Consider the following 72,089-nt stretch of genomic DNA (forward strand, 5'->3'; position numbering starts at 1 on the left):
AAGTTGAGAGTGGGGGTATCCATGGCATTTTCCAATTATGTTCCTATTTTACAAAGTCAAAAAAATTGAGAACCTTTCATAATGTTGCCAAACAAAGACTCAAACTTACCTGAGACTCCCTGTCTCTGCCAGTCTGTCCCTGCATATCTGTCCCCAACTCTGCTGTCTGTGTGCCATCTGTTGCCTGCTCTGCCTAATGATATCATTGTGAAACATTTCAATTAGCATTTCACTTCTTTCTTATGAACATTTTATCAACTAGTCTTTGAGATATTAGGCTACTAGGGTTCTTACTTTGCGTTTTGGTGTACTGAAAAACACTCTGATGTCCGTATTTTTTATTTTTCTGCCATTTTTCTACCTGGCTGGCTGGCTGGCTACACACACACACAGTGTGTAGGTTATTTACAGTAGGAGATGGGCTTCTATCATCTTATCTGTTATCATTCTATTTGAGCTTTGATCTAAAAGGTAGCTAGCAAATGTGAAACGGATTGCAGTGACAAGAGTTGACAGCTGTATGAGTTCACCATTTACACAACATATGCTGCAACCTTTTGTAATTTTAATAGTTTGTTTCATATTGGCTGGCTTCCAACAATAGCTGAATTTGCAAAGCTAGCGAGCACCAATTCCGTTTCAGTGGTGTTTGCTATAATCTTTGCTACCCGGGTTAAATAAAGGTGAAATAAAATAAATAAATACAAGTTCACTTGCGACAACTTAGCTTTTGCAACGAGACCATTAAATATACACTGCTCAAAAAAATAAAGGGAACACTTAAACAACACAAGTCCAAGTCAATCACACTTCTGTGAAATCAAACTGTCCACTTAGGAAGCAACACTGATTGACAATAAATTTCACATGCTGTTGTGCAAATGGAATAGACAACAGGTGGAAATTATAGGCAATTAGCAAGACACCCCCAATAAAGGAGTGGTTCTGCAGGTGGGGACCACAGACCACTTCTCAGTTCCTATGCTTCCTGGCTGATGTTTTGGTCACTTTTGAATGCTGGCAGTGCTTTCACTCTAGTGGTAGCATGAGACGGAGTCTACAACCCACACAAGTGGCTCAGGTAGTGCAGCTCATCCAGGATGGCACATCAATGCGAGCTGTGGCAAGAAGGTTTGCTGTGTCTGTCAGCGTAGTGTCCAGAGCATGGAGGCGCTACCAGGAGACAGGCCAGTACATCAGGAGACATGGAGGAGGCCGTAGGAGGGCAACAACCCAGCAGCAGGACCGCTACCTCCGCCTTTGTGCAAGGAGGAGCAGGAGGAGCACTGCCAGAGCCCTGCAAAATGACCTCCAGCAGGCCACAAATGTGCATGTGTCTGCTCAAACGGTCAGAAACAGACTCCATGAGGGTGGTATGAGGGCCCGACGTCCACAGGTGGGGGTTGTGCTTACAGCCCAACACCGTGCAGGACGTTTGGCATTTGCCAGAGAACACCAAGATTGGCAAATTCGCCACTGGCGCCCTGTGCTCTTCACAGATGAAAGCAGGTTCACACTGAGCACGTGACAGACGTGACAGAGTCTGGAGACGCCGTGGAGAACGTTCTGCTGCCTGCAACATCCTCCAGCATGACCGGTTTGGCGGTGGGTCAGTCATGGTGTGGGGTGGCATTTCTTTGGGGGGCCGCACAGCCCTCCATGTGCTCGCCAGAGGTAGCCTGACTGCCATTAGGTACCGAGATGAGATCCTCAGACCCCTTGTGAGATCATATGCTGGTGCGGTTGGCCCTGGGTTCCTCCTAATGCAAGACAATGCTAGACCTCATGTGGCTGGAGTGTGTCAGCAGTTCCTGCAAGAGGAAGGCATTGATGCTATGGACTGGCCCGCCCGTTCCCTAGACCTGAATCCAATTGAGCACATCTGGGACATCATGTCTCGCTCCATCCACCAATGCCACGTTGCACCACAGACTGTCCAGGAGTTGGCGGATGCTTTCGTCCAGGTCTGGGAGGAGATCCCTCAGGAGACCATCCGCCATCTCATCAGGAGCATGCCCAGGCGTTGTAGGGAGGTCATACAGGCACGTGGAGGCCACACACACACTACTGAGCCTCATTTTGACTTGTTTTAAGGACATTACATCAAAGTTGGATCAGCCTGTAGTGTGGTTTTCCACTTTCATTTTGAGTGTGACTCCAAATCCAGACCTCCATGGGTTGATAAATTGGATTTCCATTGATTATTTTTGTGTGATTTTGTTGACACACATTCAACTATGTAAAGAAAAAAGTATTTAATGAAATTATTTCGTTCGTTCAGATCTAGGATGTGTTGTTTAAGTGTTCCCTTTATTTTTTTGAGCAGTATATTTAAGACAATGGTAGAAGAGAGTGTAGTTCTCTTCAGTTTGGACTTGAGTTTATCGCTAACCTTATCACAGGGACTTTGAAGCACTAACTGCATCATCTGCATTCTGATCTTGGAAAAAATTGACGATAGCAAAGATTCCATCTTTGACGACGCCACATAAATGGAATAGGTACTAGCTAGCTTAATAGTTAATATTTGCGCGCTAGCTCTGCAAATTCAGCTAGTGTGTGTGTGAACCCTGCCAACATAAAACATAACATTGCTATGGCGCGATTGACTGGATGAACCTCACGTCAGTTACGTGCATTGAGTGCCTTTCAGACAGTAGATATGAACCCTCTGTTACCTTGCCAACTAAGGAACTGGCAGTGGATCAAACCATTGTGAGACAAAGGGTGGGGGGGTCGCAATCTTTTGAAACTTAAAAACCCGCTATTAAGTGTCTATAATCAGCACAATTGCTTTCATTGCGTATTATTAATATTATTTAAATTACATAGTTATGTTTACAGTGATATATTGGGGGGGACAAATCATATTTTGGGTCGTCCCCCCCCCCGGGATTTCCGCCCCTGAGGGAGGGAAAGAAAGAAAGATATATTGTTGTATCATTAGGGCCCACACATTGGGTTATATTGTTGTATCATTAGGGCCCACACATTGGGTTATATTGTTGTATCATTAGGGCCCACACATTGGGTTATATTGTTGTATCATTAGGGCCCACACATTGGGTTATATTGTTGTATCATTAGGGCCCACACATTGGGTTATATTGTTGTATCATTAGGGCCCACACATTGGGTTATATTGTTGTATCATTAACACTAGGGCCTAGATTCATTCTGGACCGCGGAAGATCCGCATTATAAGCACGCTTGAATGGAATTTCCGATTGAGCCAACATATGCAGGTTTGTCGTGAATGCGGTCTTTGCGAACAAGGGAACATTGCCTTTAAAAAGGTGCATAGCTGCGAAGGGGCGATCGGACTGAATCCTGTCCCAACTGGAGACATAGATCAGTACTCACTATTGACCCAGACACCTGTAATAACAACTGAATCCTGGTCAGCTGGAGACAGATCAATACTCACTATTGACCCAGACACCTGTAATAACAACGGAATCCTGGTCAGCTGGAGACATGTAATCAGGGTAATTAGACTCAGAGGACATGAAGCAAGTCAAAGACAAACAGTAGTTTCATCAGATCTCATCCTACACTAGAATAATCCTCCCACACAGACACACAGCCAGGGAAGTCCCTGGGAAGAGACTACTAGAATAATCCTCCCACACAGACAGGGAAGTCCCTGGGAAAGAAGACTAGAATAAGGATCTCTTCCAGAAGGACACCTATTATTATGTACCTCTGGGATGCCAAGCTATTATCCCACCAACATAACACACAGCCTGATAGACACACAGCCTGACAGACACACAGCCTGACAGACACACAGTCAGGTATGAACGCTCCCACCGCATCCTGCTGTTTGATCCTCACACACACATTCCTTCACTGAGTCTGTCTGTGTGAGAATGTGTCTGTCTGTCTGTCTGTGTGAGAATGTGTCTGTCTGTCTGTCTGTCTGTCTGTCTGTCTGTCTGTCTGTCTGTCTGTCTGTCTGTCTGTCTGTCTGTCTGTCTGTCTGTCTGTCTGTCTGTCTGTCTGTCTGTCTGAGAATCTTACGTGGCCTGCAAAGGAATGTGATGGATTAAAAGAAGCTTGGGCAGTAATCTGCCCCCACACACACACACACACACACACACACACACACACACACACACACACACACACACACACACACACACACACACACACACACACACACACACACACACACACACACACACACACACACACACACACACACACACACACACACACACTTCAGGTCAATAAGGCGCTATAAGGCTGAATAAGGCATTAGGCTGAATAAGGCGCTATAAGGCTGAATAAGGCATTATAAGGCTTTATTAAAAAAGCAGAGAATAGCAACCACTGTGGCGAGACATAAGGCAAAATATTCAGCGTTCCCTGGAGATACTACCGTCTTTCTATAGTCCACATACTGGAGAATACATCCAACAACGACGACAACAACAACGATGACAACAAAGACAACAACAACGACAACAATGCAGTAAAATCCAATCAGAAACTATCCTGATCAAAAGAATAACATAAAAACATTACTAAAGCAGATGATGTTCACCTAGTGGTCAAAACAGAACAGGTTTCTATCTATAAAAGGCCCAGTTGAGGAAGAACGCTTCTCATAAAGAATCTCCAATCAGAAACCCATTATGGGTCAATTAATAACTCACAGAGAGAGAGAAGTCATCAGAACACTTATTAAGAACATGTACGTGTTCCGCTCATAGAGAAACAATCCATAGAACAGGTCTCCCCATTATGATGGCATAATGGGTGGACTGGCAGCCAATGTGAGAGTACCCAGGAGTCAAATGACCAGGGTTAAAGGTTCCAAGAGTGTTCTAGTCATTCTATTTCCACCTCTCTGATCCCTCCCAACATGCTCCATGGTACTACTACTAAACATAGAACTGGAACGGCTGCCTGTCTGCCCGTTATCACATGAATGCGGAGGCCTGTTCTACTCCTTCTAAATTCTTCTGATTACAAATGTACAGCGATATACATCTTCATGATAACAAAACGCATAGTCTGTCTTCAATACAGTATGATGTTGGGTTGAAAGTCTTTTGGCCCCCCAGTGTGATTTCTGGAACCATATTCATAAAGAATCTCAGAGTAAGAGTGCTGATTTAGGATCAGTTTGGCCTTTTAGATTATAATGAATAAGAGAGGGCACCTGATCCTAGGCCAGCAGCCCTATTCTGAGACCTGCTTTATGTATACAGTCCCTGGTGCTTCATAACTCCCAGCAAAGTGCTTAGTCACCATCCAACTCCAAGTCATTATAACGGTTGTCTGATTGACAGCTGTCGGATGGAATAACAAGATAATACTTAAAAGTAATCAACTGTTAACAATGAGCAGTAAAACACCACTTCACTGGTCTGGTAGAGATCCAGAGTCTGTTGACAGTACTTTTTTTAAAATCCACAATAAACGTTAATATTGGGAAGAATATTGAGAAAAAAAAAACTGTACACAATTAGTTTATCCTTCAGTCTCCAAGATACAGGAAGAGGAATGTTGAACACCAAAGAGGGTATAGAACCATTCTCCTTAGCAACCAAGGGGGGGGGGGGGGGGAGATTACAACTTCTACTCACAAAATAGATAGCCTGGTCCCAGACATGTTTGTGCTACCATGCCAACTACATTGCTGTCATGGACGAGCCAAACGTGACAAGGAGTTGATGATAGCACAAAGAAGACTGGCGCTCAGGCTACAAAGCGGAGTGCAGTGACACAACAGCACCGTGGCTTAAAACAGTCCCCCTCTGTTAGAGCTGCAACGTTGTCCATCACAGAGCCATCTGCAATCAGCAACTTCACAACAACATCGCGCCTTAAAACAGTCCCCCTCTGTTAGAGCTGCAACGTTGTCCATCACAGAGCCATCTGCAATCAGCAACTTCACAACAACACCGCGATCATCTCTTCTCCCCACCAGGCCTCTCTGGGAGGGACTAGGGGTTAGAGGTCAAGGGTTAGAGGGCGTGAGGATCCGGTGACGGAGAGATTCAGTGTCGTCCCACGAGGTGCCCCAGAGGCCCTAGGAACCCCAAAACGATCCGACTCCACCCCTATGACACCAAGTAGGACATGAGAGCTCGAGAAAGCCGTTCTATGGTCAGAAGGCACCGTATCATGACAATAGGGTCTCATTCTGAATCCATACAGAGGGAGGTTAATGGCTCGGTCTCTCCTGTCCTCTCCTCTGTCTATCCATTCATCAATATTTTTAGTCCCTCTTCTCCACTTCTCTCCTCTGTCCACCGCTCCCTCCGTGTCTTTAATCCATCTCTCGTCTTCTCCCCTCTTTCCGTGTCTCTGGACTGGTGGGGTCAGTACCTCAGTACCAGGTCAGGGCTGAACACCACGGAGTGTCTGGGTATACGACACAATGGACAGACCTGAACCTGAGAGAGGGGGAGAGGGGGAGAGGGGGAGGGGCAGAGAGAGAGGGAGGGAGGGAGTATGGGGGAGAGAAAGAAGTGAGAGAAGGGAAGTGAATGTGACACTGCATGGAAACTGCCTGCTGAGACTTTTAATACAACAACATGAAAACACATGCATAGAGAGAGTTTTACACGCAAACACTCACACAGTCACTTAGACAAAGTAGGGAAGCGACCCACTGTGGCTCTCAAAAGACACACACATGCAGACGCAAACACAAACCCTATATTACCTGGTAGGGTCTTCGTCCAATGAGAGAGCTCCTCTTACGTTGATTATGTTTCTCTTACTATCAAACGTTCCATAACTCAGAGTCACCTGAAACGGCAATAAACAAACAAACACACACACACACACACACACACACCTGTCAGACTGTATTCAATAAATGAGAACATTCAATTCAGTAGGCTATATCATGTTCCATTGGCCAGTATTTAGCGCTGCGTTCCATTGGCCAGTATTTAGCGCTGCGTTCCATTGGCCAGTATTTAGCGCTGCGTTCCATTGGCTAGTATTTAGCGCTGCGTTCCATTGGTTAGTATTTAGCGCTGCGTTCCATTGGCCAGTATTTAGCGCTGCGTTCCATTGGCCAGTATTTAGCGCTGCGTTCCATTGGCCAGTATTTAGCGCTGCGTTCCATTGGCTAGTATTTAGCGCTGCGTTCCATTGGCCAGTATTTAGCGCTGCGTTCCATTAGCCAGTATTTAGCGCTGCGTTCCATTGGCCAGTATTTAGCGCTGCGTTCCATTAGCTAGTATTTAGCGCTGCGTTCCATTGGTTAGTATTTAGCGCTGCGTTCCATTGGTTAGTATTTAGCGCTGCGTTCCATTGGTTAGTATTTAGCGCTGCGTTCCATTGGCTAGTATTTAGCGCTGTGTTCCATGGAAGCTTAACAGGGTCCATACTCCATAGTAGTATTACTGTGTGTGTGTGTACCTGGTGGTGTATCTGTGTCGGTGACACCAGCTGAAGGTTCTCCAGGTGAGAGTGGAACAGTGGGGAGCGGATAAGACCCACCCCAAGCAACGCCTCGATGATGTAACCAACGGTACAGTCGTCAGGGAGACGAATACGATCAGCTGTTGTCATGAAATTACCTCCACTGGGGACCGGGAGAGAGAGAGTGGAAAGAGGAGAGAGAGAGACAGAGAGACACAGCAATAGAGATAGAGAGGAGAGAGACAGAGAGAGAGAAAGAGAGAGAGAAAGGAAGACAGAGAGAGAGAAAGAAAGACAGAGAGAAAGAAAGAGAGAAAGAGAGAGAGAGAGAGAGAGAGAGAGAGAGAGAAAGAGAGAGAGAGAGAGAAAGAAAGAAAGAAAGAGAGAAAGAAAGAAAGAAAGAAAGAGAGAGAGAGAGAGAAAGGGAGGGAGTGAGAGAAAGGGAGGGAGTGAGAGTTAGAGAGAAAGACAGTGAGAGAGAGAGGAGAAAGAGAGAGTGAATATGTCATGTGTGGAAACTGCCTACTGACTTCCAAAATAAACACACATAAACACACGTATGTTCACAACCTCACAGAAAAGCAGGAGAATAACCCACCGTGAGTCTCAAAATATACACACAGTCTCACCTGGCCCAGGGGCTCATCTTGAGGGCGAGACCTCGACTAACACAGAACCCTGCCCCTCCTGTGGCAAACCAGAAACGCACTGGACGCTGAAAGCACACAACATGCATACAAAATACACACAATATTACTAACGTGTAATAAACACAATGCAGGGCATTATATAGGCAGATACATACAATTATAAATGGAAACTCACACATATATTCATATTCAATATTATTATTATTGTTTTATATATCTATATACAATATATAACTACCCAACTAGCACATAACGTTCTGAGAACCACCCAGCTAGCACATAACATTCTGAGAACCACCCTGCTAGCACATAACATTCTGAGAACCACCCAGCTAGCACATAACGTTCTGAGAACCACCCAAATAGCACATAATGTTCTGAGAACCACCCAACTAGCACATAACGTTCTGAGAACCACCCAACTAGCACATAATGTTCTGAGAACCACCCAGCTAGCACATAACGTTCTGAGAACCACCCAGCTAGCACATTACGTTCTAAGAACCATATGTTCCCTTTCAGTCAGTCAACTTCTGTACAACATACTATGGGGAGTCGTACTCTCACGACTTCGGTTGAAGGATCTACAATCACATCTGACAAGGCCAATGAAATCTGCGCCTCGCTGGAAGCCCCGCCTTCCACAGGTGATAAGCATGAGGCTCCGATTTATTCCTTCAATTATTCCGTTCTTCACCTCAGTGTGAACAGGAACAATTCACGATACTAAAACAAACAATTGTAAGACGAGACGGTCTTAGTTGCACCAACTACACTGTCGCTTTGTGGTAGACCGTGCTCACCCCCTGGACGTTGTATGGTTCTCATAGTTTCATAATCACAAACAATTTGTTTCTCTTAAGGTTTCTTGCCGTTGGTATAACAATGAGTAAGATGACAGACAAATGAGAGCTAGATGGTGAAGGCTAAGCCCGGTTGAGGTTCGCGACCATGCCCAAACGAATAAAGAGATACTCACGTTTGTTGACTTGTATGTCTCGGCTCGGTGCATGCTCTGGCATTCCATTACTCAAATCAGTTCATGTGCAGGACTGGCACTGTTTCCCTACTTGTCTACACGCAGGTTCTCTTGACACTCGTGTAGCATTCTATAGGGGCCTTGGTGTTTCAGATATTCACTTCCTCTCCCGGGTGACCATACCTCAGCCGAGTCTGAGTAGTATGACGCCGACATAGATTGGGTCTTTGTTCGGAGCAAATGCCTTGTCTGCCTGGACGTGGTGTGTACAGTGGCTGCCGCCGCTCAACCTGGCTCCTGGCGCTCTGTCACCGGTTACGGAAGGTTACTCAAAGAGAGAGGGTAGACCCCCCCCCCCCCCCCCCCCCCCTGCTGCCTGTTTATGTCTCAGTCAAGCACCGCTTTCCTCTCTTACATGTGGATGAAGGGTCCGGTCTCTCCTCTTTGGTCCGGTCCTACATAGAGACTTTCAAGACCAGGCCAGCTGACAAGCTCTGCATAGCGTGCTAGCTATTCCTCCCCATGGTGGAGTTGCTCTGCATAGCATGCTAGCTATTCATCCCAACGGTGGAGTTGCTCTGCATAGCGTGCTAGATATTCCTCCCCACGGTGGAGCTGCTCTGCGTAGCGGGCTAGCTATTCCTGCCACGGTGGAGTTGCTTGGGGTAGCTCTCTTGTTTAGTATACGTAGCGTTAAGTTGCTTGGTTATTCTAAACGGACCGTGCTGCGGTCAAAGATGCTAGCCAGCCTAGCTTAGCCTGTTAGGGCTAGGGGGCAGTATTGACACGGCTGGATAAAAAACATACCCGATTTAATCTGGTTACCACTCCTACCCAGTAACTAGAATATGCATATACTTATTACATATGGATAGAAAACACCCTAAAGTTTCTAAAACTGTTTGAATGGTGTCTGTGAGTATAACAGAACTCAAATGGCAGGTCAAAACCTGAGAGATTCCTTTACAGGAAGTGGCCTGTCTGACCATTTCTTGAACTTCTTTTCCATCTCTATCTTTTACTAAGGATCTCTGCTCTAACGTGACACTTCCTACGTCGTCCATAGGCGCTCAGAGCCCGGGAAAAACCTGAATGTCGTCATCCCAGCCCCAGGCTGAAACACATTATCGCGTTTCTCAAGTGGCCGATCAAGGGACTCTGGGCTTAGGCGCGTGACCTGACCGCCCCCGTCTTTGTGATTTTTTTCCTCTGTTTGCCGAAAAGGAGATTCCCGGTCGGAATATTATCGCTTTTCTACGAGAAAAATGGCATAAAAATTGATTTTAAACAGCGGTTGACATGCTTCGAAGTACGGTAATGGAATATTTAGAATTTTTTTGTCACGAATTGCGCCATGCGCACGACCCTTCTTTACCATTTCGGATAGTATCTGGAACGCACGAACAAAACGCCGCTATTCGGATATAACGATGGGTTATTTTGGACCAAACCAACATTTGTTATTGAAGTAGCAGTCCTGGGAGTGCATTCTGACGAAGACAACAAAAGGTAATCAAACTTTTATAATAGTAAATATGATTATGGTGAGTGCTAAACTTGCCGGGTGTCTAAATAGCTAGCCCGTGATGCCTGGGCTATGTACTTAGAATATTGCAAAATGTGCTTTCACCAAAAAGCTATTTTAAAATCGGACATATCGAGTGCATAGAGGAGGTCTGTATCTATAATTCTTAAAATAATTGTTATGCTTTTTGTGAACGTTTATCGTGAGTAATTTAGTAAAATGTTAGCGAATTCCCCGGAAGTTTGCGGGGGGTATGCTAGTTCTGAACGTCACATGCTAATGTAAAAAGCTGGTTTTTGATATAAATATGAACTTGATTGAACAAAACATGCATGTATTGTATAACATAATGTCCTAGGGTTGTCATCTGATGAAGATCATCAAAGGTTAGTGCTGCATTTAGCTGTCTTCTGGGTTTTTGTGACATTATATGCTAGCTTGAAAAATGGGTGTCTGATTATTTCTGGCTTGGTACTCTGCTGACATAATCTAATGTTTTGCTTTCGTTGTAAAGCCTTTTTGAAATCGGACAGTGTGGTTAGATTAACGAGAGTCTTGTCTTTAAATAGCTGTAAAATAGTTATATGTTTGAGAAATTGAAGTAATAGGATTTTTAAGGTTTTGAAAATCGCGCCACAGGCTTCAAGTGGCTGTTACGTAGGTGGGACGAATTCGTCCCGCCTAGCCCAGAGAGGCTAAACTAAAGAGCCTCCTGGCTAATGTCGGCTAGCATGCATAACTTCCGGTGAAGGAAGTTTACTAGTGTTTCCCATTGTTATGGCAACCCCATTATTATTTTCAATTCCTAGAGTTGGAGGGAGTGGAGAAAGCGCGGCTTGCGTGCTCCTCCGATGAGGAAGCAGCCCCCGAGAAGCTGGCTTGGGTAACCTGGAGAAAGGGGCCTTATACCCTGACGACATATATTCCTAAAAATTAATAGCCGACATTAGCCAGGAGGAATTTAGGAATATTATGTTCCTCAATTAGTGCACCCACACTGCTCGCAGGATCGTCTGCGTTGCCAAGGGCTAAAATAGAAGTCATTCCTATTTCTGACGCAGATCGCGCTGCAAGTCCTGCCTCTCCCATCTCCTCATTGGTTTATAGAAGCAGGTACCCACGTGCCATCTCCTCATTGGTTTATAGAAGTAGGTACCCACGTGCCATCTCATTGGTTATACCCATGTGGGTGATTGAAAGACTAACTGTTTTGCCGGTTGTCGTGGTAATACTATGAAAGTGTAGAAGCCAATCACAATATAAGTTCAAAGAAAAAGCCTGGAAGGAGGAGAGATGACTAGAAATGATTCGGTTGAGAGTTTTGTGTGTGGATTAATTGTCGGAGTAGAGGACCTTGTGCATATCAGGTAAAATAACAACTCAATGTTTATATCCCAGGACAAACTAGCTAGCAACAGCAAGCTAGCTAAATAGGACAAATTAGCTAGCAAGTGCAAGCTAACTAGCTAAATTGCCATACATGTTTAATGCTTTTCGACCTGTCCCCAAATTAATGTCATTGGTTCAGGGTTTGTTTTGATATTTTAACCTGCGCGTCGTGATCGCGTTTGGTGTAGGGGGACAAAATAAATGTATGCACGATAGCGCACGTGCGCAGCCGGTTTGGGTTCTGTGTTAGCGTTTGGGTTCCGTGTTAGCAAGGGTCTGAGCAACCAGTGCACCACTCCACAAAAACATTACCGTGACGACAGTGTCCCCACGTTTTGTTACAGCAGCCATTACCCTCTGTGCCCATAAGGGAGCCAGGATTCATGCAGACTATACAGTCTCACGGAAGCACAACGTGTGTTGGACTCTTGTCCATGTTTAATGCCCCTCTGGTACCTCTCGTTCAATAGTGTTCACGGGGTTTATCAATCTCCCCAGGGTGGGAGTAAAACGTTGGGTGATTCGCTCTGTCCACAAGGGGGCACCCCTCCCCATAGATGGCTCAGTGCTGATTCCTGCCTGTAGCTCACTCACCATGCGTTAAGATCTACATCGGCCCTGCATCAACACAACTTTCTCTATCTCGTTAAGTGCATTCAGGTGTATTGGGCCGTGCCCACTAATGCTGTTTGAATAGACTAAAAGTAACAGCTTTGTATGAGTTAAAAAACATTGCATGCTATCTCCATCTTGGTGGCCCAGTGGAATAATTCCATGGACTCAGAACAGAAGACCATAGGTTCAAAACTCACACAATAATAAAGAAATGGGTTTGCATGATTAATGCCTAAGAAAATTCATTTCCATGTGTTCTATCTATACTTGGAGTTCCAAACAGTTAACCTAAACTAAGCTAGCAGTGTTATTGAAACATTCAGTGAAAAGTTAAAGTTATTTAAAAAAAACTCCAAATACTCTTTTAAGCATTAAGAACATTTAGGGAATGTTCTCAGAACGTTATTTAATTACCTTCAAATACCCTATCATTTATGTTCTCAGAACGTTAATAAAACCTCCCAGAAAAACTTTCAGGGAACCATAGTAACCATAGCAAAACGTTCTCAGAACATCCCTGCAGCCTCAAAACGTACGTTCCCAGAACAGGCTAAATGTTAACTTCTGTTCTCAAAATGTTTAAAAAAAACAGTTCAGTTTAACCAGTCAGGAAACGTATGGCTTCATTCCCAGAACTAATGGGAAACCAAAAATGTACGTTCCCACAACTTCCAAGGAACCAAAATGTGCTTGCTGGGTTATTATATAGTCACAAAACAAAATAATGGTTAAAATGAGAAGAGAAACATGTTTTAGGTTAGTGAACACATTACCGTGTGGGAGTCGCCAAACCTCTCGGTGGCTTCTAGCGGTCGGTCGAGGCTAGGCCGGCCAATGTAGACGTCGTGGGCATGGCTGTAGTGAGACAGGAGCTTCACAAGGGGACGTATGTTCACGTAGTTATCATCATCCACGTGGCAGAACCACCTACAAGGGTTAACCACAATCAGTATCATCATCCACGTGGCAGAACCACCTACAAGGGTTAACCACAATCAGTATCATCATCCACATGGTCAGAACCACCTACAAGGGTTAACCACAATCAGTATCATCATCCACATGGTCAGAACCACCTACAAGGGTTAACCACAATCAGTATCATCATCCACATGGCAGAACCACCTAGAAGGGTTAACCACAATCAGTATCATCATCCACATGGCAGAACCACCTAGAAGGGTTAACCACAATCAGTATCATCATCCACATGGCAGAACCACCTAGAAGGGTTAACCACAATCAGTATCATCATCCACATGGCAGAACCACCTAGAAGGGTTAACCACAATCAGTATCATCATCCACATGGCAGAACCACCTAGAAGGGTTAACCACAATCAGTATCATCATCCACATGGCAGAACCACCTAGAAGGGTTAACCACAATCAGTATCATCATCCACATGGTCAGAACCACCTAGAAGGGTTAACCACAATCAGTATCATCATCCACATGGCAGAACCACCTAGAAGGGTTAACCACAATCAGTATCATCATCCACATGGTCAGAACCACCTAGAAGGGTTAACCACAATCAGTATCATCATCCACATGGTCAGAACCACCTAGAAGGGTTAACCACAATCAGTATCATCATCCACATGGTCAGAACCACCTAGAAGGGTTAACCACAATCAGTATCATCATCCACATGGTCAGAACCACCTAGAAGGGTTAACCACAATCAGTATCATCATCCACATGGCAGAACCACCTAGAAGGGTTAACCACAATCAGTATCATCATCCACATGGTCAGAACCACCTAGAAGGGTTAACCACAATCAGTATCATCATCCACATGGTCAGAACCACCTAGAAGGGTTAACCACAATCAACCTGACTTTGATTCCTAAGCCATTAATGCAAACTGCTAATTTTGTCATTTCGGTTTGTGTGTGTGTGTGTGTGTGTGTGTGTGTGTGTGTGTGTGTGTGTGTGTGTGGTGTGTGTGTGTCTTACTTCTTGCCAGAGCTGATGAAGGTGTCGTATTCGACGGCCATTTTACAGGACAGAGCCTGGCGACTGTGGGCCGCTGAACAGTTAGTATTGATCATGTGACTCCCTGTAGGAATAACATCAATCAGTCAGTCAGTCAGACAGTCAGTAAATGAGCCCTGGGGTCAAATGATGCATAGCACACATTTCAGCACAACACAGTACAGTATGTGACTTTTAACAAAGATGATTGGATGCTATTGTGTTACTATGGTGGCAAAACAGTTTTGAATGAGTCAGCAATATTAGCTTCCTGTTATAATCTGGCACCTCTAGAATAACAATATTAGCTTCCTGTTATAATCTGGCACCTCTAGAATAACAATATTAGCTTCCTGTTATAATCGGGCACCTCCAGAATAACAATATTAGCTTCCTGTTATAATCTGGCACCTCTAGAATAACAATATTAGCTTCCTGTTATAATCTGGCACCTCTAGAATAACAATATTAGCTTCCTGTTATAATCTGGCACCTTTGGAATATGTGTATGTATGTGTTTTTATTTTTGAATCTCACCCATCCTCTTCCTCAGCCTGTCATCCTCTCCGTCGGTGAATATGTACGTCTGAAAACACACACACACACAAAGAGAAGGTCAGTGTGTGTGTCTATCATAATGTAGTGTGAATAGTGTGACAACGCTACTCTGTAGAACAGTAGTCAGACAGGATGCGTCCCATATAGTACACTATTCTCTATAGGGGAAGGACGGCTCATAATAATGGCTGGAACGGAGGCAAACGGAATGTCATCAAACACATGGACACCATGGAAACCATGTGTTTGGTGTCTTTGTTATCATTCCACCGATTCCGCCCCAGCCATTACCATGAGCTAATCCCCAATCAAGGTGCCACCAACCTCGTTTTTTCCCCTCACCAATCTACACACAATACCCCATAATGACAAAGCAAAAACTGTTTTTTTGAAATTGGAGCAAATTTACACAATATTAAAAACTGAAATATCACATTTACGTAAGTATTCAGACCCTTTACTCAGTACTTTGTTGAAGCACCTTTGGCAGTGATTACAGCCTCGAGTCTTCTTGGGTATGATTCTACAACCTTGGCACACCTGTATTTGGGGAGTTTTTCCATTCTTCTCTGCAGATCCTCTCAAGCTCTGTCAGGTTGGATGGGGAGCGTCACTGCACAGCTATTTTCAGGTCTCTCCAGAGATGTTAGATCGGGTTCAAGTCCAGGCTCTGGCTGGGCCACTCAAGGACATTCAGACATTTGTCCCAAAGCCACTCCTGCGTTGTCTTGGCTGTGTGCTTAGGGTCGTTGTCCTGTTGGAAGGTGAACCTTCGCCCAGTCATAGGTCCTGAGTGCTTTGGAGCAGGTTTTCATCAATGATCTCTTTGTACTTTGCTCCGTTCATCTTTCCCTCAATCCTGACTAGTCTCCCAGTCCCTGCCACTGAAAAACACCCCCACAACATGATGCTGCCACCACCATGCTTAACCGTAGGGTGCCAGGTTTCCTCCAGACGTGACACTTAGCATTCAGGCCAAAGAGTTCAATCTTGGTTTCATCAGATGAGAGAATCTTGTTTCTCATGGTCTGAGAGTCCTTTAGGTGCCTTTTGGCAAATTCCAAGTGGGCTGTCATGTGCCTTTTACTTAGGAGAGGTGAGAGGTCAAGGTGTCTGAATGCACTGTAGTGCACTATATCGGAGTGAAGTCAAGGGGTCTGAATGCACTGTAGTGCACTACATAGGAGTGAAGTCAAGGGGTCTGAATGCACTGTAGTGCACTATATAGGAGTGAAGTCAAGGGGTCTGAATGCACTGTAGTGCACTATATAGGAGTGAAGTCAAGGGGTCTGAATGCACTGTAGTGCACTACATAGGAGTGAAGTCAAGGGGTCTGAATGCACTGTAGTGCACTACATAGGAGTGAAGTCAAGGGGTCTGAATGCACTGTAGTGCACTATATCGGAGTGAAGTCAAGGGGTCTGAATGCACTGTAGTGCACTACATAGGAGTGAAGTCAAGGGGTCTGAATGCACTGTAGTGCACTACATAGGAGTGAAGTCAAGGGGTCTGAATGCACTGTAGTGCACTATATAGGAGTGAAGTCAAGGGGTCTGAATGCACTGTAGTGCACTATATAGGAGTGAAGTCAAGGGGTCTGAATGCACTGTAGTGCACTACATAGGAGTGAAGTCAAGGGGTCTGAATGCACTGTAGTGCACTATATAGGAGTACCATTTGGGCCCCAGCCCCAGTCATCCTGTTTGATCAGGCTGTTGTTGGTAAAGTGAAAACATTGTTTCAGCCGACTGGTCTAAAACAGAACAACATTCCGTTCCATCATTGTTCCACAGGGTTGTTTTCCACTACAGGTGAAACTGCACCTGTATCCTTCCTCTGACATCATGTTACACACACACACACACACACACACACACACACACACACACACACACACACACACACACACACACACACACACACACACACACACACACACACACACACACACACACACACACACACACACACACACACAGGGTAGGGGTAGTTTATCCACCACAGTCACAGTATTGAATGGAGACAGACAGACAGACAGACAGACAGACAGACAGACAGACAGACAGACAGACAGACAGACAGACAGACAGACAGACAGACAGACAGACAGACAGACAGACAGACAGACAGACAGACAGACAGACAGAGGGTAGGGGTAGTTTATCCACCACAGTCACAGTATTGAATGGAGACAGACAGACAGACAGACAGACAGACAGACAGACAGACAGACAGACAGACAGACAGACAGACAGACAGACAGACAGACAGACAGACAGACAGACAGACAGACAGACAGACAGACAGACAGACAGACAGACAGACAGACAGACAGACAGACAGAGGGTAGGGGTAGTTTATCCACCACAGTCACAGTATTGAGTGGAGACAGACAATAGTGCTGATATTGAATCTGAGCCAAGACTAAGGTAAACCACTCAGCACCATAACAGCTGCTGACCAGTCCAGTGGGGTGTGTGGTGTGTGTGTGTGTGTGTGTGTGTGTGTGTGTGTGTGTGTGTGTGTGTGTGTGTGTGTGTGTGTGTGTGTGTGTGTGTGTGACATTCAATGATAGACCATACACATACAGTACCAGTGTTTGGACATACCTACTCATTCAAGGGTTTTTCTTTATTTTTTAACTATTTTCTACATTGTAGAATAATAGTGAAGACATCAAAACTATGAAACCCAAAAAAGTGTTAAACAAGTCAAACTGTATTTTATACGTTAGATTGTTGAAAGTAACCCCCCCGACACTCACACACTCCGAGGTATTAGCATACAGCTGCTGTAGTTAACTGGAGAGGGATATCTCCCTGGGAGAAAGTCTTTGTTCCAACTCTCTCTGACACATTCCTCACATTACTCCTACTGCCGCGTGGGTGTGTGTGTGTGTCTCCCACTTCAACAGTTCCCACTGCATAATGAGTTGGCATGACTCTGGGATAACAACAATGTCCCGACCAGCTAAAAGCCCTACAACGTTATTATATGGTACAAATTCATTCATTAAATTAATGGTTACTATTTTTCAGTTAAATAACCACATTTTAGTAGTAGACAACATTTGTGTGTGTGGGTGTGTGCGTGCGTGCGTGGTATGTCTGTGTGTGTGTGTGTGTGTGTGTGTGCGTGGTATGTCTGTGTGTGTGTGGGCGTGTGCGTGCGTGGTATGTCTGTGTGTGTGTGTGTGTGTGTGTGTGTATGTGCGTGGTATGTCTGTGTGTGTGTGGGCGTGTGCGTGCGTGGTATGTCTGTGTGTGTGTGTGTGGGTGTGTGCGTGGTATGTCTGTGTGTGTGTGTGTGTGTGTGTGTGTGCGTGGTATGTCTGTGTGTGTGTGTGGGCGTGTGCGTGCGTGGTATGTCTGTGTGTGTGTGTGTGTGTGTGTGTGTGTGTGTGTGTGTGTGTGTGTGTGTGTGTGTGTGTGTGTGTGTGTGTGTGTGTGTGTGTGTGTGTGTGTGTGTGTGGGTGTGTGCGTGCGTGCATGCGTGTGTGTGTCTGTGTGTGTGGGTGTGTGCGTGGTATTTCTGTGTGTGTGTGTGGGTGTGTGCGTGCGTGCGTGCATGCGTGTGTGTGTGTGGGTGTGTGCGTGGTATTTCTGTGTGTGTGTGTGTGCGTGCGTGGCATGTCTGTGTGTGTGTCTGTGTGTGTCTGTCAGAACTCAGGAAGCCAGCATCAGCCAGGCGTACCCCGGATTCCCCCAGGCAGGAAAGACCCACCCTGAGACCCCCCAAATAAACACAGACACTTCCCTGCCCCCTGCCTAGCGCAGCACATGGGCAAAACAGTCTCATCTCTCCCTTTTCCATGGTGGTGTGTGGTTCTCTTAACACACACACACACATGGACACACACACGGACGGACACACGGACGGACACACACACAGACACACACACAGACACACACACACACGGACGGACACACGGACGGACACACGCACAGACACACACACAGACACACACACAGACACACACACACACACGGACGGACACACGGACGGACACACGCACAGACACACACACAGACACACACACAGACACACACACGGACGGACACACGGACGGACACACGACACAGGGTCAGTGTTTTGATGTGTGTGTCAACACCTCTCTCCAGCTTCCTGCTCCCATACTGATATTAGATTACATTACATTCTCACGTGTGTGTGTGTGTGTGCGACTGCGCGTGTGTGTCTGTATGTATGTTTGTCCGGGTCTCTTCAGACTTAAACTGTGTTAGCCTGCTGAGCTAAATCCTAGGCATTATCTCTGGGAGATAACACAAGTCTCTATCTCTCCTATAACCACTGTCTCTGTCTCTCCTATAACCACTGACTCTGTCTCTCCTATAACCACTGACTCTGAGTCTCCTATAACCTCTGTCTCTCCTATAACCACTGACTCTGTCTCTCCTATAACCACTGACTCTGACTCTCCTATAACCACTGACTCTGTCTCTCCTATAACCACTGACTCTGACTCTCCTATAACCACTGACTCTGTCTCTCCTATAACCACTGACTCTGAGTCTCCTATAACCACTGACTCTGACTCTCCTATAACCTCTGTCTCTCCTATAACCACTGACTCTGACTCTCCTATAACCACTGACTCTGACTCGCCTATAACCACTGACTCTGACTCTCCTATAACCTCTGTCTCTCCTATAACCACTGTCTCTGTCTCTCCTATAACCACTGACTCTGTCTCTCCTATAACCACTGACTCTGACTCTCCTATAACCACTGACTCTGACTCGCCTATAACCACTGACTCTGACTCTCCTATAACCTCTGTCTCTCCTATAACCACTGTCTCTGTCTCTCCTATAACCACTGACTCTGTCTCTCCTATAACCACTGACTCTGACTCTCCTATAACCACTGACTCTGTCTCTCCTATAACCACTGACTCTGAGTCTCCTATAACCACTGACTCTGACTCTCCTATAACCTCTGTCTCTCCTATAACCACTGACTCTGACTCTCCTATAACCACTGACTCTGACTCGCCTATAACCACTGACTCTGACTCTCCTATAACCTCTGTCTCTCCTATAACCACTGACTCTGTCTCTCCTATAACCACTGTCTCTGTCTCTCCTATAACCACTGACTCTGTCTCTCCTATAACCACTGTCTCTGTCTCTCCTATAACCACTGACTCTGAGTCTCCTATAACCACTGACTCTGACTCTCCTATAACCTCTGTCTCTCCTATAACCACTGACTCTGACTCTCCTATAACCACTGACTCTGACTCGCCTATAACCACTGACTCTGACTCTCCTATAACCACTGTCTCTCCTATAACCACTGTCTCTGTCTCTCCTATAACCACTGACTCTGTCTCTCCTATAACCACTGACTCTGTCTCTCCTATAACCTCTGACTCTGTCTCACCTATAACCTCTGACTCTGTCTCTCCTATAACCTCTGTCTCTCCTATAACCTCTGTCTCTCCTATAACCACGGTCTCTGTCTCTCCTATAACCACTGTCTCTGTCTCTCCTATAACCACTGACTCTCCTATAACCTCTGTCTCTCCTATAACCACTGTCTCTGTCTCTCCTATAACCACCGACTCTCCTATAACCACTGTCTCTCCTATAACCACTGTCTCTCCTATAACCACTGTCTCTCCTATAACCACTGTCTCTCCTATAACCATTTTCTCTCCTATAACCACTGTCTCTCCTATAACCACTGTCTCTCCTATAACCACTGACTCTGTCTCTCCTATAACCACTGTCTCTCCTATAACCACTGACTCTGTCACTCCTATAACCACTGTCTCTGTCTCTCCTATAACCACTGTCTCTGTCTCTCCCATAACCACTGTCTCTGTCTGTCCTATAACCACTGACTCTGAGTCTCCTATAACCACTGTCTCTGAGTCTCCTATAACCACTGTCTCTGTCTCTCCTATAACCACTGACTCTCCTATAACCACTGACTCTGTCTCTCCTCTAACCACTGACTCTGTCTCTCCTATAACCACTGACTCTGTCTCTCCTATAACCACTGACTCTCCTATAACCACTGACTGACTCTCCTATAACCACTGACTCTCCTATAACCACTGACTCTGAGTCTCCTATAACCACTGACTCTCCTATAACCACTGTCTCTCCTATAACCTCTGTCTCTCCTATAACCACTGACTCTCCTATAACCACTGACTCTCCTATAACCACTGACTCTGTCTCTCCTATAACCACTGACTCTGTCTCTCCTATAACCACTGACTCTCCTATAACCACTGACTGACTCTCCTATAACCACTGACTCTCCTATAACCACTGACTCTGAGTCTCCTATAACCACTGTCTCTCCTATAACCACTGTCTCTCCTATAACCACTGTCTCTCCTATAACCACTGACTCTGTCTCTCCTATAACCACTGTCTCTCCTATAACCACGGTCTCTGTCTCTCCTATAACCACTGTCTCTGTCCCTCCTATAACCACTGTCTCTGTCTCTCCTATAACCACTGTCTCTCCTATAACCACTGTCTCTCCTATAACCATTTTCTCTCCTATAACCACTGTCTCTCCTATAACCACTGTCTCTCCTATAACCACTGACTCTGTCTCTCCTATAACCACTGTCTCTCCTATAACCACTGTCTCTGTCTCTCCTATAACCTCTGTCTCTCCTATAACCTCTGACTCTCCTATAACCACTGACTCTCCTATAACCACTGACTCTGTCTCTCCTATAACCACTGTCTCTGTCTCTCCTATAACCACTGTCTCTGTCTGTCCTATAACCACTGACTCTGAGTCTCCTATAACCACTGTCTCTGAGTCTCCTATAACCACTGTCTCTGAGTCTCCTATAACCACTGTCTCTGTCTCTCCTATAACCACTGACTCTCCTATAACCACTGACTCTCCTATAACCACTGTCTCTGTCTCTCCTATAACCACTGACTCTGTTTCTCCTATAACCACTGTCTCTGTCTCTCCTATAACCACTGACTCTGTCTCTCCTATAACCACTGACTCTGTCTCTCCTATAACCACTGACTCTGTCTCTCCTATAACCACTGACTCTCCTATAACCACTGTCTCTGTCTCTCCTATAACCACTGTCTCTGTCTCTCCTATAACCACTGACTCTGAGTCTCCTATAACCACTGACTCTGAGTCTCCTATAACCACTGACTCTGAGTCTCCTATAACCACTGACTCTCCTATAACCACTGACTGACTCTCCTATAACCACTGACTCTCCTATAACCACTGACTCTCCTATAACCACTCACTCTGAGTCTCCTATAACCACTGACTCTCCTATAACCACTGACTGACTCTCCTATAACCACTGTCTCTCCTATAACCACGGACTCTCCTATAACCACAGACTCTCCTATAACCACGGACTCTCCTATAACCACTTACTCTCCTATAACCACTGTCTCTCCTATAACCACTGTCTCTCCTATAACCACTGTCTCTCCTATAACCACTGACTCTGAGTCTCCTATAACCACTGTCTCTGTCTCTCCTATAACCACTGACTCTCCTATAACCACTGTCTCTGTCTCTCCTATAACCACTGTCTCTCCTATAACCACCGTCTCTGTCTCTCCTATAACCACTCACTCTGAGTCTCCTATAACCACTGACTCTCCTATAACCACTGACTGACTCTCCTATAACCACTGTCTCTCCTATAACCACGGACTCTCCTATAACCACAGACTCTCCTATAACCACAGACTCTCCTATAACCACGGACTCTCCTATAACCACTGACTCTCCTATAACCACCAACTCTCCTATAACCACTGTCTCTCCTATAACCACTGACTCTGAGTCTCCTATAACCACTGTCTCTGTCTCTCCTATAACCACCGACTCTCCTATAACCACAGACTCTCCTATAACCACGGACTCTCCTATAACCACTGACTCTCCTATAACCACCAACTCTCCTATAACCACTGTCTCTCCTATAACCACTGACTCTGAGTCTCCTATAACCACTGTCTCTGTCTCTCCTATAACCACCGACTCTCCTATAACCACTGTCTCTGTCTCTCCTATAACCACTGTCTCTGTCTCTCCTATAATCACTGTCTCTCCTATAACCACTGACTCTGAGTCTCCTATAACCACTGTATCTGTCTCTCCTATAACCACTGTCTCTCCTATAACCACCGACTCTCCTATAACCTCTGTCTGTCCTATAACCACTGACTCTGAGTCTCCTATAACCACTGTCTCTGAGTCTCCTATAACCACTGTCTCTGAGTCTCCTATAACCACTGTCTCTGTCTCTCCTATAACCACTGTCTCTCCTATAACCACCGACTCTCCTATAACCACTGTCTCTGTCTCTCCTATAACCACTGTCTCTGTCTGTCCTATAACCACTGACTCTGAGTCTCCTATAACCACTGTCTCTGAGTCTCCTATAACCACTGTCTCTGAGTCTCCTATAACCACTGTCTCTGTCTCTCCTATAACCACTGACTCTCCTATAACCACTGTCTCTGTCTCTCCTATAACCACTGACTCTCCTATAACCACTGACTCTCCTATAACCACTGTCTCTGTCTCTCCTATAACCACTGACTCTGTTTCTCCTATAACCACTGTCTCTGTCTCTCCTATAACCACTGACTCTGTCTCTCCTATAACCACTGACTCTGTCTCTCCTATAACCACTGACTCTGTCTCTCCTATAACCACTGACTCTCCTATAACCACTGTCTCTGTCTCTCCTATAACCACTGTCTCTGTCTCTCCTATAACCACTGACTCTGTCTCTCCTCTAACCACTGACTCTGAGTCTCCTATAACCACTGACTCTCCTATAACCACTGACTCTCCTATAACCACTGACTGACTCTCCTATAACCACTGACTCTCCTATAACCACTGACTCTCCTATAACCACTCACTCTGAGTCTCCTATAACCACTGACTCTCCTATAACCACTGACTGACTCTCCTATAACCACTGTCTCTCCTATAACCACGGACTCTCCTATAACCACAGACTCACCTATAACCACGGACTCTCCTATAACCACTTACTCTCCTATAACCACTGTCTCTCCTATAACCACTGTCTCTCCTATAACCACTGACTCTGAGTCTCCTATAACCACTGTCTCTGTCTCTCCTATAACCACTGACTCTCCTATAACCACTGTCTCTGTCTCTCCTATAACCACTGTCTCTCCTATAACCACTGTCTCTGTCTCTCCTATAACCACTCACTCTGAGTCTCCTATAACCACTGACTCTCATATAACCACTGACTGACTCTCCTATAACCACTGTCTCTCCTATAACCACGGACTCTCCTATAACCACAGACTCTCCTATAACCACTGACTCTCCTATAACCACCAACTCTCCTATAACCACTGTCTCTCCTATAACCACTGACTCTGAGTCTCCTATAACCACTGTCTCTGTCTCTCCTATAACCACTGACTCTCCTATAACCACTGTCTCTGTCTCTCCTATAATCACTGTCTCTCCTATAACCACTGACTCTGAGTCTCCTATAACCACTGTCTCTCCTATAACCACGGACTCTCCTATAACCACAGACTCTCCTATAACCACTGACTCTCCTATAACCACCAACTCTCCTATAACCACTGTCTCTCCTATAACCACTGACTCTGAGTCTCCTATAACCACTGTCTCTGTCTCTCCTATAACCACCGACTCTCCTATAACCACTGTCTCTGTCTCTCCTATAATCACTGTCTCTCCTATAACCACTGACTCTGAGTCTCCTATAACCACTGTATCTGTCTCTCCTATAACCACTGTCTCTCCTATAACCACCGACTCTCCTATAACCTCTGTCTGTCCTATAACCACTGACTCTGAGTCTCCTATAACCACTGTCTCTGAGTCTCCTATAACCACTGTCTCTGAGTCTCCTATAACCACTGTCTCTGTCTCTCCTATAACCACTGTCTCTGTCTCTCCTATAACCACTGTCTCTCCTATAACCACCGACTCTCCTATAACCACTGTCTCTGTCTCTCCTATAACCACTGTCTCTGTCTCTCCTATAACCACTGTATCTGTCTCTCCTATAACCACAGTCTCTCCTATAACCACTGTCTCTCCTATAACCACTGTCTCTGTCTCTCCTATAACCACTGACTCTGTCTCTCCTATAACCACTGTCTCTGTCTCTCCTATAACCACTGACTCTGTCTCTCCTATAACCACTGACTCTGAGTCTCCTATAACCACTGTATCTGTCTCTCCTATAACCACCGACTCTCCTATAACCACCGACTCTCCTATAACCACCGACTCTCCTATAACCACTGTCTCTGTCTCTCCTATAACCACTGTCTCTGTCTCTCCTATAACCACTGTCTCTGTCTCTCCTATAACCTCTGTCTCTCCTATAACCACTGTCTCTGTCTCTCCTATAACCACTGTCTCTGTCTCTCCTATAACCACTGTCTCTGTCTCACCTATAACCACTGACTCTGTCTCTCCTATAACCTCTGTCTCTGTCTCTCCTATAACCACTGTCTCTGTCTCTCCTATAACCACTGTCTCTGTCTCACCTATAACCACTGACTCTGTCTCTCCTATAACCTCTGTCTCTGTCTCTCCTATAACCACTGACTTGACAGTTCTTTCTCCTCAATCAGCAACCATGTATTTGTGTGTGAGTGTCCCTGTGTGTGTGTGTAATTTGTAAGTCGCTCTGGATAAGAGCGTTTGCTAAATGACGTAAATGTAAATGTATCCCTATGTGTGTGTGTGTGTGTGTGTATCCCTGTGTGTATGTCGGTGTGTTTGTCAGCAGTCCAGTCTTTCTCTCCAGCTGTGTGTTCTCGTCAGCCCTGTGAGCTCTTAAACCCTCCAGAGGAAAACCAGCTCGTATGTGTGTGTGTCTCTGTGTGTGTGTGTCTCTGTGTGTGTGTGTCTCTGTGCGTGTGTGTGCGTGTTTCTGTGCGTGTGCGTCTCTGTGCGGGTGCGTCTCTGTGCGTGTGTGTGTGTCTGTGTGTGTGTGTGTGTGTCTTTGTGTGTGTGTGTGTGTGTGTCTCTGTGTGTGTGTCATTGTTAAGACCCCACAGAGGAAACTACACATTGTCTCATACAGGGGAGAGAGAGAGAGGAGAGTGAGAGAAAATGGTGAGAAGAGAGAAGGGGGAGGAAGGTTAGGAGGCAAGCCAGGATTTGAGTTTTACAACACAGGAAACGACATTAATTGAACAATAACGAGACAGAGAGAGAGACAGAGAGACAGAGAGAGAGAGAGAGAGCGAGAGAGAGAGAGAGAGAGAGAGACAGAGAGAGAGAGACAGAGAGAGAGAGAGAGAGAGAGAGAGAGAAAAGGAGAAACGTTTTATAACAATCAACCACTATAACATCCAAGTAGCTAAAGTCTCCTGGTGACGTCACAACTACCTCTGAGGCAACATATTATCAAGGTTACCTCCGCCAGGGTGTGTGTCTGTGTGTTTACTCTCCTAAACATCACACCCATACCTCTTCACTTCCCACGAGAAAGAGAGAGAGAGTTCCCAGGGTGTGTGTGTGTGTTTAGGTATTCCCTTACTCAGCAGTCTAACAGTAGCCTATAGGGGTGGGGCGGGACACACACCTTTGACACACACCTGAGAGCAGACATAGGAATGTCTACACACACACACACACACACACACACACACACACACACACACACACACACACACACACACACACACACACACACACGGGTAAACACAGTGCTTTCCTCTCTCTGTTCAGCCAGGTCACTTATGACCCACTGCGAATTTAGACGTCCATCCAGGTAAGCAGAACGTCAGCAGATGAGAATATTCTGAGAATATTCCTGAGAATATTCCTGCAACACAGGAAATGCTAACTTGTGGTATAGTCGAGCTACAAAAAGGCTTCTAAAGTTTGTAATTTCCACTTTAAAATGTCAGACTTCATTTGCAATAACGAAAAATGCATCAACCCCTACCAAAAAATGTCCATTAATTATAATCCACATAATAATTCACATTTCCTGTTGCGGCAGGATTATTTTCCTGCTGTAGCAAACTGGCTCAAGTTAAGATCCTACATCGAATCGTGAGAATCGCAATACATATTGTATCGCGATAATATCATATTGTAAGGTCCCCGGAAATTCCCAGCTCTAATGGCAGATAGGCTGTGAGCTCCGTCTCCGAGGGTCTCCTGTTCCATCCATTTATTTACACCCTATTCCCAAACCTTAACCATTCAGAATGAATGCATCAACTAAACCTTTGACATCAGACGTTTATGAACAAACGTGTGATTCTGCAGTGAGACCGTGAGAGCTTGTCGCTCTGTTTACATATCAACACAGACTAGTGTCTGGTGTGTGTGTTTTTAATGGTTTTAGTCTGACTCCCAAATGGCATATGGCCTATAGGGCTCTGGTGAAAAGTAGTGCACTATATAGGGAATAGGGCTTTGGTGTAAAGTAGTACACTAGCTAGGGTATAGGTCTCTGGTCTAAAGTAGTGTACTATGTAGGGAACAGGGTACCATTTGGGATGTACATTTACACTCAGACAATTACAATTAGCCACACTCATAGATTAGCCTTACAATTAGCCACACTCATAGATTTGCCTTACAATTAGCCACACTCATAGATTAGTCTTAAAATTAGCCACACTCATAGATTAGCCTTACAGTTAGCCACACTCATAGATTAGCCTTACAGTTAGCCACACTCATAGATTAGCCTTACAGTTAGCCACACTCATAGATTAGCTTTACAGTTAGCCACACCCATAGATTAGCCTTACAGTTAGCCACACCCATAGATTAGCCTTACAGTTAGCCACACTCATAGATTAGCCTTACAATTAGCCACACTCATAGATTAGCCTTACAATTAGCCCCACTCATAGATTAGCCTTACAATTAGCCACACTCATAGATTAGTCTCTCCTTACAGGCTACAGGTAGCGACTTTCTCTACAGGCTAGAGGTCGACCGATTAATCGGAATTGCCGATTAATTAGGGCCGGTTTCAAGTTTTCATAACAATCGGTAATTGGTATTTTTGGCCACCGATTTGCCGATTTTTTATTTATTTATTATTATTATTATTATTATTATTATTATTATTATTATTATTATTATATATATATTTTTTATAAATATTTTTTAACTAGGCAAGTCAGTTAAGAACACATTCTTATTTTCAATGACGGCTTAGGAACGGTGGGTTAACTGCCTTGTTCAGGGGCAGAACGACAGATTTTTACCTTCAATCTTGCAACCTTACGGTTAACTAGTCCAACGCTCTAACCACCTGCTTTACATTGCACTCCACGAGGAGCCTGCCTGTTACGCGAATGCAGTAAGAAACCAAGGTAAGTTGCTAGCTAGCATTAAACTTATCTTATAAAAAACAATAAATCAATCAATCATAATCAGTAGTTAACTACACATGGCTGATGATATTACTAGTTTATCTAGCCTGTCCTGCATTGCATATAATCGATGCGGTGTGCATTCGCGAAAAAGGACGGTCGTTGCTCCAACTTGTACCTAACCATAAACATCAATGTCTTTCTTAAAATCAATACACAAGTATATATTTGTAAACCTGCATATTTAGTTAATATTGCCTGCTAACATGAATTTCTTTTAACGCGGGAAAATGTGTCACCTCTGTAACAGAGTCAGGGTATATGCAGCAGTTTGGGCCACCTGGCTCGTTGCGAACTGTGAAGACTATTTCTTCCTAACAAAGACAGCCAACTTCGCCAAACGGGGATGATTTAACAAAAGCGCATTTGCGAAAAAAAAGCACAATCGTTGCACGACTGTACTTAACCATAAACATCAATGCCTTTCTTAAAATCAATACACAGAAGTACATATTTTTAAACCTGCATATTTAGCTAAAAGAAATCCAGGTTAGCAGGCAATATAAACCAGGTGAAATTGTGTCACTTCTCTTGCGTTCCTTGCATGCAGAGTCAGGGTATATGCAACAGTTTGGGCCGCCTGGCTCGTTGCAAACTAATTTGCCAGAATTTTACGTAATTATGACATAACATTGAAGGTTGTGTAATGTAACAGGAATATTTAGACTTATGGATGCCACCCATTAGATAAAATACGGAACGGTTCCGTATTTCACTGAAAGAATAAACGTGATAGTTTCCGGATTCGACCATATTAACCTGTTAGGGCTAGGGGGCAGTATTGACACGGCTGGATAAAAAACGTACCCGATTTAATCTGGTTACTACTCCTGCCCAGTAACTAGAATATGCATATAATTATTGGCTTTGGATAGAAAACACTCCAAAGTTTCTAAAACTGTTTGAATGGTGTCTGTGAGTATAACAGAACTCAAATGGCAGGTCAAAACCTGAGAAGATTCTGTACAGGAAGTACCCTGTCTGACCATTTCTTGGCCTTCTTTGTCATCTCTATCCAAAACAAAGGATCTCTGCTGTTACGTGACACTTCCTACGGCTCCAATGGGCTCTCAGAAGGCGGCAAAAAGCTGAATCGTGGCTTTGCAGGCTCCGGCTGAAAAAAAGTAGCGTGTTTGGGTAGTGGCTGGTTACAGTACTGTGAGACTCAGGCGCGTGCCCGCGTCGACCGAATGCTTTGTTTTCTTTCCTCTGTTTACCTAAACGTAGATTCCCGGTCTAAATATTATCGCTTTTTTACGAGAAAAATGGCATAAAAATGGATTTTAAACAGCGGTTGACATGCTTCGAAGTACGGTAATGGAATATTTAGATTTTTTTTGTCACGAATTGCGCCATGCTCGTGACCCTTATTTACACTTCGGATAGTGTCTTGGAACGCACGAACAAAACGCCGCTATTTGGATATAACGATGGATTATTTTGGACCAAACCAACATTTGTTATTGAAGTAGCAGTCCTGGGAGTGCATTCTGACGAAGACAACAAAGGTAATCAAACTTTTGTAATAGTAAATCTGACTTTGGTCAGGGCTAAACTTGGTCGGTGTCTAAATGGCTAGCCGTGATGGCTGGGCTATCTACTGAGAATATTGCAAAATGTGCTTTCACCGAAAAGCTATTTTAAAATCGGACACCTCGATTGCACAAAAGAGTTCTGTATCTAGAATTCTTAAAATAATTGTTATGTTTTTTGTGAACGTTTATCGTGAGTAATTTAGTAAATTCACCGGAGGTTTGCGGGGGGTATGCTAGTTCTGAACGTCACATGCTAATGTAAAAAGCTGGTTTTTGATATAAATATGAACTTGATTGAACAAAACATGCATGTATTGTATAACATAATGTCCTAGGTGTGTCATCTGATGAGGATCATCAAAGGTTAGTGCTGCATTTAGCTGTCTTCTGGGTTTTTGTGACATTATATGCTAGCTTGAAAAATGGGTGTCTGATTATTTCTGGCTGGGTACTCTGCTGACATAATCTAATGTTTTGCTTTCGTTGTAAAGCCTTTTTGAAATCGGACAGTGTGGTTAGATTAACGAGAGTCCTGTCTTTAAAATGCTGTAAAATAGTCATATGTTTGAGAAATTAAAGTAATAGCATTTCTAAGGTATTTGAAAATTGCGCCACTGGATTACACTGGCTGTTGCGTGGTGGGACGAATTCGTCCCGCCTAGCCCAGAGAGGTTAATGACGTAAGGCTCGTGTTTCTGTGTGTTATTATGTTATAATTAAGTGGTAGCGATGGTAGGCACCAGCAGGCTCGTAAGCATTCATTCAAAACAGCACTTTCGTACGTTTTGCCAGCAGCCCTTCGCAATGCATTGCGCTGTTTATGACTTCAAGCCTGTCAACTCATAAGATTAGGCTGGTGTAACCGATGTGAAATGGTAAGCTAGTTAGCGGGTGCGCGCTAATAGCGTTTCAAACGTCACTCGCTCTGAGACTTGGAGTAGTTGTTTCCCTTGCACTACATGGGTAACGCTGCTTCGAGGGTGGCTGTTGTCGATGCGTTGCTGGTTTGAGCCCAGGTAGGAGCGAGGAGAGGGACGGAAGCTATACTGTTACACTGGCAATACTAAAGTGCCTATAAGAACATCCAATAGTCAAAGGTATATGAAATACAAATCATTTATTGATGTATTATATTAAGTTAAAATAAGTGTTCATTCAGTATTGTTGTAATTGTCATTATTACAGTATTTAAAAAAAATAAAATCGGCCGATTAATCGGTATCGGCTTTTTCGGTCCCCCAATAATCGGTATTGCTATCGGCGTTGAAAAATCATAATCGGTCGACCTCTACTACAGGCAGCTACTCTCTCTACAGGTTACTGGCAGCTACTCTCTCTACAGGCTACAGGCAGGTACTCTCTCTACAGGCTACAGGTAGCTACTCTTTCTACAGGTAGCTACTCTCTCTACAGGCTACAGGCAGCTACTCTGGCTACAGGCTACAGGTAGCTACTCTTTCTACAGGTAGATACTCTCTCTACAGGTAGCTTCTCTTTACAGGCTACAGGTAGCTACTCTCTCCAACAATGAGTGGAGATGTACACTGAGTATATTAAACATTAAGAACACCCGCTCTTTCCATGACATAGACTGACCAGGTGAATCCAGGTGAAAGCTATGATCCCTTATTGATGTCACTTGTTAAATCCACTTCAATCAGTGTAGATGAAGGGGAGGAGACAGGTTAAAGAAGGATTTTTAAGCCTTGAGACAATTGAGACATGGATTGTGTATGTGTGTCATTCAGAGGGTGAATGGGCAAGACAAAGTCAAAGTGCCTTTGAACAGAGTGTGGTAGTAGGTGCCAGGCGCACCGGTTTGTGTCAAGAACTGCAACGCTGCTGGGTTTTTCACGCTCAACAGTTTACCGTGTCTATCAAGAATGATCCACCACCCAAAGGACATCCAGCCAACTTGACACAACTGTGGGAAGCATTGGAGTCAACATGGACCAGCATCCCTGTGGAACACTTTCGACACCTTGTGGAGTCCATGCCCCGACGAACTGAGGGCAAAAAGGGGTGGTGCAACTCAATATTAGGAAGGTGTGCTTAATGTTTTGTACACTGTGTGTATAGTATTCTCTATAACGACATAGTTGTACCAGTCTGTTGTAGATCAGCTCTATGATGACATTATATAGTATCCTTTATAAGGACATAGTTGTACCAGTCTGTTGTAGATCAGCTCTATGATGACATTATATAGTATCCACTATAATGACATAGTTCTACCAGTCTGTTGTAGATCAGCTCTATGATGACATTATATAGTATCCACTATAATGACATCGTTCTACCAGTCTGTTGTAGATCAGCTCTATGATGACATTATATAGTATCCTCTGTATGTCCTTTTTTTTAAAACATGATAATGACTATTCTTTCTGATTCCCTTTGTTTTCTGACACAAGCAAGGAGAGAAGAAAAGGGGAGAGAGAAAGAGAGCTCTTCTCCGTTTTCATTCCTTCTCCTTCGTCCTCTGATCTGCCTTCCGAGAGTAATCTTCATCGGCTCCGGCTCCAGTTTAACTTTACAGGTTTACGTCTGACTGTCTCGCGCTTTGGCCAGAGCGCGGAGGCAATGAAAGTGAGCCGGCGTAACTAATCGTGTCGAAGGGGTATTTCAGGGAGAGGAGGGTTTGGGGTTTCTTGGGGTTACCCCTGGGAACATACACCGTCAAGCCTTCTGTTGAATGCAGATGCATTGGTAGCCTCACTAAAACTGTAGCATACACTATGTTGTTCTAACTACATTTTGATTAGAGTCATTCAGAGCAACTTAAAGTTCTCACCCTAATGTAGCTATGGGTAGACTAGGACAAACACAGATCACAGTCATACTGTAGTAAGTTCAACTTTCCTCAATACAGTAGCTATGGGTAGACTAGGACAAACACAGATCACAGTCATACTGTAGTAAGTTCAACTTTCCTCAATACAGTAGCTATGGGTAGACTAGGACAAACACAGATCACAGTCATACTGTAGTAAGTTCAACTTTCCTCAATACAGTAGCTATGGGTAGACTAGGACAAACACATATCACAGTAAGTCAAACTTTACTGAATAAAGCTGTTATCAGTAAAGTAGTAAGAAAACTGTTGCTGTGAAACTTTCCTCTGCTTGAGTTGAGGCTCCTCTACTTACAGTTTATCCTAATTATCCCTGTAGCCTAGCAACCATGACATGTTCCGTAGCCTAACAACCATGACATGTTCCGTAGCCTAGCAACCACGACATGTTCCGTAGCCTAGCAACCATGACACGTTCCGTTGCCTCGGGCAGCCTTTAGATTCGTTGGTAATCTAATGCCACTAACTTGGGTGTTTATTTCTGTGGAATTATTCAAACTAGTTTTTCGTCCGTTTTCCTCTAAGAATATAATAGTATTTGTTCTATCACCTGTTGCATGTTTAGATGCATTGGTAATCTAATTTCACAAACTACTACAATAGCAATGTGTCCAATAGGCTAGCGTAGCAGTTCAGAGAGTTTTAATCGAAATGTTGCTGGTTCAAACCGCAGAGCCGACTAGGTGAAAGATGTGTCATTTTGTTCCTGAGCAAGGCACTTCATTCCTGTAAGTGTAAAGTTTTCCCATTACCTGCAGCATGTTTCTAGAGATCCATGTGTCCAGCAGTAGATCCAGCCTGGTGTGGTGGTATTTCTTGGTGGTTTTCACCGCTATGAACACATCCACCGGACTGAGCTCCTCCACCGGTGTAGGATCACTAGCCTTCACCGCTCTGTGCTCCACCGCCCGTTTCCCCCGGCTCAACTCACTGAAGTACGCCGAAAAACCCTTGACCTGGGCCGCCTGACATTTGTCCCCGACCCGATCCTCGGCTGGAGCTTGGTTAACGGGTTTGTCATTATTATTCATGCTGTTTAAACTTTGCAGGGAGCGAGTCCCGAACTCTCTCCCGGTGGAACCTTCCTCCACGAGAGTCCCCCGGTGTTTGATAACGGCGACGAGAAGAAACATCATCACGAGGCAGGTGAACAAGGCTCCTCCAGCCGTGGAGAGGGCGCGTTTCCTCCAGACGCCTTTTGACATCTTGCTGCAAGTTTACAAATCTAAAATAGATCGTTTATAATCCCATACAATGGTGAGCAGTGCAAGCATTGACAATAAAAGTGAACGTCTATTCCACTGCGACAAAACTCACAGAATAGGGACTGTTCATCCTGGTTTGCTTCACTCTCTCTCTCTCTCTCTCTCTCTCTCTCTCTCTCTCTCTCTCTCTCTCTCTCTCTCTCTCTCTCTCTCTCTCTCTGTCTCTCTGTCTCTCTCTCTCTCTGTCTCTGTCTCTCTGTCTCTCTCTAGATGACTGGACTGTTCCATTCTAACCCACGGTTAGTTCTAACCGAGCTACCAGAGGGAGAGAGCCACGCCTGCAGGCGGGACTAGTCTCCTCTCCAGCCACTAGCCGCTCTGAGCGCACTCTGTTTGGGCGTGACGGAGGAGCAAGAGGCGGGCCGGGCACTTGGAAGACTTCAGTTGTCAATCAAAATATTAACTAAATCTTCAGAAAAGCTAATTATTATTATACATTTGTATCAACTGTCATTGTATGCATAATAATCTATCCCAAATAAGTTTACAATGAAAATGTATATTAACTAATATATTTTAATAACGTATTTGTTAACTAATACATGTATTAATAGGTGAATAAGTAGCTCGGGGAGATGATAGTTCCCTCAGTTGGAACGTTGCGCGCGTTCTGTTCTGCGTTCTGGAATGTTGGCGGCCGCGGTTCCTTGCAGACAGATGTTGGAGCAGCGCATGACAGCGGCGCGTATGTAGCGCTGCCAACGAGAGGAGATGACAGATCACACACACACACACACACACACACACACACACACACACACACACACACACACACACACACACACACACACACACACACACACACACACACACACACACACACACACACACACTGCCAGTGTAGTTGTGCCAGCAAGCATGGTTCCAAATCTAGTGGTCTGTGGAATGTTTCCTCTTCAACAATAAAGTGCTTGTCTGAGCAACTATTTCACAGCCGAGGGTACAACACACACACACACACACACACACACACACACACACAGATGTGAACAAAAATCTTTAAAAATCTACTAAATCAACCCCTTGAAGGTTGTGTGTCTGATGCTAGTTGGTTTGGTTTGGTTTGGTTTGGTTTTTGGTTTTTGGTGAACCTCTTCCTCTTCCCCCTCTCCCCTCTTCCTACTCTCCTTTCTCCCATATTCCCCCTCTCTTCTCTCCCCTCTTCCCCTCTTCCCCATCTCCTTTCTCTCCTCTTTCCCCTCTCCTCTCCTTCCCTCTTCCCCCTCATATTTCCCATCTCCTCCCTCTCTGCTTCCCCCTCTCCTCTCCTCCTCTTTCCCCTCTCCTCTCCTCCCACTCCTCTTCCCCCTCTCCTCTCCTCTTCTTTTCCCTCTCCTCTCCTCCTCTTCCCACTCTCCCCTCCTCCCCACTTCTCTTTCCTCTATCCCTCATTTAAGGACAAGGACAAAGAGAAGAGCTGACCTGTCTTCAATGCTCCAGACTGCTCACCACTGAATACCAGAGGAATTAAATCCTCACACACACACAGCCCGACAGCATTAAATCTGTTCCGTTCCAGCATGTGCCAGCATGTGTGCCCTGTGCCAGCGTGTGTGTAGAAGTTCATGTATAATGGATGTGAGCTGATAACAGATACACTGTGATGTGTGATGGTACCACGGCTGGTTGGCTCTCTCTCTCTCTCTCTCTCCTCTCTCTCCTCTCTCTCTCTCTCTCTCTCTCTCTCTCTCTCTCTCTCTCTCTCTCTCTCTCTCTCTCTCTCTCTCTCTCTCTCCTCTCTCTCTCTCTCCTCTCTCTCTCTCCTCTCTCTCCTCTCTCTCTCTCTCTCTCTCCTCTCCTCTCTCTCTCTCTCTCATCTTCTCCTCTAGTGTTATCTCCAAAATTCCCTGATCAAGGTCATGGTTTTCCGAGTCTGAAGTGGGGACTTTTCCCTGGATGTGTCCACCCCCTCTGAGCTGATGTATTACTACTAATAGAATCCATTTAAGACAGAAGGTCAGAAGTCTCACTGTCATACCATTACAATACAGTAACATGGCAATACACGCACACGCACACACACACTTACGCAAGCACGCACCAGTGGAGGCTCCTCAGACGTGGAAGGGGAGTACCATCCTACTCACTGAATTTCTTTTTTTTTTTTATCAGAAAAATGATCTGGTCCTTTGAAGATAAAGCTATACTAAATATATTCACATGTTACCAAATCAGTTATTAAAACTCACTGTTTTGCAATGAAGGTTTACCGAGTGGCGCAGCGGTCTAAGGCACTGCATCTAAGTGCTAGAGGAGTCACTACAGACCCTGGTTTGATTCCGGGCAGTATCACAACCGGACGTGATTGGGAGTCCCATAGGGTGGCACCAGGGTTTGGCTGGGGTAGGCTGTCATTTTAAATAAGAATTTGTACTTAACTGACTTGCCTAGTTAAATAAAGGTTAAGTCAAAAAAGTATCCTCAACAGCCCCTTCTAGGGAAGCACCATGGTGTCGCCGGAGGACAGCTAGCTTCCATCCTCCTCTGGGTATATTGACTTTAACACAAAATCTAGGAGGTGCATGTGATCTGTCCATAGACTTACACAGTAATTATGGCGACTACCAACCTATCAGAGCTCTTGCAGCATGAACTGACATGTTGTCCATCCAATCACAGAATCAGAGAATGAATCTAGTACTGTAAGCATAAGCTACAGCTAGCTAGCACTGCAGTGCATAACATGTGGTGAGTAGTTGACTCAAAGAGAGAAAGACAATAGTTGAACAGTTTTGAACAAATTAATTTCTTCAAAAAATTAAGTAATGCACCAATTTGTAAGTTGCTCTGGATAAGAGCGTCTGCTAAATGACGTAAATGTAAATGTAAGTAAACACAGCAGAGCTAGCTAGATTTCGTTGTATTTTTGTATTACTTTTAGTTTCACTTACTTAGCTGGCTAATGCAGCTAATTTAGCCTACTCAACAACCTGACTCAAACAGAGAGGAATGCTATTTATGTTAGCTAGCTAATGCAGCTATTTTAGCCTACTCAACAACCTGACTCAATCAGAGAGGAATGCTATTTATGTTAGCTAGCTGGCTAAGGCTAACCAACTCTGCAACTCTTCCAAGTCAAGGTAAGCTTTCGGTTTTATTAATTTATTGCCACAACTGCCCGGTGGTGTTACTGCTAAACTGCTTGCTGTACACTGTACTGTGTGATTGTACACATGGATCGGATTGTAGTTTTACTAACGTCGTAGCTATTTTGACTATGTCGTTAGCTAATTTGGTGACAACGATGTGTAGCGGTTAGCGGTTATGGTATGAAGGTTTGGCTTGGAGAGGTTTTTTTTGCCTGGTCAGAGACAGCTGTTGTTTTGTGCACTGAAGTCCGCAAGTGAAGGGAAAAGGTGAGAGGAGGAGAGCATGTAGATGGGAGAATGAATTATAGAACATGCAAAGTGATTATGCTGTAGACCTTTACGTGGCTGCTATGAAAGTGAACTGTGTGTTCCGGCGATCAGTGGTGTATTCATTCTGCCAATTCTGTTGCAAAACGTTTCTTAAACTTACCTGAATTTGTCCATTTGAAACTCTCATTTTAGTTGCCAAAATGGAACATTTTTCAGCTGTTTGGGCTAATGATTACACCCCAGATAAGCTAGATGCTGTCAAGAGTGTTCAAGTCGGTATTGAATGTGTCACTGTCTGTCACCTTGATTACTCCAATTTGTCTCTCTGTTCAAGATTATTAGCTAGCAAGAATCCTCTCACCTGGAAGCAGTCTTTATTATCGCGAGGGACTTTAACCAAGCCCATCTAAAACACATTTTTCCCAAAAATATCACTAACATGCCGAACCATGTATACACAAACATCCGCAATGCGTACAAAGACATCCCTGACCCCATTTTGGCCAATTAGATCACATCTCTGTTTCTACTCCCCGCCTACAAGCACCAACTCAAGAGGGAGCCACCAACACTGAGAATGTATATATATATATTTTTTTAATTGAACCTTTAGTTAACTAGGCAAGTCAGTTAAGAACAAATTCTTATTTACAATGACGGCCTACCAAATAAAAAAATAACTCCTGCAGGGACGGGGGCTGGGATTAAAAAAATAAAATAAAATAAAGATTATAAAGTACAAATCACACATCACGACAAGAAAGACAACACAACATAGTGAGGCGCTGTACAGATGAGGCATACTCAATGCTGCAGGATTGTTTTGAGAGTACAATAGCAGGAAGACAATAGCAGGAAGACAATAGCAGGACGACAATACCAGGAAGACTATACCAGGAAGACTATACCAGGAAGACTATACCATGAAGACACTACCAGGAAGACACTACCAGGAAGACAATAGCAGGAAGACAATACCAGGAAGACAATACCAGAAAGACAATAGCAGGAAGACAATACCAGAAAGACAATAGCAGGAAGACAATAGCAGGAAGACAATACCAGGAAGACAATACCAGGAAGACAATAGCAGGAAGGCAATACCAGGAAGGCAATACCAGGAAGACTCTCGCTGCTCCAGATGACCAGCTGCTTTCGCTCTTGGCTGACGTGAGGAAAAACTCTCAAAAGAGCGAATACTCAACAAGCCGCCGGCCCAGATGGCATCCTTGACCGTGTGCTGCCCAGCTAGCGGACGTCTTCTCAGACATCTTCAATATGTCCCAGGGTGTAGTCCCCACCTGCTTTAAGGAGACCACCATCGTTCCAGTGCCCAAGAAAAACAAGGTGACATGCCCAAATGACAATTCCCCCAGGTCGCGCTCACCTCGGTCATCATGAAGTGATTTGAAAGGCTGGTCATGGCCCACATCGAGGCCAGCACGCCAGGCACACTGGACCTACTGCAATTTGTCTACCGCTCCAACAGATCCACACTGGACCCACTGCAATTTGCGTACCACTCCAACAGATCTACACTGGACCCACTGCAATTTGTCTACCGCTCCAACAGATCCACACTGGACCCACTGCAATTTATCTACCGCTCCAACAGATCCACACTGGACCCACTGCAATTTTCCTACTGCTCCAACAGATCCATGGAAGATGCCATTTCTATCGGTATTCACACAGACGTAACGCATCTGGACAATAGGAACTCCTATGTGAGAATGCTGTTCATCTGGACAAGAGGAACTCCTCTGTGAGAATGCTGTTCATCTGGACAAGAGGAACTCCTATGTGAGAATGCTGTTCATCTGGACAATAGGAACTCCTATGTGAGAATGCTGTTCATCTGGACAAGAGGAACTCCTCTGTGAGAATGCTGTTCATCTGGACAAGAGGACCTCCTATGTGAGAATGCTGTTCATCTGGACAAGAGGAACTCCTCTGTGAGAATGCTGTTCATCTGGACAAGAGGAACTCCTCTGTGAGAATGCTGTTCATCTGGACAAGAGGAACTCCTCTGTGAGAATGCTGTTCATCTGGACAAGAGGAACTCCTCTGTGAGAATGCTGTTCATCTGGACAAGAGGAACTCCTCTGTGAGAATGCTGTTCATCTGGACAAGAGGAACTCCTCTGTGAAAATGCTGTTCATCTGGACAAGAGCAACTCCTATGTGAGAATGCTGTTCATCTGGACAAGAGGAACTCATCTGTGAGAATGCTGTTCATCTGGACAAGAGGAACTCCTATGTGAGAATGCTGTTCATCTGGACAAGAGGCACTCCTCTGTGAGAATGCTGTTCATCTGGACAAGAGGAACTCCTCTGTGAGAATGCTGTTCATCTGGACAAGAGGCACTCCTCTGTGAGAATGCTGTTCATCTGGACAAGAGGCAGTCCTCTGTGAGAATGCTGTTCATCTGGACAAGAGGCACTCCTATGTGACAATGCTGTTCATTGACTACAGTTCAGCATTCAACACTAGTGTTCCTCCAAGCTCAACACCAAGCTCAGAGCCCTGGGTCTGGACACCACCCTCTGCAACTGGATCCTGGACATCCTGATGATCAGACCACAGGCTGTGATGATTGGCATCAACACCTCCTCCACACTGACTCTTAACACAGGGCCCCCCCAGGGGTGTGTCCTCAGTCCTCTGCTCTACTCCCTGTTCACCCACGACTGCATGAGTTTGCGCAAAACACCAACTCCATCGTCAAGTTTGCTGACGATATCACAATTGAAGGCCTGATAACCAACAACGACGTGTCAGCTTATAGAGAGGAGGTAAGTGAACTGGTATTGTGGTGTCATGACAACAACCTCTCCCTCAACATCAGCAAAAAAAAAAGAGTTGATTGTTGACTTCAGGAACCAGAGGAGGGAACGGGCCCTGATCCCCATCAATGGGACTATAGTAGAGAGAGTCACAAGAGTCACAAGTTTTAAGTTCCTTGGCATCCACATCATGGAGCAACAATACCACCACTCTTGTCAAGAGGGCGCAACAGCATCTCTACTTCCTAAGGCTGCTGAAGACATTTGGCATGCTGCCCCGGGTCCTCTTATATACTACTTCTGCAGCATCGAGAGTGTTCTTACCGGTTGCATCACAGCCTTTTATGGGAACTACTCCGTCCACAACCGTAACTCCTTCCAGCAGGTGGTGAAGACGGCCCTGTACATCATCAAGGACCCCACACCCCCCCCCCAGCTATGAGCTGGTCTCTCCCTTACCGTCTTGCTGCCCCCCCCCCAGCCACGAGCTATTCTCTCCCTTACCGTCTTGCTGCCCCCCCCAGCCACGAGCTATTCTCTCCCTTACCGTCTTGCTGCCCCCCCAGCCATGGGCTATTCTCTCCCTTACCGTCTTGCCCCCCCCCCCAGCCACGAGCTATTCTCTCCCTTACCGTCTTGCTGCCCCCCCCAGCCACGAGCTATTCTCTCCCTTACCGTCTTGCTGCCCCCCCAGCCATGGGCTATTCTCTCCCTTACCGTCTTGCTGCCCCCCCCAGCCACGAGCTATTCTCTCCCTTACCGTCTTGCTGCCCCCCCAGCCATGGGCTGTTCTCTCCCTTACCATCTTGCTGCCCCCCCAGCCATGGGCTGCTCTCCCTTACCGTCTTGCTGAGGTCTAATACAAACAGGTCTCAGAGACAGTTTCTATCGACAAGCAATCAGAGACAGTTTCTATCTACAAGCCATCAGAGACAGTTTCTATCGACAAGCCATCAGAGACAGTTTCTATCTACAAGCCATCAGAGACAGTTTCTATCTACAAGCCATCAGAGACAGTTTCTATCTACAAGCCATCAGAGACAGTTTCTATCGACAAGCCATCAGAGACAGTTTCTATCGACAAGCCATCAGAGACCGTTTCTATCTACAAGCCATCAGAGACAGTTTCTATCGACAAGCAATCAGAGACAGTTTCTATCTACAAGCCATCAGAGACAGTTTCTATCGACAAGCCATCAGAGACAGTTTCTATCTACAAGCCATCAGAGACAGTTTCTATCTACAAGCCATCAGAGACAGTTTCTATCTACAAGCCATCAGAGACAGTTTCTATCGACAAGCCATCAGAGACCGTTTCTATCTACAAGCCATCAGAGACAGTTTCTATCGACAAGCCATCAGAGACAGTTTCTATCTACAAGCCATCAGAGACAGTTTCTATCTACAAGCCATCAGAGACAGTTTCTATCTACAAGCCATCAGAGACAGTTTCTATCAACAAGCCATCAGAGACAGTTTCTATCTACAAGCCATCAGAGACAGTTTCTATCTACAAGCCATCAGAGACCGTTTCTATCGACAAGCCATCAGAGACAGTTTCTATCGACAAGCCATCAGAGACAGTTTCTATCTACAAGCCATCAGAGACAGTTTCTATCGACAAGCCATCAGAGACGGTTTCTATCGACAAGCCATCAGAGACAGTTTCTATCTACAAGCCATCAGAGACCGTTTCTATCGACAAGCCATCAGAGACAGTTTCTATCGACAAGCCATCAGAGACAGTTTCTATCTAAAAGCCATCAGAGACAGTTTCTATCGACAAGCCACCAGAGACAGTTTCTATCTACAAGCCATCAGAGACAGTTTCTATCGACAAGCCATCAGAGACAGTTTCTATCGACAAGCCATCAGAGACAGTTTCTATCGACAAGCCATCAGAGACAGTTTCAATCTACAAGCCATCAGAGACCGTTTCTATCGACAAGCCATCAGAGACAGTTTCTATCGACAAGCCATCAGAGACAGTTTCTATCTACAAGCCATCAGAGACCGTTTCTATCGACAAGCCATCAGAGACAGTTTCTATCTACAAGCCATCAGAGACCGTTTCTATCTACAAGCCATCAGAGACAGTTTCTATCTACAAGCCATCAGAGACAGTTTCTATCTACAAGCCATCAGAGACCGTTTCTATCGACAAGCCATCAGAGACAGTTTCTATCGACAAGCCATCAGAGACAGTTTCTATCTACAAGCCATCAGAGACAGTTTCTATCGACAAGCCATCAGAGACAGTTTCTATCTACAAGCCATCAGAGACCGTTTCTATCTACAAGCCATCAGAGACAGTTTCTATCGACAAGCCATCAGAGACAGTTTCTATCTACAAGCCATCAGAGACAGTTTCTATCTACAAGCCATCAGAGACAGTTTCTATCTACAAGCCATCAGAGACAGTTTCTATCTACAAGCCATCAGAGACCGTTTCTATCGACAAGCCATCAGAGACAGTTTCTATCGACAAGCCATCAGAGACAGTTTCTATCTACAAGCCATCAGAGACAGTTTCTATCGACAAGCCATCAGAGACAGTTTCTATCTACAAGCCATCAGAGACCGTTTCTATCTACAAGCCATCAGAGACAGTTTCTATCGACAAGCCATCAGAGACAGTTTCTATCTACAAGCCATCAGAGACAGTTTCTATCTACAAGCCATCAGAGACAGTTTCTATCTACAAGCCATCAGAGACAGTTTCTATCTACAAGCCATCAGAGACCGTTTCTATCGACAAGCCATCAGAGACAGTTTCTATCGACAAGCCATCAGAGACAGTTTCTATCTACAAGCCATCAGAGACAGTTTCTATCGACAAGCCATCAGAGACAGTTTCTATCTACAAGCCATCAGAGACCGTTTCTATCTACAAGCCATCAGAGACAGTTTCTATCGACAAGCCATCAGAGACAGTTTCTATCTACAAGCCATCAGAGACAGTTTCTATCTACAAGCCATCAGAGACAGTTTCTATCTACAAGCCATCAGAGACAGTTTCTATCTACAAGCCATCAGAGACAGTTTCTATCTACAAGCCATCAGAGACAGTTTCTATGGAATATGAATGACAGTCATCCAATATGCTGTAGAGGAAATAAGGCCAAGCTCATGAAAACAATGGTCCCCCCTCATCTTAAACAGTACCGAACACCACTGGCACACACACAACAGAGACACACACAGACACACACACAACAAAGACACACACAGACACACACACAACAGAGACACACACACACACAGACACACACACACACACACAGACACACACACACACACACACACACGCACACGCGCACACACACACACACACACACACACACACACACACACACACACACACACACACACACACACACACACACACACACACACACACACACACACACACACACATAATGTCTACCGTTCTAATTTTAGATGAATTGGAGTTGGGGGAATCATTTCCTACCGCCGCCACCACAATACATGTCACTGTCGGAACCAACGGAAACGTTCTAGAACACATCAATGGAATGACAGGAAAACAACCAAAGGACTTTTTCTCCTCCTCTGGTCTGTTTCATTTCATTCCTCCGGAGCGAAGGATCAGTCTTAGACCACAACAGAGGAGTGGAAGGAGGGATGAAAGGAGGAGAGAAAAGGAAGGAGTGACGAGAGAGGGGGATGACTCCTGGTCATTGTCAGGAAGAGGGTTCTGTGGTTGCCATAGCGTCTGCTCCGACTCGGGAATTCCAGAACAGAATGTGATATTGATTAAGGGAGCTTTTCCCAAAACAATCTCCTCAGGAAAAGTTCTCTGAATCCCAGAAAGGGATGGAAACAGTTTGTCCATCCATGGTAGGGTTTGTAACAAAAACATGCTGACAGGCACACACACAAGATTATGTTCAGAGAGATATGGGGGGAAGGGGGAGAGAGAGAGAGACAGGGAGAGAGAGAGACAGTGGGAGAGAGAGAGAGACAGAGGGAGAGACAAAGAGAGACAGAGAGAGAGTGAGAGAGAGAACGAGAGGGAGGGAGAGAGAGACAGAGAGAGGCAGAGAGAGAGACAGAGAGAGAGTGAGACAGAGAGAGCGAGACAGAGAGAGAGACAGTGGGAGAGACAGTGGGAGAGAGGCAGAGAGAGAGACAGAGAGAGAGAGTGGGAGAGACAGAGAGAGAGAGAGAGAGAGAGAGAGAGAGAGAGAGAGAGACAGTGGGAGAGAGACAGAGAGAGAGACAGAGAGACAGTGGGAGAGACAGAGAGAGAGAGAGAGAGAGAGAGAGAGACAGATAGAGAGACAGTGGGAGAGAGACAGAGAGAGAGACAGAGAGACAGTGGGAGAGACAGAGAGAGAGAGAGACAGAGAGACAGTGGGAGAGACAGAGAGAGAGAGAGAGAGAGAGAGAGACAGATAGAGAGACAGTGGGAGAGAGACAGAGAGAGAGACAGAGAGACAGTGGGAGAGACAGAGAGAGAGAGAGAGAGAGAGAGAGAGACAGATAGAGAGACAGTGGGAGAGAGACAGAGAGAGAGACAGAGAGACAGTGGGAGAGACAGAGAGAGAGAGAGACAGAGAGACAGTGGGAGAGAGACAGAGAGAGAGACAGTGGGAGAGACAAAGAGAGAGACAGTGGGAGAGACAGAGAAAGACTCGGATTATTAAAATCCAAACTGTTTTATCTGCTAATGGAGAAGTTCCAGCCATGTCTGTGTTTGCTCAACTCTCCTAATGTGTGTGTGTGTGTGTGTGTGTGTGTGTGTGTGTGTGTGTGTGTGTGTGTGTGTGTGTGTGTGTGTGTGTGTGTGTGTGTGTGTGTGTGTGTGTGTGTGTGTGTGTGTGTGTTGGTTGGTTTCGTAGCAGGTTTGACTATGCTGAGTGTGTGTGTGAGAGAGAGGTGGGTGAGAGGGGACGGAGAGAGGTGCGTGAGAGGGGAGGGAAAGAGAGAAGAGCAGGTAGAGAGGGGAGAGACAGAAAAGTGGGGAGAGAGGAGGAGAGAGTGAGAAGTGGGGAGAGAGGAGGAGAGAGGGAGGGGTGAGAGGGGGATGAGAGAGGGAGGGGGATCAGTCCTAGACCACAACAGAGGAGTGGATGGAGGGATAAAAGGAGGAGAGAAATGGAAGGAGGGACGGTAGAGGGGGATGACTCCTGGTGGGATGAGGGGGAGGACCGGAGGTTGTTGTCCCCCATAGAACCACAGGAAAGTTATGTTTAGTTTCTCCAATGTTTCTAGTTAGTCCCCAGTGTGTTTCTCCAATGTTTCTAGTTAGGCCCCAGTGTATTTCTAGTTAGGCCGCAGTGTGTTTCTCCAATGTTTCTAGTTAAGTCCCAGTGTGTTTCTAGTTAGGCCCCAGTGTGTTTCTAGTTAGGCCCCAGTGTGTTTCTCCAATGTTTCTAGTTAAGCCCCAGTGTGTTTCTAGTTAGGCCCCAGTGTGTTTCTAGTTAGGCCCCAGTGTGTTTCTAGTTAGGCCCCAGTGTGTTTCTAGTTAGGCCCCAGTGTGTTTCTCCAATGTTTCTAGTTAGGCTCCATTGTGTTTCTAGTTAGGCCCCAGTGTGTTTCTAGTTAGGCACCAGTGTTTTCTCCATTGTTTCTAGTTAGGCCCCAGTGTGTTTCTAGTTAGGCTCCATTGTGTTTCTAGTTAGGCCCCAGTGTATTTCTAGTTAGGCCCCAGTGTATTTCTAGTTAGGCCCCAGTGTGTTTCTAGTTAGGCCCCAGTGTGTTTCTAGTTAGGCTCCATTGTGTTTCTAGTTTGGCCCCAGTGTGTTTCTAGTTAGGCCCCAGTGTATTTCTAGTTAGGCCCCAGTGTGTTTCTAGTTAGGCCCCAGTGTGTTTCTAGTTTGGCCCCAGTGTGTTTCTAGTTAGGCTCCATTGTGTTTCTAGTTAGGCCCCAGTGTGTTTCTAGTTTGGCCCCTTTGTGTTTCTAGTTTGGTCCCTTTGTGTTTCTAGTTAGGCCCCAGTGTGTTTCTAGTTAGGCCCCAGTGTGTTTCTAGTTAGGCCCCATTGTGTTTTTCCATTGTTTTTAGTTAGGCCCCATTGTGTTTCTAGTTAGGCCCCAGTGTGTTTCTAGTTAGGCCCCAATGTGTTTCTAGTTAGGTCCCTTTGTGTTTCTAGTTAGGCCCCAGTGTGTTTCTAGTTAGGCACCAGTGTTTTCTCCATTGTTTCTAGTTAGGCCCCAGTGTGTTTCTAGTTAGGCCCCAGTGTGTTTCTAGTTAGGCCCCATTGTGTTTCTCCATTGTTTTTAGTTAGGCCCCATTGTGTTTCTAGTTAGGCCCCAGTGTGTTTCTAGTTAGGCCCCAGTGTGTTTCTAGTTAGGCCCCAGTGTGTTTCTAGTTAGGCCCCAGTGTGTTTCTAGTTAGGCTCCATTGTGTTTCTAGTTAGGCCCCAGTGTGTTTCTAGTTTGGCCCCTTTGTGTTTCTAGTTTGGTCCCTTTGTGTTTCTAGTTTGGTCCCTTTGTGTTTCTAGTTAGGCCTCAGTGTGTTTCTAGTTTGGCTCCAGTGTGTTTCTCGTTAGGCTCCATTGTGTTTCTAGTTAGGCCCCAGTGTGTTTCTAGTTAGACCCCTTTGTGTTTCTAGTTTGGTCCCTTTGTGTTTCTAGTGTTTCTAGTTAGGCCCCAGTGTGTTTCTAGTTTGGCCCCAGTGTGTTTCTAGTTAGGCTCCATTGTGTTTCTAGTTAGGCCCCAGTGTGTTTCTAGTTTGGCCCCAGTGTGTTTCTAGTTTGGTCCCTTTGTGTTTCTAGTTTGGTCCCTTTGTGTTTCTAGTTAGGCCCCAGTGTGTTTCTAGTTTGGCCCCAGTGTGTTTCTCTAAACCATGTGGGATCGTTGAGAGATAACTGTTTTCATGACGTTGGCCTGTGGGTAAGGTTTATGACCCCCCCATAAATACCTTTCTACCTTCCCTCTCTCTCTCTCTTGACTCTACTGAAGGACTCTTGAATAGCCTTTGTTAAACATAGAGAGTCTGGGAACATCAAACGGTGGGGGGAAAGGAACCATATTTCTGTAATCCAACCAGTGGAAAATATGCGTTGGTACTTAATGAATATGATGTCAGATCGGTTGTCATCTGAGACATTATGACTGATGACAGGACGACATAAACTGTATCTGGGAAAGTCTACCCATTCTAGTTATCAGAATCACATGGAATTGTTGTGCAATTTAAATGTGAAAATATCAAACTATTTGTGAAAAGATTAAATGTAATTTTAGCTTCCAAATGAGAGAATTGGGTTTTCATAAGGTTAGAGCCCTGCTCAATCAGTGGCCCGCCCCTGTGAAGAGACATGGGTTATAAACTATGAAACACACCCTTCTCTCCCTCCACTATATAAGCCCTTGACAAAAATTTAACCTTCTGTTCCGAGGATGAAAGGATGACGGCCCATACGTTAAAAAGGACTAACATGTCAACTACAGAACTAAGCCAACCTCAGCGTGAGCTTTGGTTGTGAATGGTATGAACTTTGAACTGTTATTCACTACAGAAGTGATACCTCCTAGCCGTTGAGTTAGCAGCGGCCACTCTAAACGTGGGCTAGGAAAGGACGGACGACGTGTCCAGTCTATCACACAACGACGATACTACAACGTATACCATTTACCACCAGAGACATTCTTCCGAGGACAGCAAGATCTCTGCTGGGCAACACGGCCAGCATCTACGACCAACCTACCGAAGCGCAGCTCAGAGTAAATATTTATTGCATTTTCCTTTTCCAAATGGGCGGTAATTTAGAATGCATAAGATACTGTATTTACGATAGCACAGCTTCTCCCTTTGTTCCTCAGTCTTTCTACTCTTTCACTCAAACCCAACCCCCTTTCCTTTGTGTAACTGTCACGTCCTGACCAGTAGAGGGTGTAGTTGGGTCAGGACATGGCAGAAGGGAGTGTGTGTTTTTTATTGTTTCATTGATTTTGGCCGTGTGACTTCCAATCAAGCACAGCTGTAGAGGGTTGTGGTTGATTGGGAGTCACACATAAGTTGCCTACGTTTCCTTTGTGTTTCGTGGGTAATTGTGCTTGTCAATGTGGTTGCACCTGACAGGACTGTGTTGGCTGTCAGTTTTTGTTGTTTTTGTAAATGCATAGTGTTCGTGACATTAAATATGACGAACCCTAACTCCGCCGCATTTTGGTCCACTTCTTCCATAGACAGCCGTTACAGTAACCAGCCGTCATGTCGGCTCCGTCCACCAGGGACGTTTTCTGTATGACATAATTTGCATTCTGTGTATATGTAATTCTGTGTGATTAGTTAGGTATTTAGTAAATAAATAATTAAACCCAATTTTGTATTGCTGATTCAACTTGTTAGCCAGGGTTCGTGAAGATAACCAAGAATTTACAACTTTCAGATGAGACTGAAATAAGGTGACGATTAATATTGACTGCTATTGATGTAAAATATTACTAGGTCTTTATGAGTTTATTCGGAAGATAACAGCTCTATTAACACTCTTTCGTGGTGCCCCGACTTTGTAGTTAATTACATTTACATGATTAGCTCAATCAGGTAATATTAATTACAGAGAAAGGATTTTATTGAATAGCATGTCATATCACTTAATCCGGCATAGCCAAAGACACGACACTGTAAACCTCTCTAAACCATGTGAGATTATTTAACCATCTGCATCATTATACAGTAGTTTGCCATTCCAGCGTGTGTGTGTGTGTGTTTTAAATCCCTCCTCAGGCTTAGGTCTAGACAGTGTGTGAACTTTGATCACAAGATGTCTGACCAACAGAGCTGCAGAAGGCAGGCTTTACCCCAGAGTGTATGTGTGTGCGTGACACATGTGAATGATTAGCCCTAAGCTGTAGGGAAATAAACATGGGGACAGTGCTCAACTCTTCTCATCGGTTATGCCTTTTACACACACACACACACACACACACACACACACACACACACACACACACACACACACACACACACACACACACACACACACACACACACACACACACACAACACACACACACACACACACACACACACACACACACACACACACACACACACACACACACACACACACACACACACACACAACACACACACACACAACACACACACACACACACACACACACACACACACACACACACACACATTCCATTGCATGCTGTCTCGCTGTTTGACCGCAAGTCAGTAATCATTTCACGCTTAGGATCAATTAACAAAGCTTATCTTGTTAGAGACAGACTGTGTGAGCTTTAGGGCTGGGAGCTAGGGTTAGGTTTAGGGTTAAGGTTAGGTTTTTGGGTTAAGTTTAGGTTTTTGGGTAAAGGTTAGGGTTAGGGTTAAGGTTAGGTTTTTGGGTTAAGGTTAGGGTTAAGGTTAGGTTTTTGGGTTAAGGTTAGGTTTTTGGGTTAAGGTTAGGGTTAGGGTTAAGGTTAGGTTTAGGGGTTAGGGAAAATAGGATTTTGAATGGGACTGAATTGTGTGTCCACACATGGTTAGCTGTACAATACTTTGTATGTGTGTGGTTGAGGATTATAGGGGTTGAAGTTGTGGAATGTGGCATCAGATGAATGTAGCACATGATCAGTTCTCTCTTTCTCTCTTTCTCCTCCCTCTCTTCTTCTCTCTCTCTCTTCTCCTCCTTCTCTTCTTCTCTCTCTCTTCTCCTCCCTCTCTTCTTCTCTCTCTCTTCTCCTCCCTCTCTTCTTCTCTCTCTCTCTCTTTCTCCTCTTTCTTATTCTCTCTCTCTCTTTCTCCCCCCTCTCTTTTTCTCTCTCTTTCTCCTTCCTCTTCTTCTCTCTCTCTTTCTCCTCTTTCTCTTTTTTCTCTCTCTCTTTCTCCTCCATCTCTTCTTCTCTCTCTCTCAATCTCCCCCATCTTCTCTCTCTCTCGATCTCCCCCCATCTTCAGTTTATTTCTACAAATGATAAGAATCGAATACATTTTTGTGACTAATTTCACACATTTCGCTTCAAGGTCCATGAGCAGTGTGTGTGTGTGTGTGTGTGTGTGTGTGTGTGTGTGTGTGTGTGTGTGTGTGTGTGTGTGTGTGTGTGTGTGTGTGTGTGTGTGTGTGTGTGTGTCAACACGCCGATGAAACATCTCTCAGATATGAGAGGAATGAAGGAGGAAGAAAGAAAGGAATTAATAGAAGAGAGAGGAGGAGAGGAAGAGGAGAGGAGGAGGAGGGAGGAGGAGGAGGGGAGGAGGAGGAGGAGAGGAACAGGAGAGAAACAGGAGGAGGGGAGGAGGAGGAGAGGAAGGGGAGAGGAACAGGAAGAGGAGTGGAGGAGGAGGGGAGGAGGAGAGGAAGAGGAGAGGAGGAGGAGAGGAAATAAATTAGTGGCTGTTTGTTTCATTTGGTTGACAGCCAACACAGATCTATTCAGTGTTTAGTGAACAGGAGATATATATCACACACATGTTCTTTACGAGGTTCCAATTTACCCTTTCATACATTCCGGGTTCTCGGAACCGGAAGGCCGACGCACTGTCGCGTCTCTACGACACCGAGTAGCGGACCATCGATCCCACTCCCATACTCCCTGCTTCCTGTCTAGTGGCACCGGTGGTATGGGAGGTGGATACGGACATCGAGCGGGCGGCTCAGTCAGAACCCACTCCACCTCAATGTCCCGCTGGTCTGAAGTTCGTTCCGCTTGGTGTTCGCGATCGCCTGATCCGGTGGGCCCACACTCTACCCTCCTCGGGTCATCCTGGGGTGGAACGGACAGTGCGAGGCCTGAAAGGAAAGTACTGGTGGCCCACCTTGGCTGAGGATGTAAGACACTATGTCTCTTCCTGTTCGGTGTGCGCCCATTGCAAGGCTCCTAGGCACCTGCCTCGAGGGAAACTACAGCCCCTCCCCGTTCCACAGCGACCTTGGTCTCACCTTTCGGTGGATTTCCTCACGGATCTCCCGCCATCTCAGGGGAACACTACGATCCTGGTCGTTGTGGATCGGTTCTCAAAGTCCTGCCGTCTGCTCCCGTTGCCCGGTCTTCCTACGGCCCTACAGACCGCGGAGGCCCTATTCACCCATGTCTTCCGGCACTACGGTGTGCCCGAGGACATCGTATCTGATCGGGGTCCCCAGTTCACTTCCAGGGTGTGGAGGTCGTTTATGGAGAGGCTGGGGTCTCGGTCAGCCTGACCTCGGATTTTCACCCCGAGAGTAATGGGCAGGTAGAATGCATTAACCAGGATGTGGGCAGGTTTCTGCCGTCGTATTGCCAGGACCGGCCAGGGGAGTGGGCGAGGTTCGTGCCATGGGCTGAGATGGCCCAGAACTCTCGCGCCACTCTTCTACTAATCTGTCACCTTTTCAGGTTGTATTAGGTTATCAGCCGGTCCTGGTGCCCTGGCAGCAGAGCCAGACGGAGGCTCCTGCGGTGGAGGAATGGGTACAGCGCTCTCAAGAGACCAGGAGTGCTGTCCAGGAGTGCTTGAAGCGGGCGATAGGTCGACAGAAGGAGAGCGCTGACCGCCTCCGCAGTGAGGCCCCCGTGTATAATCCGGGGGACAGAGTCTGGCTCTCGACCCGGAACCTGCACCTCCGCCTGCCCTGCCGGAAGCTGGGTCCGCGATTTGTGGGGCCGTTCAAAGTCCTGAAGAGAATAAACGAGGTGTGTTATAGGTTACAACTCCCTTCATATTACCGTATTAACCTCTCGTTTCATGTGTCTCTCCTCAGGCCGGTGGTAGCTGGTCCACTGCAGGACGCTGAGGTGCGGGGGCCAAGGCGTACACAGTCCGGGCCATCCTGGACTCCCGACGTCGGGTAGGGGGCCTGCAGTACCTCATGGACTGGGAGGGGTACGGCCCGGAGGAGAGGTGCTGGGTTCCGGTGGGGGACATTTTGGATCCAGCTATGCTGCAGGAGTTCCATCGTCTCCGTCCGGACCAGCCAGCGCCTCGCCCTCCGGGTCGTCCCCGAGGCCGGCGTCGGCGCGCTGTGGGAGCCGCACGTCAGGGGAGGGGTTCTGTCACAGTATCCACAGAAGATGGCGCCCCTCCTCGGTCGGGCGGCGCTCGGCGGTCGTCGTCGCCGATCTACTAGCTGCCACCGATCTATGTTTCTGTGTTCTTTGGTTTTTGTCTGTCTAGGTCCGCACCTGTTTCTTGTCTGTCATTAGTGGGGGGGTATTTAGTTTGTTCCTTTGGGTTCGTTTTTTGTGCGGGATTAATTGTATGTCAGCGGGCAGTGTTTGTGTACGCTGTTGTTGTGTTTTCCCAGCGGAACACGTTGGATTATTATTATTGCCGGGCTGCGCCCCGTGCGTATATTTTTATTCGTGGATTACCTGTTTCCCTTTTGGGTATTGTGCGCACCCTGTGCCTTTTTGACCACCGAGTGTTGTCGGTGTAAATAAACTTCGGCACTACTGGACATAAGTCTCCTGCGTTTGACTCTGCCCCTTCCTCCTGCCCTTAAGGATCCGTGACACATAGACTGTTCTCTCTACTACCGCAAGGCATGTGGTGCCGGAGTGCCAAGTCTAGGAAAAAAAGGCTTCTCAACAGTTTTTACCCCCAAACCATAAGACTCCTGAACAGGTAATCAAATGGCTACCCGGACAATTTGCATTGCGTGCCCCCCCCCCCCCCTTTTTTACGCTACTGCTACTCTCTGTTCATCATATATGCATAGTCACTTTAACCATACCTACATGTACATACTACCTCAATCAGCCTGACTAACCGGTGTCTGTATGTAGTCTCACTACTTTTATAGCCTCGCTACTGCATATAGCCTGTCTTTTTACTGTTGTTTTCTTTCTTTATTCCTCAGGACTACCTGGCTTGATGACTCCTTGCTGTCCCCAGTTCACCTGGCCGTGCTGCTGCTCCAGTTCCAACTGTTCTGCCTGCAGCTATGGAACCCTGACCTGTTCACCGGACGTGCTACCTGTCCCAGACCTGTTGTCCCAGACCTGCTGGAACCCTGACCTATTCACCGGACGTGCTACCTGTCCCAGACCTGCTGTTTTCAACTCTCTAGAGACAGCAGGAGCGGTAGAGATACTCTCAAAGATAGGCTATGAAAAAGCCAACTGACACTTACTCTTGTGTTACTGACTTGTTGCACCCTCGACAACTACTATGATTATTATTATTTGACAATGCTGGTCATTTATGAACATTTGAACATCTAGGCCATGTGCTGTTATAATCTCCACCCGGCACAGCCAGAAGAGGACTGGCCACCCCTCATAGCCTGGTTCCTCTCTAGGTTTCTTCCTAGGTTTTTGCCTTTCTAGGGAGTTTTTCCTAGCGACTGTGCTTCTACACCTGCATTGCTTGCTGTTTGGGGTTTTAGGCTGGGTTTCTGTACAGCACTTTGAGATATCAGCTGATGTATGAAGGGCTATATAAATACATTTGATTTGATTTGATTTGACTTTACCAACCTATTGTTCACCTAATACCTTTTTTGCACTCTTGGTTAGAGCCTGTAAGTAAGCATTTCACTGTAAGGTCTACACTTGTTGTATTCAGCGCACGTGACAAATAAACTAAACTTTGACTTTAGTTACGAAAGTTCAGTCTGTAAGGATGGTCTGAATGGATCGTCACTTTCATTCATATAGTAAACTCAGAATTCACATCGCTTCCTGTCTCACTCATAAGCATGGCAGGTATTTATAGGGTAGTAACATAGTTACCTCATCAGAATGGCAGGTATTTATAGGGAAGTAACATAGTTACCTCATCAGAATGGCAGGTATTTATAGGGTAGGGTCTATAATGTTACCTCATCAGCATGGTGGGTATTTACAGAGTAGTGTCCCTCTCTCCCTCTCCCACTCTCCCTCTCCCTCGCTCTCCCTCTCTCTCTCTCTCTCTCTCTCTCTCTCTCTCTCTCACTCTCTCTCTCTCCTTCTCTCCCCCTCTCTCCCCTTTCTCTCCCTCTCTCTCCCTCTGCCTCTCCCTCTCTCCCTCTCTCACGCTTGCTCGCTCTCTCTCTCTCTCTCTCCCTCTCCCTCTGTCTTCCGCTCCCTCTCCCTCTCTCTCTTTCTCCCTCTCTCTCTCTCGCTCACTCTCTCTCCCTCTCTCCCTCTTTCCCTCTCCATTTCTCCCTCTTTCCCTCTCCATTTCTCCCTCTTTCCCTCTCTCCCTCTCTCTCTCTCCCACTCTCTCTCTCTCCCTCTCTCTCCCTCTCTCCCTCTCTCCCACTCTCCATCTCTCCCTCATTCCCTCTTTCCCTCTTTCCCTCTCTCCATTTCTCCCTCTCCTCCTCCCTCCCTCCCCCCTCTCTCTCTCTCTCTCTCTCTCTCTCTTTCTTTCTCTCTCTCCGTCATTCAGTCCAACATCAGTAAACACTTTCCCTCCATCCTGTTCTCCTCCACCTCATCCTGTGTGTGTGTGTGTATAAAGGAGTGTGAACCCTCTGTAGGATGTTCAGGAGCTAGATGTCCTGCCACTGTTCAGAGACTGATAACACTGTTACAGCTTCCTGTATGTGTGTATGTGTGTATGTGTGCATGTGTGTGTATGTGTGCATGTGTGTGTATGTGTGTATGTGTGTGTGTGTCTGCGTGTGTGTGTGTGTGTGTGTATGTATGTGTGTATATGTGTTTGTATATTTGTGTGTGTATTTGTCTGTGTGTGCGTGTGTGAATGGGTCTGCGCGTGTGTGTGTGTGTGTGTGTGTGTGTGTGTGTGTGTGTGTGTGTGTGTGTGTGTGTGTGTGTGTGTGTGTGTGTGTGTGTGTGTTTGTTTGAGAAAGGCATATCTGATGATGAGCACAGTTGAGTCCCTTCTCTTTGAGAAAGTTATTTTGCTACCATGAGTGAACACACACTGTATATAATTTCAATCAAATTTCTGCTTCAAATGGAAACATTAAACACAGTCATCCATCTAAATGTTCCACAGCAGTCCCGTACATTTCAGAAGACATCTGACCCAGAACACTGACCCTGGCTGTGGAACACACACGCCATCTCGATAGCGTTCCTTTCAATTCTCAGGGGAAAGTGGGAGAATACAGATAGAGTTACAGTCTGGAGGAGAAAGAGAGAGAGAGGGGGAGGGATAGAGAGAGAGATAGAGACAGAAAGGTAGAGAGAGAGGGAGAAGGATAGAGAGAGATAGATAGAGACAGAAAGATAGAGAGAGAGGGGGAGGTGAGAAAGAAATGGAAGGAGAGAGAGCTAGAGAAATTGAGAGAGAGAGACAGGAGAGAGATTTAACTGAAGGTGAGAGAGAAATGGAAGGAGAGAGAGAGAGCAGAGACATTGAGAGAGAAGGAGGCAGCGAATGAAAGAGAGAGAGGGAAGGAGAGAGTTGACCTTTGCCCTTCTGACCCTTCTCGTCTCTCACGTTTCCTCTGGAGTTTAATACCAGACGTGACCAGGGTATCCTCTGGAGTTAAATACCAGACATGACCAGGGTAACCTCTGGAGTTAAATACCAGACATGACCAGGGTAACCTCTGGAGTTAAATACCAGACATGACCAGGGTATCCTCTGGAGTTAAATACCAGACATGACCAGGGTAACCTCTGGAGTTAAATACCAGACATGACCAGGGTATCCTCTGGAGTTAAATACCAGACATGACCAGGGTTTCCTCTGGAGTTAAATACCAGACATGACCAGGGTATCCTCTGGAGTTTAATACCAGACATGACCAGGGTTTCCTCTGGAGTTAAATACCAGACATGACCAGGGTAACCTCTGGAGTTAAATACCAGACATGACCAGGGTTTCCTCTGGAGTTAAATACCAGACATGACCAGGGTAACCTCTGGAGTTAAATACCAGACATGACCAGGGTCTCCTCTGGAGTTTAATACCAGACGTGACCAGGGTATCCTCTGGAGTTAAATACCAGACGTGACCAGGGTATCCTCTGGAGTTAAATACCAGACATGACCAGGGTAACCTCTGGAGTTAAATACCAGACATGACCAGGGTCTCCTCTGGAGTTTAATACCAGACGTGACCAGGGTATCCTCTGGAGTTAAATACCAGAGGTGACCAGGGTATCCTCTGGAGTTAAATACAAGACATGACCAGGGTATCGTCTGGAGTTTAATACCAGACATGACCAGGGTCTCCTCTGGAGTTTAATACCAGACATGACCAGGGTATCCTCTGGAGTTTAATACCAGACATGACCAGGGTATCCTCTGGAGTTTAATACCAGACATGACCAGGGTATCCTCTGGAGTTTAATACCAGACATGACCAGGGTATCCTCTGGAGTTAAATACCAGACATGACCAGGGTATCCTCTGGAGTTAAATACCAGACATGACCAGGGTATCCTCTGGAGTTTAATACCAGACATGACCAGGGTAACCTCTGGAGTTAAATACCAGACATGACCAGGGTATCCTCTGGAGTTAAATACCAGACATGACCAGGGTATCCTCTGGAGTTAAATACCAGACATGACCAGGGTAACCTCTGGAGTTAAATACCAGACATGACCAGGGTATCCTCTGGAGTTTAATACCAGACGTGACCAGGGTATCCTCTGGAGTTAAATACCAGACATGACCAGGGTATCCTCTGGAGTTAAATACCAGACATGACCAGGGTATCCTCTGGAGTTTAATACCAGACATGACCAGGGTATCCTCTGGAGTTAAATACCAGACATGACCAGGGTCTCCTCTGGAGTTAAATACCAGACATGACCAGGGTATCCTCTGGAGTTTAATACCAGACATGACCAGGGTATCCTCTGGAGTTAAATACCAGACATGACCAGGGTCTCCTCTGGAGTTTAATACCAGACATGACCAGGGTATCCTCTGGAGTTTAATACCAGACATGACCAGGGTATCCTCTGGAGTTTAATACCAGACATGACCAGGGTATCCTCTGGAGTTAAATACCAGACATGACCAGGGTCTCCTCTGGAGTTTAATACCAGACATGACCAGGGTATCCTCTGGAGTTTAATACCAGAAATGACCAGGGTATCCTCTGGAGTTAAATACCAGACATGACCAGGGTCTCCTCTGGAGTTTAATACCAGACATGACCAGGGTCTCCTCTGGAGTTTAATACCAGACATGACCAGGGTATCCTCTGGAGTTTAATACCAGAAATGACCAGGGTATCCTCTGGAGTTAAATACCAGACATGACCAGGGTATTCTCTGGAGTTAAATACCAGACATGACCAGGGTATTCTCTGGAGTTAAATACCAGACATGACCAGGGTAACCTCTGGAGTTAAATACCAGACATGACCAGGGTATCCTCTGGAGTTAAATACCAGACATGACCAGGGTATCCTCTGGAGTTAAATACCAGACATGACCAGGGTATTCTCTGGAGTTAAATACCAGACATGACCAGGGTATCCTCTGGAGTTAAATACCAGACATGACCAGGGTATCCTCTGGAGTTAAATACCAGACATGACCAGGGTATTCTCTGGAGTTAAATACCAGACATGACCAGGGTATCCTCTGGAGTTTAATACCAGACATGACCAGGGTATCCTCTGGCCCCGTTTCTGGCCTCCTCACCCACCCGTGACCAATGACCAGGACAAACCAACAACACAGTGCTGTCTTATTAATGAACTGTATAATGGTAGCTGATAGGCTCATTAGATATGGACCCAATGGGGTTTAGCTGACAGGCTCATTAGATATGGACCCAGTGGGGTCATAATGTTGGCAGTACACACTCACACACACACGCATACACACACGTGTATGTGTATTATGTGTGTGTGAGTGTATTGCATGTATTTCTGTTTCTTATCTTATCTTTTCTTATCTTCCTCTCTTCTCTTCTTCTCTCCCTCTTTTTCTCTTCCTTCTTCTCTCCATCTCCTTTCTCTTCTCTTCATCTCTCCTCTCTCTCTCTTCTCTTCACTCTAATCCTCCTCTCCCTCTCTCTCCATCCTCCATCTCTTCTATTGTCTGTGGTCATTCTATCTCCCTATGAGGTAATAAATCATGTTACCATTAGATACGCTGCCGTATAATATTCAATAAAACCTCGTTCACACAGAAATCTATATGTTCATACAACCAGTGTGTGTTTTAATCCTCTAGTTCAAGCTGGTTTATGGTGTTCACATGAATCTGCAACTTCCCACACTCTATGAGACGGAGGAGTGTGTGTGTGTGTGTGTGTGTGTGTGTGTGTGTGTGTGTGTGTGTGTGTGTGTGTGTGTGTGTGTGTGTGCGCGCGTGTGTGTTTGTGTGTTGGTGTAGCTATCAGCGAGCTTGTAAAGTGGTCTTATGTTTCAAGTTTGGTATTTGACTTGCTAATGTGAGGATGACGTTATCATTCATGTCTACTGTAATAAGCTGTAACAAGTCAAGATAAATAAACATCTTTCAACAGCGATGGAGAACATTCTATCAGTCTCTAAGGAGACACACTGTATTTATCTACTGGCAGAGCTACAGTCTCATAGGAGAGACACACTGTATTTATCTACTGGCAGGAAACACACTATTGTGTGTGTTTTGTGTGTGTGTGTGTGTGTGTGTGTGTGTGTGTGTGTGTGTGTGTGTGTGTGTGTGTGTGTGTGTGTGTGTGTGTGTGTGTGTGTGTGTGTGTGTGTGTGTGTGTGTGTGCGTGCGTGCGTGCGTGCGTGCGTGCGCGTGCGTGTGTGTGTGTGTGTGTGTGTGTGTGTGTGTGTGTGTGTTGGAAGGTGGAAGAGCTACAGCGCTGTTTGTCAGACCAGGAGACATCGGTTCTTTAACGAAAACGTCTGTAGTGTCCAAACGGTTTGACCTACAAAACTAATATTAACACTGTTGAAACATGAGTCTCTCAAAAATACGATGGTGTTCTCCGTTTTGCTCTACGTCCCCACAAGTGTTACGTGACTCGTCTGAAGGTAACCCAGTGCCAGGCCGAAAAATGAATGGAAGTGACTGTGAGATTTCCACGTCAGTGGTATTATGGAGAATTCCACACAATTTATTTGAATGAACTTTCTTATATCTCTCAGATATCGGACAGCCACTTCAAAACATACTTCCTTTTGATATTTTTTTGGACTGTTTTTCCATGTATGGTTCTGTTGTTCAATGTGTTTCTATGGGCTAATAGCGAAATGCAATGTTTCATTAAATATATACAGTACAAGTCAAAAGCTAAGGCTACTCATTCAACAGTTTTTCTTCATCTTTTACATTTTCTACATTTGTAGAATAAGATATCAGAACTATGAAAAAATGTATGGAAAAATCAAGAGAAACCCTTGAATGAGTAGGTGTGTCCAACCCTTTGACTGGTACTGTACATATAACATAAATTGTATGTATCAGTCAATCAATCAAATGTACAGTATTTATAAAGCCCTTTTAACATCACTCACTCACTCACTCACTCACTCACTCACTCACTCACTCACTCACTCACTCACTCACTCACTCACTCACTCACTCACTCACTCACTCACTCACTCACTCACTCACTCACTCACTCACATTGACATGTTATTGTGAAAAGCAGACAGTGTATTAATATCATATCATTGTAGATCTCTCTGTCAACACCACCAGCGTCTCTCTGACGGCAGAACCTCACCAACTAATAAACTCCAGACTGTGGACGTGTGTGTGTGTGTGTGGTATTTATATGTTTGAGGTGAAACACAGCCTTTAAGGTTGTGAGGTGAAACACAGCCTTTAATGTTTGTCAGGTGAAACACAGCCTTTAATGGTTGTGAGGTGAAACACAGCCTTTAATGGTTGTGAGGTGAAACACAGCCTTTAATGGTTGTGAGGTGAAACACAGCCTTTAATGTTTGTGAGGTGAAACAAAGCCTTTAATGGTTGTGAGGTGAAACACATCCTTTAATGGTTGTGAGGTGAAACACAGCCTTTAATGGTTGTGAGGTGAAACACATCCTTTAATGGTTGTGAGGTGAAACACAGCCTTTAATGTTTGTGAGGTGAAACAAAGCCTTTAATGGTTGTGAGGTGAAACACATCCTTTAATGGTTGTGAGGTGAAACACAGCCTTTAATGGTTGTGAGGTGAAACACAGCCTTTAATGGTTGTGAGGTGAAACACAGCCTTTAATGGTTGTGAGGTGAAACACATCCTTTAATGGTTGTGAGGTGAAACACAGCCTTTAATGGTTGTGAGGTGAAACACATCCTTTAATGGTTGTGAGGTGAAACACAGCCTTTAATGGTTGTGAGGTGAAACACATCCTTTAATGGTTGTGAGGTGAAACACAGCCTTAAATGTTTTCGTAACTCTGGTTTCTTAGATAGTATTACAGACAAGAGATGACCCTGCTCAGTACTGCTGAGATAAATATAGTACTCTAAGATAGTTCAGGCCTCTCTGAGAGAGATAGGACTACGGTTGGCTCTTGGGGATGACAGCTAGTTAATGTGTATGTAGTAACACTACGTCAAACGACGAAACACTTTTAAGATGTCACCCTAAGTCTGAACGAGGTAAGGTTTCCAAACGAGATCACCCTTCTTAACGTGTGTGTGTGTTTGTAGGTATGTGTGCGTGAGTGAGTGAGTGAGTGAGTGAGTGAGTGAGTGAGTGAGTGAGGGGGGTGTGTGTGTGTGTGTGTGTGTGTGTGTGTGTGTGTGTGTGTGTGTGTGTGTGCGTGAGTGTGAGTGTGTGTGAGTGAGTGAGTGAGTGTGTGTGTGTGAGTGTGTGTGTGTGAGTGTGAGTGTGTGTGCGTGTGCGTGTGTGTGTGTGTGTGTGTGAGTGTGTGTGTGTGTGCGTGTGTTATCTTATCAGTAAGACAGAAATAGAGGATCTACCAGTGGGGGGTAAAACCTCCCTCTCAGGGTGTCTCTGACTGCTGACTCAGAGATGTCTATATAGAGTAAACACATCACACACACACACACACACACACACACACACACACACACACACACACACACACACTTCCAACCATGAGGCCACTGTTATTTTTTCAAGATCCCCTCTTGTGTCTCAACAGAGTATGTGAGGTGCTCATGGCTCATGGAGAGGTGCTCATGGAGAGGTGCTCATGGCTCATGGAGAGGTGCTCGTGGCTCATGGAGAGGTGCTCATTGCTCATGGAGAGGTGCTCATTGCTCATGGAGAGGTGCTCATGGCTCATGGAGGTGCTCATGGCTCCGCTAAAAATGTAACCAACACTGATCTATTGTTATGACTACCTGGACCAACCATTTGGTTTTGAAGTACTGAATCCCAAACCATATGGATTTGAAGTACTGAATCCCAAACCATATGGATTTGAAGTACTGAATCCCAAACCATATGGTTTTGAAGTACTGAATCCCAAACGATATGGTTTTGAAGTACTGAATCCCAAACCATATGGTTTTGAAGTACTGAATACCAAACCATATGGTTTTGAAGTACTGAATCCCAAACCACATGGATTTGAAGTGCTGAATCCCAAACCATATGGATTTGAAGTACTGAATCCCAAACAATATGGATTTGAAGTACTGAATCCCAAACCATATGGATTTGAAGTACTGAATCCCAAACCATATGGATTTGAAGTACTGAATCCCAAACCATATGGATTTGAAGTACTGAATCCCAAACCACATGGATTTGAAGTGCTGAATCCCAAACCATATGGATTTGAAGTACTGAATCCCAAACCATATGGTTTTGAAGTACTGAATCCCAAACGATATGGTTTTGAAGTACTGAATCCCAAACCATATGGTTTTGAAGTACTGAATACCAAACCATATGGTTTTGAAGTACTGAATCCCAAACCATATGGATTTGAATGAAAGTTATTTTAATAAACAACATGACAAGGTGAATGTAGGAGGCTCATCATTTCCAATAGGCTACATGTCATATTAAACAGCATATTAACACTCTCAATAGGTCAGGAGCCAGACAGGGAGCGTCGCACGGAAATGAATTATTTAGGCTATATTATTTAATTATTTCAAGGCTATAGCCTACAAAGAAATACATTGTGAAGCATGTGTGAGTGTGACACACTTGGTTGATACGGACATAAAGCTCTCAGCATTTTTAAACAACATTTAGTTGTATTAAATCATTATAGTCTATAAATTGCCCATATAGGCTGTAACTTAGAATTAAATATAAATTAAATGAAAAATGTCCCTTTGAATCCATTTTTAGAAAGTATTTTTAGAAACACGAGTTTGACCAATCTGTGGTTTCAGGCTCGTGTGATGGAGCCTGGAGAGCCGGCCAGCAGCAGAGAATATCCTGTCCTTACTGGCAGAGCCACTAGAGATGCAAAACACCCTCTTGGCCACTCTCATCAGGCTGGGCAGAGATGCTAAACACCCTCTTGGCCACTCTCATCAGGCTGGGCAGAGATGCTAAACACCCTCTTGGCCACTCTCATCAGGCTGAGCAGAGATGCTAAACACCCTCTTGGCCACTCTCATCAGGCTGGACAGAGATGCTAAACACCCTCTTGGCCACTCTCATCAGGCTGGACAGAGATGCTAAACACCCTCTTGGCTATTCTCGCCAGGCTGGGCAGAGATGCTAAACACCCTCTTGGCCATTCTCGCCAGGCTGGGCAGAGATGCTAAACACCCTCTTGGCCACTCTCGCCAGGCTGGGCAGAGATGCTAAACACCCTCTTGGCCACTCTCGCCAGGCTGGGCAGAGATGCTAAACACCCTCTTGGCCACTCTCATCAGGCTGGGCAGAGATGCTAAACACCCTCTTGGCCACTCTCACCAGGCTGGGCAGAGATGCTAAACACCCTCTTGGCCAGTCTCGCCAGGCTGGGCAGAGATGCTAAACACCCTCTTGGCCACTCTCGCCAGGGTGGGCAGAGATGCTAAACACCCTCCTGGCCACTCTCGCCAGGCTGGGCAGAGATGCTAAACATCCTTTTGGCCAGTCTCGCCAGGCTGGGCAGAGATGCTAAACACCCTCTTGGCCACTCTCATCAGGCTGGGCAGAGATGCTAAACACCCTTTTGGCCACTCTATCCAGGCTGGGCAGAGATGCTAAACACCCTCTTGGCCAGTCACGCCAGGCTGGGCAGAGATGCTAAACACCCTCTTGGCCATTCTCGCCAGGCTGGGCAGAGATGCTAAACACCCTCTTTGCCAGTCTCGCCAGGCTGGGCAGAGATGCTAAACACCCTCTTGGCCACTTTCGCCGGGCTGGGCAGAGATGCTAAGCACCCTCTTGGCCAGTCTCGCCAGGCTGGGCAAAGATGCTAAACAAGCTCTTGGCCACTCTCGCCAGGCTGGGCAGAGATGCTAAACACCAGCTTGGCCACTCTCGCCAGGCTGGGCAGAGATGCAGTTGTTTTTGTATTTGTCTATAGGTAGGCCTGAAGGTTTTTAGGCAAAATAACCCAATCAAAACAGAGATCTCCTTGAACGTGGGAATATGCCAGGCCTATTGGGCCAAAATCAGTTTTGGCCCATTTTATAGATAATAGAACAAAGACTTTCAGTTTATAAATATTTTGCTATAATGACACACTTAGTTATCTACCCACCTCGTTCCTTTCTTTTATCATGTGCACGTAGTAAGTACACATCATGCTTTTGGGATACATGTCTTTTCAAATTCCACAATGATTCTTTAGTTGTGGACACTACATCACCACACTCCCTCTCTTGTTCTTGGTCATCATCTTTGTAAGTCACCTGAGTGTTTTATCAGTTTTTTAATGAAAATATTTAGCAAACTCCTTGGCAGTAGCTAAAGCAGCATTTCCAGCATGCCCTGAGCTCCTGAAGGGAAATGAGCGCTATTGGAGTGAAATCGGAGCGGGTGAGAAGGCCGACACTCCAGCCTTTGGGAAATTCAATCAGCGCTCCAGTCAAATTGGGCATGCTCGGCTCCTCGCGCCGCTCCAGCTCCGCTCGACTCACATGCTCTGCCTCCCAGCCCTTCCTCTCCTTTCATATATTGAGATATAGTTAGGGGTTCACGCCAGCAAAGCTGGGTGAAACATTATTGTATTTGTTGGCGTTGATTATTATTATTATTATTATTATTAGGGGTTCAGCAGCGAAGCAAATTTCGAAAGCTCACAACACGCCTGTGACTTAGGTTCATGAAATTCGGTACATAGGTCACTCTCCTCTCAAGAAACAAATTTGCCTCGAGGACACATAATGTCCACCAGGATGGATTTTCCACCATTTAAATTTTGTTATGATATGAGCCATGACCCGCCTTTCAAAGCACTTCATGGCTACTGACGTGAGTGCTACGGGGCGGTAATCATTTAGGCAGGTTACATTTGGTTCCTTGGGCACAGGGACAATGGTGGTCTCCTTGAAACATGTAGGTATTACAGACTCAGTCAGGGAGAGGTTTAAAATGTCCGTGAAGACACTTGCCAGTTGGTCCGCGCATGCTTTGAGTACACGTCCTGGTAATCCATCTGGCCCAGCGGCTTTGTGAATGTTGACCTGTTTAAAGGTCTTGCTCACATCGGCTACCGAGAGCGTTATCACACAGTCATCCAGAACAGCTGGTGCTCTCGTGCATGTGTCAGTGTTGCTTGCCTCGAAGCGAGCATAAAAGGTATTTAGCTCGTCTGGTAGGTTCGCGTCACTGGGCAGCTCGCGTCTGGGTTTCCCTTTGTAGTTTTCAAGCCCTGCCACATCCGACGAGCGTCAGAGCCGGTGTAGTATGATTCAATCTTAATCCTGTATTGACGCTTTGCTTGTTTGATGGTTCGTCTGAGGGTGTAACGGGTCTTATATGCACCACAGGAGAACCAAGAAATGAAGAGCGACACCACAGCTGTCTTTTAGGCTTTTATGTTGATCTACAATAGTATTGTGAAAAGACAGGACAGGTAGACATCAGTCTCCAATGCACCATCTGACAAGTTGTTCTACACAGGAGCATGAAGAAAGGTAAAACACATATCCTGTCTCACATCCCCAATACATTGCTAGGTGCTTTCAGTGTTGACAGTGCCAAAATACAACAACTCATGTACAAAAACACTGCAACACAAACAAGTTACAACGTGAAATCGCCTCTTTCCCATTCAGACCTTAGAGGACCAAACTACATCTCCCATAATGCAACACCAGCACCAGTCTGCAGCTCAGCTAACCGTCTGCATCACAGAAAGGCATGCTAGCTAGCAACAGCAGCACTCTGTAAACTATATTAATAACAACAATAAAACTCTGAAAGTTACATGTTTCAATAGTCTCACACTCCCTTATAACAATATCTACAGCATTAACCTTGGGATGTTTTATTTATTTCATGTTATGGACTTCTACAAAGGAGTAATCTGCAACACATACCTTTCTCTCTCAGTGTTTTCTCGGACTGAGGAGAACGGGAGCTACGGGTAGTACCAGGGTGTTAGTAGGTGACGCAAGCACCCAGATCAAATAAAATAAATTTAATGAAAAAAACCCCGAAGATGTTAATCATTCAGCTACTGTAGCTGCCTACCTAACATCAACAGGCATCACCAGTAGCTCAACAATTTAAAATAGACACCAAAAGTAAAGTTCCTGGCAATCTGACTCCCCCCTTCTGTCTGAACTTGGAATATTCCTGTTCGCTTTGGCCACTGACCCTCAACCTGCTTGTTCTGTTCTGTAATGTGTACTATTCTAATCATTTGAAGTTTGATGGAATAACCATTTTAACTCTACTACAAGGGCATAGCGGGATTTCTTATAGGCGTCCGGATTAGTGTCCCGATCCTTGAAAGCGGTAGCTCTAGCTTTTAGCTCGATGCGGATGTTGCCTGTAATCCATGGCTTCTGGTTGGGATATGTACGTACGGTTACTGTGGAGACGACGTAGTCGATGCACTTATTGATGAAGCCGATGACTGAGGTGGTATAATATTGGATGAATCCCGGACATATTCCAGTCTCGCCAACATCCGGTGAAATTGCGAGTGCGAAATTCAAAATACAAAATTCGTAATATTAAACATTCATGAAAATACAAGTGTCTTACATCGTTTCAAAGCTTAACTTATTGTTAATCCAGCCGCTTTGTCAGATTTCAAAAAGGCTTTACGGCGAAAGCATACCATACCATTATCTGAGGACAGCGCCCCGCATACAAAAGCATTACAAACATTTTCCAAACAAGTAGAGGCATCACGAAAGTCAGAAATAGCAATAAAATAAATCACTTACCTTTGAAGATCTTCCTCTGTTTGCAATCCCAAGGGTCCCAGCTACATAACAAATGGTCGTTTTGTTCGATAAAGTCCTTCTTTATATCCCAACAAAGTCAGTTTAGTTGGCGTGCTTGATTCAGTAATCCACCGGTTTTCCTCGTTCAAAATGCATACAAATGAATCCCAAAAGTTACCAATAAACTTTGTCCAAACAAGTCAAACAACATTTCTAATCAACCTCAGGTACCCTAACATTAAAAAAAACGATACAATTTAAGACGGAGAATAGTATGTTCATTACCGGAGATAAATAACGAAGTGCACGCCCTCATCGACGTGCGCCACAAGACTACAGCAAAAATGGGAGCCACCTAGAAAAACTACAAATTCTAGCTCATTTTTCAAAAAACAAGCCTGAAACTCTTTCTAAAGACTGTTGACATCTACTGGAAGCCCTAGGAACTGCAATCTGGGAGGTATTCCATTCATTTTCCCATAGACAGCCATTTCAATGAGTGCTGACTGAGCTCAACAACAACAACAAAACATCCAGATGGATTCTCCTCGGGTTTTCACCTGCCATATCAGTTCTGTTATACTCACAGACATTATTTTAACAGTTTTGAAACTTTAGAGTGTTTTCTATCCAATACTACTTTAACCAGTTCCTGGTTAGACCAGTTCCTGGTTTGACCAGTTCCTGGTTAGACTAGTTCCTGGTTTGACCAGTTCCTGGTTAGACTAGTTCCTGGTTTGATATTTGTAGTCTTCTACTGAGTTTCTCTGGTGGGAGGCTGGACTGAACAGAGAGATGTTATTTTCATTCTGTGTTTGTGTGTGTGTTACGAGAGAAGAGGGAAGGTGACATCAGAGCTGGAGAGAGAAAGAGAGAGAGAGCGATAGAGAGAGAGAGAGAAAGAGAGAGCGAGAGAAAGAGAGAGAGAGAAACAGATGGAAAGAGAGAAAGAGGGATAGAAAGAGCGATAGAGGTGAGAGACCTTGGCATCATGGTGTGGGAAAGAAGATATTTACGATGTGTTCGAGAACAATAAAATCTGAACAATATTAATTCATATGGTTTCCAGTAGCATTGTAATGTGTCCAATTGTGTGTGTGTGTGTGTGTGTGTGTGTGTGTGTGTGTGTGTGTGTGTGTGTGTGTGTGTGTGTGTGTGTGTGTGTGTGTGTGTGTGTGTTGGACTGCTATGCGTTGTAACAGACGACTCTATTGGGGCTGCTACAACATATAGACACATTAGTTCCAACAGGCTTCCTGGCTTGATACAGCAGTTTGGGGAAACAAAGTCTGTAGTTACTTTTGAAATCACACACACGCACATACATACATACACACGAACATACACACACACACAAGCACGACATAAACACACACACTAGTCTGGAGCGGATGCTACTCTTGAACAGAGGTCCATCAATCTCCTCCTCCCGCCACCACCACAGATGTTTGTGACATCACAATTATCATCATCAGACCTTTGACCTCTCCAAATGCAGCTCACTCTCACTGTCCCTGCACACACACACACACGCACGCACGCACGCACGCACGCACGCACGCACGCACGCACGCACGCACGCACGCACACACACACACACACACACACACACACACACACACACACACACACACACACACACACACACACACTCCCGCGGTGTGAGTTCTAGCCCATCACCACCAACCAGGTTACAGCACATTGGGGATGTCTTTAAAATTAACTTTATTGACTAGTTACTTTTGGTGGTGAATTGTGGATTCCAGATGGCCAACAAGATCTCACGGTTTGACCAATTTGACCACAGATTCTGATGTTTGTTCACGTTTCTCCAAAGGTATTGGACACCCTGGGTTTCTCCTGCTGCGGCTCCTCCTTCATTATTTTGTAATTGTTAAGTTAAGGGTTAAGGTTTGGGATAAAGTTAAAACAATTCCACGGAAAAGTTCAGGCATTAATTAATGTATAAGTTAAGAGTTAAGGTTTGGGATAAATTTAAAACATTTCTACTGTAAAGTTTAGGCATCAATTCATGTATAAGTTAAGGGTTAAGATTTTGGTGTCATGGGCGTCGTAAGGATTGGACCAAAACGCAGCGGGTAAAGTGCTCATCTTCTTTCTTTATTAAAGAAAACACTTAAACAAAATAAACTGATGACGAAAACAGTCCAGTAAGGTGCACAGACTATACTGGAAACAACCACCCACAAACACAAGAGAAAACAAACCCAACTAAATATAGCCTCCAATTAGAGACAACGACAACCAGCTTCCTCTTATTGGAGGTCATTGCCAAAAACCCAACATAGAAATAGAAAACTCGATAAACACATAGAAATAGATAACATAGAACAGAAACCAAAAAAGCACCGAAACACGCAAAACAAACACCCCATGCCACGCCCTGACCAAACTACAATAACAAATAACCCCTTTTATTGGTCAGGGCGTGACAACTCCACGGTAAAGTTCAGGCATTCATTCCAACGCCATAGCAAAACCCAAGCCTACTTGATGGTAATAGTGCTCATCGTTGCCCCTAGTGGCCGGTTTTAAAGACATCTCCCGACGTCCTCGGGCGTTTTTTTTTTCATAACGAACTTGTGTACAGTACACAATTTTCTTACGAATTCCAATTTGTTGTGGCTAATGTTAATTAGGTTAGCTAGGTGGCTAACGTTAGCTTGGCTACGGGTTTAGGTTACGGTTAGCGGTTAAGGTTAGGGTTATGAGTAAGTGTTAGGTAACATGCTATCTAAGTAGTTAAAGTGTTAGGGTTAGGGGTTAGGGTTAGGATGCTATCAACCTTTCAGCAGGACAATAACCTTAAACACAAGGCCAAATGTACAGTGCCTTTGGAAAGTATTCAGACCCCTTGACTTTTCCACATTTTGTTATGTTACAGCCTTATTCTAAAATGGATTAAATTGTTGTTTCTCCTCATCAATCTACACACAATACCCGATAACGACAAAGCAAAAACAGTTTGTTAGAATTAATTTAAATAAAAATGGAAATACTAAATTTACATAAGTATTCTGACCCTTTACTCAGTACTTTGTTGAAGCACCTTTAGCAGCGATTACAGCATAGAGTCTTCTTGGGTATGACGCTACAAACTTGGCACACCTCTTTTTGGGGAGTTTCTCCCATTCTTCTCTGCAGATCCTCTCAAGCTCTGTCAGGCTGGATGGGGAGCATCGCTGCACAGCTATTTTCAGGTCTCTCCAGAGATGTTCAATCGGGTTCAAGTCCGGGCTCTGGCTGGGCCACTCAAGGACATTCAGAAACTTGTCCCGAAGCCACTTCTGCGTTATCTTGGCTGTGTGCTTAGGGTCGTTGTCCTGTTGGAAGGTGAACCTTCGCCCCAGTCTGAGGTCCAGAGTGGTCTGGAGCAGGTTTTCATCAAGGATCTCTCTGTACTTTGCTCCATTCATCTTTGCCTCGATCGTCTCCCAGTCCCTGCCGCTGAAAAACATCCCCACAGCAAGATGCTGCCACCACCATGCTTCACTGTGGGGATGGTGCCAGATTTCCTCCAGATGTGACGTTTGGCATTCAGGCCAAAGAGTTCATTCTTGGTTTCATCAGACCAGATCATCTTTAGGTGCCTTTTGGCAAACTCCAAGCTGGCTGTCATGTGCCTTTTACTGAGGAGTGGCTTCCGTCTGGCCACTCTCTCATAAAGGCCTGCTTGGTGGAGTGCTGCAGAGATGGTTGTCCTTCTGGAAGGTTCTCCCATCTCCACAGAGGAACTTTAGAGCTCTATCAGAGTGACCATCGGGTTCTTGGTCACCTCACTGACCAAGGCCCTTCTCCCCCGATTACTTAGTTTGGCCGGGCGGCCAGCTCTAGGAAGAGTCTTGGTTGTTCCAAACTTCTTTAATTTACGAATTATGGAGGCCACTGTGTTCTTGTGGACCTTCAATTCTGCAGACATTTATTGGTACCCTTCCCCAGATCTGTGCCTCGACACAACCTTGTCTCGGAGTTCTACGGAAAATTCCTGTTGTAGAGCGTTTGGACATTAGGAGAGAGGTAAAGATCTTTCCTTCTTGCTCTCATTATCACACATACGTTTCTTTGTTTGTTGGATCAGAATGTATCTCTCTCCCTCTCTCTCTCATCCCTCTGTCTTCCTCTCTCTCTCTATCTCTCTATCTCTCCATCTCTCCCTCTCTCTATCCATCTATCTCTCTCTCTCCCTCCAACCGTTCCCTCAAGCTCTCTCGCTCAACCCTATCTTTCCCTCCCCCCTCCCCTTCTCTCCCTGCAGCGAGATCACACCAGATAGACTTCAGTATTCAACGTTGGCCCAGGTCTCCAGGAGATGCCTCAATACTGTCCACTAGGGGCAATGTGAGCGCATATTAGTAGGCTTTCGGCTAGCTAAGGTGTTGTCGATGGGGATAGAGGACGGGCTTAAACCGTATGCTTTGGCTCCGAGGACCACGGCCTCAATCCCAGTGCAAGGCACTCATTTTGTTCCCTTCAGTTTTAACCTTGTTTCAAACCTGACTCCTTACCTTAACCAGTCAAAAATAATGTCTAAACTCAACCGTCAAGTTGTTTCTGTTTTAACCTTATCCCAAACCTAATCTACTGTCACTTTACCCATATACGTTTACTCCTGGACAAACATTGAATACGGAAGTGAGACCGTGAGGTCTTGTTGCTCCCTCCCTCCCTCCCTCACTTTTTTTTCTCTCTCTCTCTCTCTCTCTCTCTCCCTCCCTCTCTCCTCTCTCTCCCCATCTCCCTCTCCCTCCCTCTCTCTCCCTCCCTCTCTCTCTCTCTCCCTCCCTCTCTCTCTCTCTCTCTCTCTCACCCTCCCTCCCTCCCTCCCTCCCTCCCTCCCTCCCTCCCTCCCTCCCTCCCTCCCTCCCTCCCTCCCTCCCTCCCTCCCTCCCTCCCTCCCTCCCTCCCTCCCTCCCTCTACTCTCTTTCCCTCTCTCTCTCTACTCTCTTTCTCTCGCTCTCTTCTCTCTCTCTCTGTATCTCTCTCTGTATCTCTCTCGATTTCTCTCTACTCTCTTTCTCTCTCTTTCTGTCTTTCTGTCTCTGTTTTTCTCTCTCTCTGCTCTCTCTCTCTGCTCTCTCTCTCTGCTCTCTCTCTCTGCTCTCTCTCTGCTCTCTCTCTGCTCTCTCTCTGTGCTCTCTCTCTCTGCTCTCTCTCGCTGCTCTCTCTCTCTCCCTCTCCCTCTCTCCCCCTCTCTCTCTCTGGTCTCCTGAGGCTGTTCTGTGTTTTAGGAGAATAGAGGGAAACACAGATGTTTGTTTGAGTTGGAAGACCAAGGGGGTATTGTGTGTTTACATGTGTGTGTGTGTTTTGGAAGACAGTGGGTGTATTGTGTGTGTGTGTGTGTGTGTGTGTGGTGTGTGTGTGTGTGTGTGTGTGTGTGTGTGTGTGTGTGTGTGTGTACGTGTGCGTGTGTGTGTGTGACTGTGTGTCCCTTTGTGTGAGAGTGTGTGTGTCCCTGTGTGTGTCCCTGTGTGTGTAACTGTGTGTGTGACCGTGTATGTGTTCTACCCAGGAAAGCTCCCAGTAAAACAGCTCTAAGTGTTTCCATAGTAAATCATCTGAGTGTCTCTGCCATTGATGTGTCATATCTACCGTGAGACAAACTACAGCGCCAAACACATCTGGACTGGACCAACACACACACACACACACACACACACACACACACACACACACACACACACACACACACACAC

General features: G+C 45.4%; 1 protein-coding gene across 1 annotated transcript; it reads right to left on the reverse strand.

The window, feature by feature from the left end:
* Positions 1-4,290: 4,290 nt before the first annotated feature.
* Positions 4,291-34,417, reverse strand: LOC106594217 (beta-1,3-N-acetylglucosaminyltransferase lunatic fringe). Its single transcript, XM_045690664.2, has 8 exons — positions 33,666-34,417; positions 15,071-15,119; positions 14,516-14,618; positions 13,324-13,477; positions 8,022-8,107; positions 7,390-7,555; positions 6,683-6,768; positions 4,291-6,410 (listed from the first exon to the last, which is right to left on the reverse strand). The coding sequence occupies exons 1-8, from the start codon at positions 34,116-34,118 to the stop codon at positions 6,344-6,346; spliced, it is 1,164 nt and encodes a 387-aa protein (XP_045546620.1). The 5' UTR covers positions 34,119-34,417; the 3' UTR covers positions 4,291-6,343.
* Between the last annotated feature and the right edge of the window lie 37,672 nt (positions 34,418-72,089).

Source organism: Salmo salar, chromosome 12 (genome assembly GCF_965601325.2).
Source record: "Salmo salar chromosome 12, fSalSal1, whole genome shotgun sequence".
Classification (NCBI taxonomy): Eukaryota; Metazoa; Chordata; class Actinopteri; order Salmoniformes; family Salmonidae; genus Salmo; species Salmo salar.

What these genes read in the sequence shown, in the direction of transcription:
- LOC106594217 (XM_045690664.2), bottom strand. Translation starts at nt 34,118, where the DNA reads ATGTCAAAAGGCGTCTGGAGGAAACGCGCCCTCTCCACGGCTGGAGGA. An exon ending in AAGATGAGCCCCTGGGCCAG is followed by an intron (nt 7,556 to 8,021) that starts GTGAGACTGTGT and finishes CCCGGTCCCCAG; the next exon opens with TGGAGGTAATTTCATGACAA. An exon ending in TTGGACGAAGACCCTACCAG is followed by an intron (nt 6,411 to 6,682) that starts GTAATATAGGGT and finishes CCCCTCTCTCAG; the next exon opens with GTTCAGGTCTGTCCATTGTG.